Below are 72,089 nucleotides of genomic sequence, written 5' to 3' on the forward strand. Positions count from 1 at the left end.
CCACACTGGAGCAGTTCATGAAGAACTGCAGCTCCTGAGAATCAGGACCCGCATTGAAGAAGTTTGTGGAGGCCGGTCTCCCGTGGGAGGGACCCCACACTGGAGCATGGGAGAGTGTGAGGAGTCCTCCCCCTGAGGAGGAAGAAGCAGCAGAGACGATGTTTGATGAACTGACCGCAATTCCCGTTCCCTGTCTCCCTGCTGCCACTTGGCGGGAGGAGGTAGAGAATTCGGGAGTACAGTTAAGCCCAGGAAGAAGGGAGGGCTTGAGGGGAAGGTGTTTTAACATTTGTGTTTTTTTTTTTCTCATTACCCTAGTCTGATTTGATTGGTGATAAATTAATTTCCTCGAGTCGAGTTGGTTTTGCCCATGATGGTAATTGGTGAGTGCCAATTATCCCGACCCACAATTATCCTGATCCTCCCTGCACTTATCTTGACCCACAAGCCTTTCATTATATTTTCTCAACCCTGGTCCAGTTGAGGAGGGGGAGTGATAAAGTGGCTTTGATGGGCACCTGGAATCCAGCTAAGGTCAACCCACCAGAGTGAAGGACTATATAAATCAACAGAGAGCAACATATTGTGAAGATTATGCACATAAGCTGAGCAGCAGTCATACAGTCTTGTGTACCAAAAGACTGGTTCCTTGTCTTTCCTCCTAACAGAGGAAACATTATGCTATGTACACACAGACACAGAAATAATATAGGATACTGTAATTTTTACAGGCTTAATATGAGGAGAAATGTTCATATTATTCTATGAATGTTAATTATCTTACACTACCAAAACATCCATTTCAGTAGTCACTAAAATGCTCAACCATCTTTCTGTGGCCTGTTTTGTACAGTAGCAAGAGAAAACAGAAGAATATTACTATAGTCTCCTTAAAAATAAATGAATACAGTATGCAGAATGCCACTCAACTACCCTTAGGCAGTGCCTCAAGAACTTCAGCTGCAATACCCAGAGTATCTGTGGGACTAGATAAAAAGAGTCCTTATTAATCTGATCATTCAAACTCAACATTTAAATTAAATGCAGAATTATAATACTTTTTAATCCACTGTCTGCAACAATGAAAACTACTGAAATTTCGAACACACATTCAAAAGCCTAGTCAGTATATCCTTCTTGTCTTCAGGCATTTTTTGTTGTTCTAAAAAATCAAACTGCTTCCAATCACTCCTGAGAAATGCCTTAAAGTTCTGTCATCTGCTAATTATTTCTTCAGTTTCCTTTCCATTAAGCTGCAAACATTAGTACAGAAAAAGAACAGTACTTGTAAATAGCTAGATAATTATTTAGGTTGACTAGACACATCACGTTGCATCTAGTAGTAGTCTGTAGCTTTTCAATCATTTTATTTATGTCACTAATAAACAGTTTCTAGATCCTGGGGATAAGGGGTCAGTAGGAAGGGATGAAGTGGAAGAGTATAAAAGAAGGGTCAGGTTATAAAAAACACATAGAAAAGAAATCTATAGAAATCACACAGAAAAACTGTATGATCTAGATTTTTAAAGAGATTCACGTCACGTACATTTGTTTGACTAGTTAAGAAGTGACAAATGGGTAGTCTTAGGCAACCAGTGTCCAGCCCCTGAGCTAACAGGAACAAAGTCATATATTTGGCTGAAGGCAGCAGCTTAAAGGAAAAGAGTGAATGGAGGCAAGCCTGTGCTGAGGCAGCAGGCGAACCCCCACCTTGCCCACCTACCCTTCCCAGGTGCCTCTGTACAACAGGTATGAGGCTCTGGATGTGAAAGGTCTGTCAATGGATGATGGTTCATCTACACCAGAGGTCCAAAGGGTCTACGCTCTGCATCATGACCACCTCCATGAGGAAGAAAAGAAGAGTAATAGATGTAAGCAACACTCATCTGAGAGGACCAGAGGGTCCGATATGCCGGGCAGAGCCTCCTCTTAGGGAAGAGGGCTGCCTTCCTGGGGCCTGGGTTAAGGACATCGCTAGGAAACTTCCAAGCCTGGTACAGTCCTCTGACTATTAGCCATTACTGCTCTTCCATGTGGGTGGCGATGAAGCCGCAACACGTAGTCCAAAGGCGATCAGGAGAGATTTCAGGGCCCTGAAACGGTAGGTAAAGGGATCTGAGGCACAGGCTATGTTTTCTTCTCTCCTTCCAGTTGCGGGCAGTGACACTGGCAGAAACAGACGTGCCCAGTCTATTAATACATAGCTCTGTGCCAGCTGTCATCACCACAGCTTTGGGGTCTTCCATAATGGGATGGCCTACACGGTACCAGGTTGGCTGACACCAGATGGGATTCACTTTTCTCAAAGGGGAAAGAGGATCCTTGCACACCAGCTAGGAAGGCTCATTGACAGGGCTTTAAGCTAGATTTGAAGGGGGAGGAGGATAATACCAGGCTACAAAGACAAGCAGAGAGCACCTGAATTGCAGCAGAAAGGAATTCCAGACACTCCAGCCAGTAAGTCAGATTCACCAGCGGCCCAACTTAAACACCTCTATGCAAACCATCGTAGCATGGGGAATAAACAAGAGGAGTTAGAGATGTATGCAGACCTGCAGGGTTATGATTTTATTGGCATCATGAAGATGTGGTGGGATGAATCCTATGACTGGAGTATTGGAATGGAAGGATACAGGTTCTCCAGGAAGGACAGGTAGGGAAGACGATGAGGAGATGTTGCCTTCTATGTTAAAGGGAGTCAAGGAAGGTTCTCGGCAAGCTCACTACCCTGGACTTCAGGAAAGCAGACTTCAGCCTCTTCAGGGATCCGCTTGGTAGAGTACCATGGCATAAAGCCTGGAGAGAAGAGGGGCCCAAGAAAGCTGGTTAATATTCAAGGATTACCTCCTCCAAGCTCAGGACCTGTGCATCCCAACAAAGAGGAAGTCGGGCAAAAACACCAGAAGGCCTGCATGGACGAACAATTTGCTCCTGGAAAAACTCAAACACAAAAAGGAAGCCTCCAGAGGGTGGAAGCAATGACAGGTAGCCTGGGAAGAATACAGAGAAATTGTCCAAGCAGCCAGGGATCAGGTTAGGAAAGCTAAAACCCTGATAGAGTTAAATCTGGCTAGGGGCATCAAGGGCAACAAGTAAAGCTTCTACAGATATGTCAGTGATAAAAGGAGGACTAGGGAAAATGTAGGCCCTCTCTGAAAGGAAATGGGAGACCTGGTTACCCAGGGTATGGAGAAGGCTGAGGTACTCAATGACCTCTTTGCCTCAGTCTTCACTGGCAAGAGCTCCAGCTGCACAGCCCAAGTCACAGAAGGCAAAGGCAGGGACTGTGAGAATGAAGAACCGCCCACTGTAGGAGAAGATCAGGTTCGAGACCATCTAAAGAACCTGAAGGTAGACAAGTCCATGGGACCTAATGAGGTGCATCCGTGGGTCCTGAGGGAACTGGCGGATGAAGTTGTTAAGCCGCTATCCATCATATTTCAGAAGTCATGGCAGTCTGGTGAAGTTCCCAATGACTGGGAGAGGGGAAACATTGTCCTCATTTTTAAAAAGGGAAAAAAGGAAAACTCGGGGAACTACAGGCCAGTCAATCTCACCTCTGTTTCTGACAAGATCATGGAGCAGATCCTCCTGGCAACTATGCTAAGGCACATGGAAAAAAATGAGGTGATTGGTGACAGCCAACATGGCTTCACTAAGGGCAAATCATGTCTGACAAATTTGGTGGCCTTTTATGATGAGGTTACAGCATTGGTGGATAAGGGAAGAGCAACTGACATCATTTATCTGGACTTGTCCAAAGCATTTGGCACTGTCCCACACGACATCCTTGTCTCTAAATTGGAGAGACATGGATTTGACAGATAGATCACTTGGTGGATAAGGAATTGGCTGGATGGTCGCACTCGAAGAGTTGTGGTTGATGGCTCGATGTCCAAGTGGACAGCAGTGACGAGTGGTGTTCTTCAGGGGTCGATGTTGGGACCAGCACTCTTTAACATCTTTGTCAGTGACATGGACAGTAGGATCGAGTGCACCCTCACCAAGTTTGCTGACAACACAAAGCTGTGTGGTATTGTACACATGCTGGAGGGAAGGGATGCCATCCAGAGGGACCTTGACAGGCCGGAGAGGTGGGCCTGCGTGAACGTAATGAAGTTCAACAAGGCCAAGTGCAAGGTCCTGTACGCGGGTCAGGGAAATCCTAAGCACAAGTACAGGCTGGGTGAAGAATGGACTGAGAGCAGTCCTGAGGAAAAGGACTTGGGGTTGCTGGTTGATGAGAAGCTCAACATGAGCCAGCAATGTGTGCTTGCAGCCCAGAAAGCCAACCGTATCCTGGGCTGCATCCAAGGAAACATGGCCAGGAGGTCACGGGAGGTGATTCTGCCACTCTACTCTGCTCTTGCAAGACCCCACCTGGAGTCCTGTGTTCATTTCTGGGGCTTCCAACATAAGAAGGACGTTGACCTGTTGGAGAAAATCCAGAGGAGGACCACGAAGATGATCTAAGGGTTGGACACCTCTCCTATGAAGACAGGCTGAGAGTCTTGAGGTTGTTCAGCCTGGAGAAGAGAAGGGTCTGGAGTGATCTTATAGCAGTCTTCCAGTAACTGAAGTGGATCTACAAGAAAGCTGGAGAGGGACTTTTTACAAGGGTGTGTAGTGATAGGACAAGGCTTTAAACTGAAAGAGGGTAGATTTAGATTAGATATCAGGAATAGATTTTTACGTTGAGGGTGGTGAAGCACTGGACCAGGTTGCACAGGGAAGTTGTGGATGCCCCATCCCTGAAGGTGTTCAAGGCCAGGTTGGATGAGGCTTTAAGCAACCTGATCTAGTGGAAGGTATCCCTGCATGTGGCAAGGGGGTTGGAACTAGATGATCTTTAAGGTCGCTTCAACCCAAACCATTCCATGATTCTATGATTTAAAAAACCCAAATACTATGACCACGTTAGAAATATACAGTTTCCAAAGAAAAAGAAATCTAATTCACTGTTCTATGTGTCTAAGAAAGCTACATTTACAGAGCAAACTGTGATAAATACTGTTGAACTAGATTTAGTTTAGTGATAGTTTATGAAAAGTATTCACGTAATTTGATGAATTTCATATTAGAGTTCAAACTGGTCGACAGTTCACTGGGGATGACATTGCCCATGCAGTATGTTACAAGCCTCAGGTAAAGGATTGCAAAGCATCATCCACAACGACCTCCCAGCACATTGTCCCTGCAAGGAAAGTAAACGAATCATCTCATCCCAATGGAGAGTGGTATGTTACTGTGCCAACTGCATTCTACTGGCTCAGCCAGACACGAGCCAAAAACAGCTCATGGTCGCATCTGTGTATCCTAAAAAGCTAACATTGTGACAACTTAATGAAATAATTGGCACAGAATGTGTTAAGCTTCCAAGTGTCAGAAATAATGTTAAGTTGCTTTTAGAAAAGAACAGAGTAAGAACTGAAAGTTATAGCACCATTTAATTTTCTCATCTCTTCAATTCTGGTTACTCGAAATCCAAGAGGATACAGCATGAACAGGCAATGGGAAAGGACTACCAAAGTGTTCAGACCTACACTGAATATATTGCTACATATAAAAAGCAATTAAGAGAAATCATGACATAAACTCCTTGGAAAATGGAAAACATAGTTGTCTCAAAAAAAAAAGAACTGGTGGACATGTACTGAAATAAAAGGCAACAAACTGACAAAAAGTTGTTTTGTGATTTGCTATTACATATTCAAAGTAAGTACTTAAAGACATATAAATATCAATAAAGTTATTCTATGTCCAAAGTAAAAGTTTGCACGACTTTCCATTTTTCATACTCAAGAAAATGGCCCTTGAACCTATACCCAGATAAGGAAAAGATTGCCTTTACATATATATCACAACGTGCTGAATAGGATTGGGAGTCCCTTTCAAAATATCTTTCATTTCTGGTACAGATAATTAGCTGTATTCTGTATGTATGAAAATATATATATTCCTATAACAAATATATATATTATATATAATGAATATATAATGAATATTAGCTTTTTTAATTGGCATTACCTGCTATCTTAAAAAAAAAATTATGCAAGATCAGCGACATTAATATGCTTCTGGGTATTTATAAGAGATGAATACTGTAACCTTTTTAGGCATCGCAATGGAACAGCACTAATTCTTTTCCTCTTTTAAAAAAAACATTGTTCAAGTCCCTTGACAACAAAAACGTTAGACAGTCTGTCTTCTAGCCAACTGACCTTTAAAATGTATTTGTTTGACTATCAAGCACTTTTTAATAAGTATGGATTTGGCACTAGACACGTTCTTGCGTAATTCCTGTTTTCATAATACATATGATGGCGTTCAGGAGCTATTAAAGATAAAGAACCCTCACAAAGTAGCCTTTGTCAATAACTGAACCATAGCTTTCCAGTTACTGAGTTTCATGCGTCTCACCTTAATGACAGCAAACATCAGCACAAAGGAGTCCTTCATTCTCTCAGGTTAACAATGAGCTGGAGAAGGTACCACTTTTCTGAACCTACTGTCTTTTCTCTCAAAAGGATTTAACAGATTAAACTTGTCTTTCCCTGCTAAACCAGTGTGAGCATGCATCAGAGATATAGTTAGGGAGATCAATAACATCTAAGTGATGAATATTGTAGGTGGTCTAAATAAAGAGATACTTATTTATACTTATTTTTATTTATAAATTAAAAACTATTCTATGAATATGATCTACAAACTTTATGGACAAACATTTAAATGCCTTTATCAAGTATATTTGTCAATATATGGATTGCTGCAGAATCTATAAAGATCCAACGTGAGAGACTGAATCTTACTAATGAGCCATGCAATAGAACTGAGGAAAGACTTACGTTTCATTAGATCAAGGAGCCTAGCTAGGCCTATATAGACGGCAACACTTAATCTAAGTAAAACAATTGTTTTAATTAAGGAGAATGGCTGACTGTCTCCTGAACAGGAAAAAGTAAGAGGAGCTTCAGAAAGCAAGACTAAAACTTTATGGACTTTTCAAGTACTTCTCCATATTGATTTTAAGATTCTGACTGAAAATCCACTAGAACCACTTTGTAAGCATTTTTTAATAGCTTTTTCTACTAACATAATAAAGAAACGTGTGCTGGGTTTACCAGAGAGGCTACAGAAATGGCCTCTGTAAGTACCTGTGAAAAAACAGTGTGCTGGCTTTCCGGGATGGGGTTTGGTAGCACGGGAGGGGCTGTGGAAATGCCCCTGTAAGGAGCCGTGAAAAGCTTTCCCAGCTCCAAAACCAGTCAGACAGGTGAGACCCTCCCCATTCCCTCAGGCCGGGGCTGAGCCAGTCAGCACCTCTGCCAAAGCCATACTTAAGACAGAGACAAAGGAGCCTGAACTGAGGCTTGACCTGCACTGAAGAGAGGGGGGAAGTGGGGGCTGGACCCCAGACTGCTGGGCGGGCGGCTGCCCATGCTGGGCTGCTGCTACCCGACTGAAGACAGCTGCAGCAAAGAGAGGACTGAGACCTGAGAGAAGCGGACACACAGACGCCAGGTCAGTGAAGATGGAATGGGATGAGGTGTGCTGGAGCAGGGATTCCCCTGCAGCCCGTGGTGAGACAGCAGTGGCCCCCCTGCAGCACATGGAGTTTAATGGTAGAGCAGAGATCCACCTGCACTTCTTGGAGAAACCCACGCTGGAGCAGAAATGTCTGTGCCTGAAGGAAGTCGTAGAGAATGGTCTCCATGAGCTGCTGGAGGCTGACAACGAGGCAGAGAGGCATCTGAAGCCCATGGAGAACCCCATGCCAGAGCAGGTGGCAGCTCTCTAAGAACCCACGACTCTGTGGGGAAGAAGCCTGCACTGGAACAATCTGATGAGTAAGGATTGCATCCTGCGGGAAGGACTCACACTTGAGAAGTCTGTGGACTGTCACATGAGGAGGGAATTCATTGGAGCACAGGGAAAAGAGTGTAAGGAGTCCTCCTTTAAGAAAAGGAGCGGCAGAAACAACATGTGATGAACTGACCTGCAACCCCGCATTCCCTGTCGCCCTGCACCACAGGGCGGAGGAAGAAGGGAGGGGTGGGGGGAAGGTGTTTCTGAGATCTGGCTTTGTTTCTTGTTATCCTCTCTGAATAATCCATTAACAAATTAAATTGATTTGTCCCTAAACTAAGACTATTTTGCCCAGGGCTATGGTTGGTGGGTGATCCCTCCCTGTTCTTATCTCAACCCTCAGTCCTTCTGTTACATTTTTCTCCTCTCCAAGCCACTGAGGGAGAGGGGTGAGTGAGCAGCTGAGTGGTGGCTGAGCTGCCGGCTGGGCTGAACCACGACAAAATGGCTCCTAATAATGATGAAGTCATCTCAAAATACTATCCATACTGTTCAAATCTTTTGTTAGGGACATCATTGCAAACTATAGCAGTAAATTAAAAGGACATGTCCTGTAGGAAGCCATGACATTTAGGCATAGCAGACAAAAATTCTCTACTCTTATATAATACAAGAACAAGCGTTTTTTTGACAAATTTTCAGCTCTTACACAATACAAGAGACAACTTTTTGGTCAACTTACCCAGGTTGAAGTCAAAGAATCTGTGGGTGTGTAAACCTGACAGCCCTTACCTATGACAGTTTGTTGGGATTCCTAAGTCTGCTTGCCAAGAAAGGAGTTAAAGAAGACAACAATTAGGAAACAGTTATAAAGAAATACAGTCACTACAGACAAAAGTGTTCACAGGAAAACAGGAAGGGTGAAATAATTCAAGAGATTGCAGTCAGAAAAGCAAAGACAGTTCTCGCTTTTAAGATGAGGAATGCAAAGAATCCATGGGGTGGCAGGGGAACAGTAGACTTGTCTCAAGGAGAGAGGTGTGGCACACTAAGGTTGATGCTGAATAGCTGTAGCTGATATAAGTTGTGATGCCTGGACATCAGCCTGAAAGAAGTATGGATCTCTTATGGTGTAAGGCTCTGGGGAAAAGCTCACCTATTAACTGAAAGAAATGCAGTTGGACACAGAAGCTGAAAATATGTTCTTGTGCTTTTCACGAGGTGTGGTGCAAGCTTGGCACATAATGGAGGGTTGGCAGCTCTGCAAAGGCAATTGCAGCATGCTGCATGGTGCCAAGTCAATGAGATTCACAGGCAACTGCTCCAAGCAAAGGAAAACCAATGCCTCAGTGAAAACCCAAAGGATGATTAATGTAAGGCATTTCCAACACTACTAGGAGTGCGTGTGTAAGATAAAAAAACATTATGCTTCTTTACCATCTAGGGCTATGCCTCTGAAAAACTTCCTGCAGCGTCAATATAGCCTGCAGTGCAGAAAAAATTATTGTTTTCCCAGCCCTATATCCAAGTGCCAGGCCCCAAAGACACAGAGGCCCTCTAAAAGGGTCACAGTATCTTCAAAGCTCTCCTAAAGGAAGAAGATGCAACAAAACAGAATTCCAAACATAAGGTGTTTCAGCAGCATTGAACAGGCTAGAACTGCACTAAATATGAGAAGATTTCTAGGGTCCTGCCAAAGCACAGGCAATGAAACAGGTTCACTGAGAGAAGCATCATCAAGGTCTAAGAGGGAAAGAGAAGGTGCAATAAGGTGTTTAAAAAAGAAAAAAATATCCTCAATACTAACAGATTGCATCAGCTTTAGTAATTATATAGCATATTTTAAAGAATTACTAAAGCACTAAAGCATATGGAAAAATCCTGTGCAGTTTGTTATTCATACACAGATCATTCTAGTGACATTTTTTTTTATTAAAAAAATACTGTTATGTCATGTAGTTTGAATTCCTACCTGTAATAAAACATCACCCTTGTACATTCTCTTCAAAAGAATGGCAATTAGAAGCTGGATTGATTTTTGTTTGTTTACAAGCATTTGTAATCACCAGTTAGGATTTTAGGTATCAAAATGGGATAGAACAAGAGGAAATGGGCATAAGCTTAGTCAGGGGAGATTCAGGTTGGATGTTAGGAAGTATTTCTTCTCTGAAAGGGTTGTCAGCCACTGGAATAAGCTGCCCAGGGAAGTGGTTGAGTCCCCATCCCTGGATGTGTTTAAGAATAGGGTGGATGAGCTACTTGAGGATATGGTTTAATGGGGATTAGGGATGGTTGGACTCGATGATCTCTAAGGTCTTTTCCAACCTAGAAATCTATGAAATCTATGAAATCTATGAAAATCTTTACAGCTTTCTGAACAAAGAATATAATGCCCTGGTTGAAATTCCAAGAACATGCCTTGGATTATCTATATGATAGCATATTTATTTTCCATACTTTTTTTGAGGCAGCCATGGAATAACAGCAAATTGTACCCACACGCTCCCCACAGTCTCCAATAGACAATCATGAAAAATAAATGACAACAAAATTCCTAATTTAACTTACCAGTTTGTACCTCCCAAGAATATAATTTTTAAAAAAAATCTTTTACGAAACCAAGATTACGGTTAGCACCTGTTAAGCTCTTAAGACAATCTGAGGAAATACCAGCCCTACTACTCTGAAGAATCCTAAAATCAGGTTCAAGATAGAAGTGTATCTCTGCTCACAGATGTATTGCAGACACAGAAGCTTACCCGTCAGTCTCTTTCTTGAAACCCACAGCAGTTAACCACAATTTAAACCACAGCACAGTATTGTGAAGCAAGCATCCTTCAAGAAAGTGTTGTCTGCAATATAGATAGAGAGGGAAATACTAACAAAACAAAAAGCATTCTTATTGACACCTTATTATTTCAGTTTCTCTTGTGTTCTTTAGATAGGGAAATGCAAGTAACACTGGTGAGACCATAACAAGTTTGCAACAGTGGAGATATGCCTTTCATCATAAAAGGTAATACATCCAAATTTTTCAAATTTGCTCCTGAAAGTGCTTAGTCATTTTTCTATTTCCCTCTCCAAGTAAACTTGCAAGGGGTTTTCTGAATGCAGAATACTGCAAGGTTCTATTATTGTTTATTGCAAATTAACAATCCTTTCAAAAATTGTCTGAAAGAGCCTTCCCTACCTCCTGAGCACATATTAGCTTTCAGCTTTTCTTCACAAAGAACAGTTGGACACCTTTTCCCTCCCACAGTTTTATATTTCATTTTGGCAAAGATAGAAACATGTTCTCACTAGAAAACAACTCAGCCAACTGCAAGCCTTCAAAGCAATCTATGGAAGGAAGTAGAAGATGACAAGATTTCCTCCTCCCTGGCGAAACCTTAGCTACCCACGGGTAGCCATCTCTACTTTCCAAGTCTTCTCTTAGTTTAATTTTTGTTAAGTAAAGAGAATATCAGACTCAGCATGTCTCATTAAGAAATCTTTTTGATTATGCTCTTGTGCATTATTTTAATTTCTGTTGTTCATACAGTCATGTGTAAAGACAAATGAAACCAACGAAGTACTAACAGTGGCATACAATTCGCATATGGCTGTAACAGGCAGCTTGACAGTCAGAAAAGGTCCCACCTCCTTCCCGTAACATTATTCCACTGATTTTGTCCGAACAATATCTAATCTAATGGCTTACCTTTCTCTATGCATCTGTTTTTGCGCCATCCTCTTTTTGTATCTCCCTTAACAATTCAACTTACTCTGCCAAACTTGCATAATGGTCTTGTGCAGTGTTTCAGCTTAACACTAAGAAGGTCTTGCTGCTCTCAGAGGCAATCAAGTGCAATCATGGTCATACTTGGAGAACAGGCTTCACAAGTCAAGTTCGGAGTTAGAATTATAGAGATCATATACAGAACCTGGTCCTTACTCTGGTAACAGAACATGTGTAAGTGTCCAGTGTATCAGCATCAGAAAAAAATATGAGAATATATGAGTGTCTGCATATGCTACATTTAGACAATTTCCAAGAATAGATAACCATGTTAGGGTAAGGAGTAAAGACATCATCTTACTTAATGCTTTCAGTGGCATAGAAGTCTTTTTGGCAGAGGTTTGTATTAATAATGGCTGTTCTTCCCTGAGCAAAGATAATTACACATATTAAGAAACTTTTTCGACCAAAAGCAAACACCTTGCAGGAGAAATGTTTAAAACAAAACCCAAAAGTTTTCATGAAGTGAGAGGATTGACAGTTTGTGTCTTTCTCCTCAGTCTGGAGCATGTGGATAGCATTCAGCCTTGTTTGTCCAATGCTTTTCTCAAGACAGCTTCTACTCTATGCTAAGCCTTTAGAATGGTATCAGTAGTGTTGCTTAAGCATACTTTTATCCAGCATTGAGACAACCTACCTGCATGAATAGTGGTGGGCATTCTTCCCTGCTACACCCATGACATGTTGCAGGATCATTATCAAGATACCTCACCTCCACAAGCATTAGGGAAATTCCTCTGTACAGGCTGGATGACAGCAGACTATATTCTTCTTTACTTTCTAAATAAAAATAAAAACTAAGCATGACCAAAATTCTTCAAGTAGCATGCAAGGGATAACACAAAAAAGAGTGGTCCACATGCTCTATTTAGCAATCAATCAGACACCAGTCCCTCCTATGCGAACACTATGTCGAGTGCCCTCAAGCAGCACCACGCTACTCTGCTATCCTTAGGTGTCAATAAGTCAAAACCATGAGTCAAAGCTTCAGGGCAAAATTTTAATGCTATGCTGTGAACAATTATTTGTATAGTTTTCATTTTCTTATCCATTTTTTGTCCATGCACAGCAAGAAAATGAATGTTCCTGCCATAAAAATAAAAAAAGGGGGAAAAAAAAAAAGAAAAAAGAAAAAAAAAGAAAAAAAAGAAGAAAAGAAAAAAAAAAATTTCCTCTGCATGTTAGGTTTATCATTCAAAAGCTTTTGAGGCCAATGTCCCTCTTGCCTCCTTGACTGCTTAATTTCTGCTATTTAAACAGTTAGAGATTTTATATAAATATTTATCCAGATTTTTTTTTTTTTTTACTTCTCTTTGGGTATTTCATGGCTGGGTACCCTTCTTACCATGATTCATGTGTCAAGTGTTTTTTTCCCCTGTCTCGAAGGAAATCTCTTTATGCATGTATGTCACAGCACTTTTTTCATAGGTAAATACTGAGAATCAGAAAAAATTTCCGATAACAAAATTTCTTTCAAGCCTTTCATTTTCCCTAGGTATATATCTAAGGTTACCACTCACCATAACACTCTTTAAGAGATGGCAGAGTTTTTCTCCATTTATCTCAAAAGTCATGTAGGATTATCACTTCCTTTCTTTACATACATATTTACAGTTCAGTTTTACTAACATTTTTGCAATTTAAATATACAAGCAAGCTCATCAAAATTGTATATAAGACAATACTCTGTAAACCTGTATTTGGCTTAACTTATTCTTCAAAAATTTCTAGTCAGATGGCCTCTAAAATCTCCTTCCTCCCAAACGTGTATTTATCTATCTAGGATGAGAAGGCAGCCATAGCTTTGAGTTAAGCTAGCACTAATAACAGTCCTAGAAAGGTCAAGAGAGCAGAGGCTTCTGGGTAGGCTACAAACCTGAATACATCTCCATGGCTCCTGGCAGGCTTGCAAGCTGCCTCAGAAGCTACGTTTCTTCACTATTATCACCCATGTTAAATTTAGCATATTGTGGAGTGCAGCAGTTTTACCTACATTTGGCTTTATAAACACGAGAAAAAAATACCAGGCTGATTTGCTTTGGGTGATAAGGTTTATCTACACTTTTGTTACATCAGCACAGCAATACAGGCACTTTCTAAAAACAATTAATTTCATCTTTGGGCACAGGATGCCCAAAGCATTCGAGACTATTTTCAACTCAACAGAGTGAGTGGACAGGAGCAAGAGCAACACATTGTTGCTGATTAACATTAAATAGGGTTCTTTGTCCTAATATCTCAGTTTCCCTTTTCTCCAGCAAATAACAAACATTAGGCGTCCTCAGTATTAAAAAGAATGTGTTACAGCATTCTGGTCACAGCACTCTAATAAAGGCTTCCATATCAGGAAAGGCTTCCATTTTAACAAAGTCCTTATTTCTTTTTGTAATTGGAGAACATTTTCGTAAGATAATGCTCTGTCTGGCAGGTTTTTGGGTGGTTTATAACCATCTTCTGCAAAAGATAAACACAGTAGCGGCTGTTGCTCCGAGCTGATCTTGCCTCCTTGAAGGCAAATTAAAAAAAAAGGAGAAAACAGAAGAAGGTTTTAAAAGAAAAGCAAGCATTAAAAAGCACAGTCTCTGTTCCTGAGGCTGATTTTTAGTTGCAGCTGCAAGAGACACAGAATATGTTTTTATTAGCTGCTCCAAAACCTCAGAATATTGTTGTCATCACAGTGTGTTTTTAATGTCTGAAAAAAAAAAACCAATAAAGGAGTAAAACATCTTTCTGAAGTTCAGAAAACAAACTGGCTGCATGAAAAAGGCAATATGTTTTCCCAGTTCCCAATGTCATGCTCAAGTCATTTGAGCGTGTTCTACTGCAGAAGATTTTAAAGGGATAAAACCAGGCTCACTAGAGATAAGCCCGGGGGCAGCACACCAATGTTTGAGGGCGGTATGGTAGCGAGGTCCTTTGGTCTGCCGTCTCAGTGGAGGTAGGTGATGGGAATCCATGCGACAGCAAAGACGCAAGGGTCATTAATGTGTTAGAAAGCACAGAAGCTCCTGAGAATGATCACGTAGGAATTAGGGCTTCTCCCCTCAGAAAGGTGGCAGGATCAACAGCCCAACTGAAGTGCATCTACACCAATGCACACAGCATGGGCAACAAACAGAAGGAGCTGGAAGCCATTGTGCAGCTGGAAAACTATGATACAGTTGCCATCATGGAAACACGGTGGGATGATAGGCACAACTGGAGGGCTGCAATGCATGGCTGTAAACTCTTCAGAAGGCAAGGAAGAAGAGGTGGTGGGGTAGCCCTGTGTGTTAGGGAGTGCTTTGACTGTCTAGAACTTCTTGATGGTGATGATAGGGTTGGGTGTTTATGGGTAAGAATCAGGGGGAAGCACAACAAGGCATATATCATGGTGGGAGTTTGTTACAGACCACCCAACCAGGATGGAGATACAGATGCAATATTTAAGCAGCTGGGAGAAGTCTCATGATTGTTAGCTCTTGTTCTTGTGGGGGACTTCAACTTGGCAGATGTCTGCTGGAGATACAACACAGTGGAGAGGAAAAAATCTAGGAGGTTCCTGGAGTGTGTGGAAGAGAACTTTCTGACACAGTTGGTGAGTTAGCCAACTAAGGAAGGTGACCCACAAGTTCTGTTGTTTGCGAAGACAGAAGGACTTGTGGGTGACGTGATGGTTGAAGGCTGTTTTGGGCATACTGATCATTAAGTGACAGAGTTTTCAGTTCTTGGAGAATTAAGGAATGTGGTCAGAAGAACTGCTACCTTGGACTTCCAGAAGGCAGACCTTAGCCTGTTGAGAAGCCTGGTTGACAGAGTCCCTTGGAAGGCAGCCCTGAAGGGCAAAGGAGTCAAGGAAGGCTGAACATTCTTCAAGAAAGAAATCTGAAAGGCACAGGAGCCAGCTGTCCCCATGTGCTGATAGACAAGCTGGCGGGTAAAATCAGTCTGGCTGAATAGAGACCTCTGGTTGGAAGTCAGGAAAAAAGAGAGTTTACGACCTTTGGAAGAAGGGGAAGGCCACTCAGGAAGACTACAAGGATGTTGTGAGGTTATGCAGTGAGAAAACTAGAAGGGCCAAAGCCCAACTAGAACTTAATCTGGCTACTGCCATAAAAGACAATAAAAATGTTTCTATAAATACCTTAGCAACAAAAGGAGGGCTAAGGAGAATCTCCATCCTTCATTGGATGCAGGTGGAAACATAATGACAAAGGATGAGGAAAAGGCTTGAGGTACTTAATGACTTCTTTGCCTCAGTCTTTAATAGTAAGACCAGTTGTTCTCTGGGTACCCAAACCCCCTGAGCTGGAAGATAGGGAGGGGGAGCATAATCCAAGGGGAAATGGTTACTCACCTGCAACACCACTTGGACGCACACAAGTCTACGGGGCCAGAGGGGATACACCCAAGGGCACTGAGGGAGCTGGCGGAAATGCTCACCAAGACACTTTCTGTCATTTATCAGCAGTTCTGGCTAACCGGGGAGGTCCCGGTTGACTGGAGGCTTGCAAATATGATGCCCATCTGCAAGAAGGGCTGGAAGGAGGATGTGGGGAACTACAGGCCTGTCAGTCAGACCTCAGAGTCATGGAAGGTTATGGAGCAGATCATCTTGAGTGCCATCACGTGGCATATACAGGATAACCAGATGATCAGCTCCAGTCAGCAGGGGTTTATGAAAGGCAGGTCCTGCTTGACTAACCTGATCTCATTTCATAGATTTCATAGATTTCTAGGTTGGAAAAGACCTTAGAGATCATCGAGTCCAACCGTCCCTAATCCCCATTAAACCATATCGCTAAGTAGATCATCCACCCTATTCTTAAACACATCCAGGGATGGGGACTCAACCACCTCCCTGGGCAGCCTATTCCAGTGGCTGACAACCCTTTCAGAGAAGAAATACTTCCTAACATCCAACCTGAATCTCCCCTGACTAAGCTTATACCCATTTCCTCTTGTTCTATCACCCATCATTAATGTAAAGAGCCCTTCCCCTACCTCCCCACCATCCCTTCTCAAGTATTTGTAGGCTGTAATCAGGTCTCCCCTCAGCCTCCTCTTCTCCAGGCTAAACAGACCCAACTCCCTCAGCCGCTCCTCATAAGTTTTATTTTCCAGCCCCTTGACCAGTTTAGTCACCCTTCTTTGGACTCGCTCCAGGAGCTCAATATCTCTCTTAAAGCGAGGGGCCCAAAACTGGACACAATATTCCAAGTGCGGCCTCACCAGTGCCGAGTACAGGGGCAGGATCACTTCCCTGCTCCTGCTGGTTACACTGTTCTTGATACACGCCAGTATCCCATTGGCCTTTTTGGCCACCTGGGCACACTGCTGGCTCATATCAAGCCGGTAGTCAACCAACACCCCCAGGTCCTTCTCCACCAGGCAGCTCTCCAGCCACTCTTCCCCGAGCCTATAGTGATGCTTGGGGTTTTTATACCCCAAGTGAAGGACTCTGCACTTGGCCTTATTAAAGCTCATGCCATTGGCCTCAGCCCAACGATCCAGTCTGTTCAAATCCCTCTGAAGGGCCTCCCTACTCTCGAGCAGATCGACACAGCCTCCCAGCTTGGTGTCGTCCGCAAATTTACTGAGGGTACATTCAATCCCCTCATCCAGGTCATTGATAAAGATGTTAAACAGAACTGGACCCAGCACTGAGCCCTGGCGAACCCCACTGGTGACCGGCCTCCAGACGGATTTAGCCCCATTTACCACCACTCTTTGGGCTTGGCCATCCAGCCAGTTTTTAACCCAAAGGAGCGTGTGCCTCTCCAGGCCAGCAGTTATCAGTTTCTCAACCAGAACATTATGAGAAACTGTATCAAAGGCTTTACTGAGGTCAAGGAAAACTACATCCACAGCCCTTCCCTCGTCAACTAGGCGGGTCACCCTGTCATAGAAGGTGATCAGGTTTGATTGGCAAGACCTGCCTTTCATAAACCCATGTTGACTGGGCCTGATCACCCGGTTAACCTGTATGTGCTCATTAATAGCACTCAAGATAACCTGTTCCATGACTTTGCCCGTCACCGAGGTCAAACTGACAAGCCTGTAGTTCCCCGGATCCTCCTTCCGCCCTTTTTTGTAAATGGGGGTAACATCCGCCAGCCTCCAGTCCAGCGGAACCTCCCCAGTGAGCCAAGACTGCCCAAAGATAATGGACAGGGGTTTGGCAATGACATCCGCCAGCTCTCTCAGGTGGATACCATCAGGCCCCATAGACTTGTGGGCATCCAGCCGATGACGCAGATCCTTGACCTGTTCCTCTTGGATCACAGGAGCTTCGATTTGCTCTCCCTCCCTGCTCTCAGACACCATAGGCCAGCTCGCCTGGAAACTATTAACCTTATTATTAAAGACTGAGGCAAAGAAGGCATTAAGGACCTCAGCCTTGTCCTCATCCCTAGTGACTAACGTACCCCCTGTGTCCAGTAGGGGCTGGAGGTGATCTTTAGCCCTCCTTTTGTTATTAATGTATTTATAGAAGGACTTTTTGTTGTCCTTTACGGAGCAGGCTAGTCTAAGTTCCAGTTGGGCTTTTGCCCCCCTGATTATCTCCCTACATGCCCTAACTTCCTCCCTGTGTTCCTCCCCGGATGCCTGCCCATTCTTCCAAGACTTATAGACTTCCCTTTTTGTTTTGAGGTGATCCCAAATCTCATTTGTCATCCAAGCTGGTTTTCTACCCCGGTGGCTCAATTTCCGGCACACAGAGACAGCTTGTTCCTGTGCCTCCAGAATTTCCTTTTTGAGTAGTAACCAGCCCTCCTGCGCCCCCTTACCCTTGAGAGCTGTCTCCCATTGGACTTTATTAACCAGACTTCTAAACAGCCCAAAGTCAGCTCTCCCAAAGTCCAGCTTGGCTGTTTTAGTGCTCCCCCTATCTCCTTCTATGATAAGGTGACCTGCTTAGTGGATGAGGGAAAGGCTGTGGATGTTGTCTACCAAGACTTTAGTAAAGCCTTTGACACCATTTCCCATGGCATTCTCCTGGAGAAACTTGCTGCTCATGGCTTGGACAGCCTAACTCTTCACTGAGTACAAAACTGGCTGGTTGGTCAGGCCCAAAAAGTTGTGGTGAACAGAGTTAAATCCAGTTGGCAGCTGGTCACAAGTGGTGTTCCGCAGGGGTCAGTATTGAGGCCAGTTCTTTTTAATACCTTTATCAATGATCTGGACAAGGGGATTGAGTGCACCCTCAGTAAGTTTGCAGATGACATCAAGTTGGGCAGGAGTGTTGATCTGCTGGAGGGTACGATGGCTCTACAGAGGGATTGGGACAGGCTGAATCAGTGAGCCGAGGCTGATTGTATGAGGTTCAACACAGCTGCATGCTGGGTTCTGCATTTGGGTCACAACAACTGCATGCAACGCTGCGGACTTGGGGGAGAGTGGCTGGAAAGCTGCCTGGCAGAAAAGGACCTGGGGCTGTTGGTCAATAGACCCCTGAATATGAGCCAGCAGTGTGCCCACATGGCCAAGAAGGTTAATAGCATCCAGGCTTGTATCAGAACTGGTGTGGCCAGCAGGACTGGGGAAGCGATTGTCTCCCTGTACTCAGCACTGGTGATGCCACATCTCTAATACCATGTTCAGTTTTGGGTCCCTCACTATAAGAAAGATAGTAAGGTGCTGGCGTGTGTCCAAAGAAGGGCAACAAAGCTGGTGAAGGGTCTGGAGCACAAGTCTTATGAGGAACAGCTGAGGGAACTGGGGTTGTTTAGCCTGGAGAAAAGGAGGCTGAGGGGAGACGTTCCTGCTCTCTACAGCTACCTGAACCAACATTTCGGTGGTTGCAGGGAGGTGGGCGTTGGTCTCTTCTCCCAAGTAACAAATGATAGGACAAAAGAAAATGGCCTCAGGTTGCATCAAAGGAGGTTTAGATTGGATATTAGGAAAAAATTCTTCACTGAAAGGATTGTCAAGCATTGGAACAGGCTGCTGAAGGAAGAGGTTGAGTACGCCTCATTGAATACGCCTGGAGGTATTTAAAAGACTTGTAGATGTGATGCTTAGGGACATGGTTTAGCGGTTAGTCCAACCATTGCTAGGTTAATGGTTGGACTCTGATCTTCAAGGTCTTTTTCAGTCTAAATGATTCTATGATTCTAAGATTCTCAGACTCAGCTGCAGCCTTGACAATGCTGTAATTGCATGTTCAGTTCTACTGTAACTGGATAAAACTGCGTCGGAGTTAGCTCAAGGTACACAGGAGACTGTGTTCAAGCAAAGCAGAGCAACTCAACATCAGCTGCTGTTGAGTCTGTCAACTGAAACTGAACTTATAAACCAGGTAGTCAGCCAATTTAAGACAGGACTGCCACTATTTTGATGAAGATTATAATCTGAGTCACATCTCTGTATACAGTTAGACCCTTATAAGCATCAGAGAAACCACTACTGACCATTCTGGCATGGTGACACAACATAGGAATGGCATTTTAGGTTGTGAACAAACAATTTGTGCTTCTCAGCTGGTGTAAGAGATGAATACTGATTTCTTTCCACTTCCCAACTTTTTTTTTTTAAGCATCATGAAGCAAAAAAAAAAATAAAATACTGTTTTATGGAAAGGTAAGAACACTTTTTATTCTCATAGAATCTTAGAAATAAGTGACAAAGTACTTGCCTATTCTTCCAATCTCTCCTCCCTCACTTTTTCTTGCCCTGCCCCAGTCATTAATGTTATAGAGACATATAACTTCAAGACATCATTGTGAATCTGAAGCATGTAGCATTCAAACAACAGTTCCCTTTTGATATTGTTTCACTGAACTACATAACTTATTCTGGAAATACAATACTCTTATCTAATCAAATCAGTAAGTAGATATTTTAGTATATCAACGAGGCTAACATTTGAGAGAATTTATAACAATTTCACAAAGCAATAAACATTTTTATTACGTAAGGAGAAGTTACACTGAAATATTTAAGCCACACATCTAGCTACAACACAGTAATGTCATATCAACTTCGATTTGCAAGAATGTATTTTATAAAACAAAATTCCAAAGGCTTTTATAATAAGAACGTTGTCTCTACTCCTTTTCTTTGAGCATGTGTTTTGAATAATGTCACAAGGCTGACCTCTGCTGGGTCATAAATTACAAAGCACCTAGAGTGGTACACAAAACATTAAATAATTATTAAGGAGAAGAAAATAAAGGAATTGCTCATAGGATCCCAAAATATTTTGTATAGATTTCAACATCAAAAGAACATATTACCCTTCACACAGTCTCTTTCAACAAGAAAGTGAATATACTCCAAGCCATTATAACAAACAAGAAACTAATGATCCCACTACTCATTTTCTCACCAGTATTTGGATACAAAATTAGCTACAGGACTTGGAACTACTGCTTTTTATGAGATTAAATTTAAAACCTAGCACTGCATATAAGCTTTGAAATCACACTGCAAATCTTAGTCATGCACAAGGCCAGATTCTCACATGAATAAGCACTCAGATTAAACAAGGAAACAAAAGGAAAGATTTGCAAACATGTAAATATATTACATTGTGCCTTTTATTCACCTTTGGAGTCTGTCTAGAAGTGCCAAGGTCAGTCCATCCTCTCTTTAGCAAGCAAGCTCAGGAATCATTGCCAGAAGTTTCTCTCTCGGTAACCGCTAAGTTTCAGAGAGCCTTGCAGTGATTTCAAACCACAGTTGTAGAGAAAGTGTAAAAAATTCACAGGAAGAAGTAGCTATAGACGGCCTTAAGTCAGTGCTAATACAAGAGATACTTCAGGTTGGTTTGAATGTTCAAGAGCTGTCTTTCCTTGATACGAACATGATCAGTTCAGCACCACGTAATCCCAGGTTAAAAAAAAACAAAAACCAAACACCAAAAACTAAGACATACACTTTAAAATACCTACTTAGATTATAAAGCAACAACGATTGTGTTACTATAATTCATATCAGACACCAGATCACATTTCTATGCATCTTATCCTCTCTCTCTCAGCCCAGTCAAAGCAACTGCAGCACATCAGAGACATACTTCATCCTCCCCGACCAGAGTGCTGGGCAGAGCAGAGCTGATTTTCATTATCCCCGGAAGCAGCTGTGCCCTAGCAGCTCAAAAGGTGACCTCCCTTTGCCTGTATTCACTGGGGTTTGGCTGAAGAACAAAAGTAACAAATGCTGCTTTCTTTAGTTGCCTTAAAAATCAAGAGAGGAATGACAAATCAACTGTTTCACCTCACCTCCTGAATATCAAGACATTGAGTGAAGCTAATGAGTTTGAACAGATGTGTGACTCACACATGAAAATCCATAGCATGCAAAGACTGAGGAGCCCTGAGATTTTGTCCAGCCTTCCACACACCACAAATCATTACATTTCCCCTCTGCTCATCCCGCCTTGAGCTCAATGACTCAGGTTTCAGCAAATATCCACCAAAGAGATCTTCCTCTGAAGGCACCAGGATAAGTTAAAATTCATCACATCCCGTCATTCAGTATGCTCAACATAAAAAACCCACATTCAACTCCATCTTCCATCCACTGAATATTACTCCCTTCTCAACTCAAGTCTCTGCTGGTTACCAATATAAGTACTTCTTTACGTGAATATAGCCCATAAGGTAATCAAGTGACCTCCTGTTCTTGTTTCTCACAAATGGGAAAGACTGAATTAATGGAAACTCACAGTTTAAGGAAATAATTCCAAATACTCACCTGGTATCACCTATAGTTTTACAAAAGCTGCAAAAACTGCAATGTTTCAGTGTCAGTCAGTACTGAGTGTAGAGGTCACATGAGATGAGTCAGCTGATTTTATGTAACAACTTCCAATTTAGACCTTCAAGAACCACATTAGCCCTTTGCCTCAGCATAATATCGGGAAGCCTTGATCACTGTAGGAGAAACCTTTTACAGAGCTGTAGTTTTCCAGAACACAGTCTTTCCTCCTCTTTTTTTTTTTTTCCTTTTTTACATGACCTACATATCTTGTTCGCAGACACATAACTTTGAAGTGACCATGTTTGAATTCATTTTGAACCTGCACTGTTCCATATTAATGCCTCTGTTATTACTGAACAGCCTGAAAATGCTAATGAGATTAGCTAATGATGCTAACAGTGATTTTTATATTTATTTTCACATCCTCAAGGGAAACACTGGCTGATAGGAAAATCTAGTACTATTTTCCTGCAAGAACCCATTATGGTGATTCCCTTATCCCTACATTTAGGCAGTTCTTAATCATTTAAACACTTACTGACATTATCCAGGAATAATTTTATCAGATGTTACTAAATGAAATGCCACAAAAAGCCTATTGTACCCACAATTTTCAGCCATATCCTTGGCTCCACCAGTACTTCAAAGGAATCCATAAAAACCAAGTAAGAGCTAAGTCTATTGTCAGTTTACCTAAATCTGCTATATAAATATCTTACCTTCATCAAAAAATTTTCAGCAGTCAAAAGCTGACATACATTATAAAATACACTTGTAGTCTCCTTCCCTAACAAAAGCAAGTTTGCCATGCATGACCGTACACTCTCCATAAAGAATTAAACCAATGCATTGACTAAGCTTTAGCTCTATGGCTGTGCTTTAGGTTTTCCCACTAAGATTCTGTATCAGCTTTTCCACACTTTTGCCTGGGTTTGCCATCAAACTCATTTGCTGTTGGCTGTTTGGATTATTGTCAATTATTCTCTTGAATAACAGTGTATTTGGCACTGCTCTGATATTTTTCTGCTTTTGCCAAGAGGACAAGCAAGAGATTTTTTGCGGGCAACTTTAGATACCCAAAGTTCCAAAAAAGCAATGGCATTAAAAATTACTGTCCCTAACCAATACTGTTTAAATATCCTGCCTCTTTCAGTTGGTTTTGGAAAGGACTTCACAAACATGTATCAGCTTCCTTATTTTTAAACACAGACTTGAGCATCATCTCTATGTTATTTAATTATCTTGGTAAAATTAAATGAGAGTTAGGCATCCAAACAGAAACTCATGAAGAGGGACTTACTTCACCTAGTTTTTTATGTTTATACTTAGTAAATTTGTCAGCTCCTTTTACAGACAGTGGAATGCCACACTCACTCCTCAAACATGATTCATACAGAAAGACAAGATAAATAGTGTCTCGGATGCATAGCTATTCTATAATCTGGGTTTCCAGAAAAAAAAACAAACAACACAACAACAAGTGAACTAACACCTAACATAGGAATAAGTTTTGATAAACAAATATCATACAGCAGATACTTCAAAACAGAGCTAAAAACTTGTATAAATTCTAATCCCAGTTTACAGGCTTTGTTTTCCTGAAAAGCTTGTCACCTCACACTTCTGCTTCAAGCCTAACGAACTGAAGAAAATAGCAATGTTAATGCATTACAGCTGGTATAAAGTACACCAGCTATTCCAAATTAATGAAATTAATTCAAGTGCACTTATATACCTATAGAATGGTATCTGTGAATTTGTAGATTTAAAATCTAAGAAGTATGAGCTTACCTAGAGATACAGTAACTAGAATCATGAGCTCTGAAGCAGTAAGAGCCTTAAAAAATTGTGATCAAGAGATAAAGCAAGTCATTGTTTGAGTTAGCACAGCCTCTGTGAAAGGAGATGCTCTTACAATGTAAACATTGTTTTAGAAAAGAGAGGAAAAAAGCTGTCATATCACAGCAACTTAAAAAGCATGGTATGTTAAACATACTACCCTTCTTCATTTTAGTTCTTGTTTCCTCTTAGCAGAAGATGACATCACCCAGATTTTGCCTAAGCTTCCCCTGATATGAAGTAACATCTGAAAACGCGTTCAGAAAATATCATCAGTCATCAATCATCCTCTGTAGTCAAAGTGTAAACAGCTGATATCACAGTCCTGGTAAACTAGGCAAGTTAAACAGCCTCAAATAAAATAGAAACAATTAAATAATCTTTCTGTGTTAGCAACTTACAATGGAAGCTATTACTCAAAGAATATCAGAGGACTGGAGCAGAAACAGAGACATGTGAACCAAAAGGTTTTCCAGATGGGTGATTGTTAATTTAGGAGCTGGAGCAAGCAATGTTTGTGTAAGGAAAGAAAGCATTCCAACAATCAGCAAGAAATAGCAATGTTGAAAGCCCTCTTCCCTCAGCCCTCTTCCCAAGAAACGAAGATAAATGCTGTTCTTCCCTCTTCCAGGAAGTGCTGGAGCAAAGCTGTCACAGATGTGTCACTAGGAACCAATAGGTCAGGAGAGAGGTAATGCTCAAGATGGAGTGAGGGGTGAGGGAAGAGAGGTTGCTCTGCTGGGGGTGAAGAACTCAGCAAAGCAAAAAAAAACAACCCAACCATACAAAAAAAAAAAACACCAAACACTGCAAATCCAAACGTAATCACCCACAAACCAGAATTTTCTACTCAAAGATCTTGTCCAAAAAGCCTAACAGTACCATAACAGCCAATGGCATTATACTAGAAGCTTCAGTACTAAGGAATTAAACAGCACTGTCTGAATTTAGCAAGAAATAGCTCCTACTTACATACGAGCTTACAGGACAATATTTCAGATGCTCCTCTTAGATGACAAACATTGGTCTAAGTAGACTGAAAAAGCAGCTGAAACAACATCTTGCACCTTTGAGTCTTCCAGCTGATGTGCTTTAAAAGCATGCCAGCTAGTACTCCATTTAGTGAGCCTCTTCAGAAAATAGGCACTAGGTTAAGTAAGAGAGTGTTTGGCTTACAGTCCTCACAGTTCAAGGGAAATAAACCCAATAGAGCCCACGTTCTTCAGTCTTGGCAACATCAAGACACCGCAGGGCTTTAACAGAGGATTAGAGGTTAAATTCTTGAGAAAGTTGATATCAACACTGAAGTTTAGGGATACATAACCTGTCTTTTCTAGAAGACACTTGACCAAGCCCATCATCCTCTCTGAACTAGCTTTCAAGCTTTTTTTTTTTTTTTTTTTTTTAAAACCTCCACCCTAAAAGGAATAGGCAAACTTACTTTTGTATTTATACCACATTCATCTTGCATATTTTGAGTTGGTTCAGTTAGGAGACAAGGAAGACCTGTAATCAGTGACCATAATCACGTATCTTCTGTTACTAAGATAAGCTTCCTTAAGCGTCTCCCAAGATAGACCAATAGTTAAAATTCAGTCAGCGAGATTATGATCTCCGATAAAGTTCTCTACCTACAGTCCCTTCAAGGTTTTAGAGGACACTGTGGTGGTATTTTTCGCAGGCTTAGGAACTGTGAGCAAATGGACTTGGTTTGTTTTTATTACAGTAAAGGAAATAATTCTTTGAAACAAAAGTATAATCGATCCATAGAAACTTATGACATCTTCAACTTCTCATGGAAATTAATGAGTAAACTCTAATTAGGTTTAAAATATGCTTAGGAAGGCTAGAAATTTTTGAAAAACAACAATGGAGAAAAAATCCAACATGACAGAAGAAGGTTAATGGCAGGCAGTGAGATTATTTCCAGTGGCAAATTGATTGGCTTCTACTTCTCTGCAATTTCAGAACTGATGTCAGACATCACTTAGGGTAGGTTTCCACTTTTATGAAGGACTTGCCTTCCAACTAGCCTTACTCATTATGATACTTCATAAATTAATGCTGTAAGCAAATTATTACATATGAATAGTCTAGCCAGTCAAAAGTTTGGCTGCACATAGGCATACACAGAATACTCTGACACATTTAAAAGGTTATGTCACCATTGAAGACCTAGTACAAAAGGTAAGAAGTGGTCTCAGACTACTCTCAATTTTAATTTTAACATTTCCTCATTATTTGAAAAGCGTGTGGTTTTATATCCATTTTAAGAAAAAATATTATTGGTATGGAGCCCAAGTATAACCAATGTGTGAAAACAGACCATGGAAACATGCACTGCTCAAAATCACATTGCCCAAGAAATACGCCAATCTACTAAAACTACAACCTTGTAATTTACGTCTTAAATCTTATTGACTAGTTAAGAGACTACCAAAGTGAAAATACTGTCAATGTTGCGTTACAGGATAGTCACCATATTTCTTACCAAACTGTCACATAGAAATTGGTCGAGTTGTCAGCATTCTTCTCTCCTGCATAGACTACTCTGACATTCCATTCAATACGGTACAAAATGCTGCTTTTTAAATCTCTAATGGATAACATGAAATCACCATGAAAAGTAAATATCAGAAAACGGTGATGCTTTAATAGCCCAAAAGTACTGTCAGAATAAAGTATATGTACAGTCAAGTTATAGGTATAGTAGATTTTATAATGCAAAACAAGTGAAAATGTTAAACGCATGTATACTTCAATGTCTCTTCGATATTTGAATTCCATTTCCAGAGGAAACACAAGGCTTCCGATTTTTCTGATAAAATTTGTTCTGTTGTCAAGCACCCAATTTTGTACAGCAATATTTAGTAGAAGCACATGGGAAGAGACTTAAAAGACTGGGTTGCTTAAAAGAATGGGTCAGCTCTATAGAATGGAATTTCAACAGGAGTTGACTCAATCTGTAATGCATCATATGAATCAGAAAATTAATAACGAGTTTTTACAGTTTTCCAAAGTAGATATTACGTATCGAGAATGCTGCTGTGTACAACAGCAAAACAAAATCCAGTGTTTCATACTTATTCAAGCACGTGCATCAAATTAATTCTCGAAGCTATATGTGAACAAACACAGCCTACTTTATGGAAGAGACTAATTTTCGGGGGTGGGGGGAAGAATCTATTGACTAGTCATAAAAAATACATTACACACAAATACACTTAGATTTTGAAATGATGGTCAAATCAAATTACTTTACAAAAGTACAAAGTGTACTTTATCACTCATGTAGATTCACCACCTTGAGTTTGTTGGTTTTTTTTGGTTTGTTTTTTAAGTAACAGACATTTTAAAAAAAATAATTATTTACAAAAATACTGATAATGGCTCACATTTCTACCACCGCGATACTTTCCTCTTCTTTTGATCTTTTCTACCATCTCGGCAGAATCTCCAGTAGATTTTTGAGTAACTACATGCTGCTCAGGCTCCTCTTGCATAAGATCCATTGATAATATGTTCTGACTCAGTTCACTGACATATTTCAATCCATTTACATCCGAAAGCTTCTGGTTCTGTGAAATGGTTGAAACGGCTTTTTGAAGGCCCACATTAGTATTGGTGGTTTGTGTTTAGCTTTTTCCGGAAATAGCACTGCTTCAGTTTCAGGGGTAGGAAATCGTACTCTATACACTTCAGGGTAAGATTTCTGAAACTAGAAAAATACATCAATTTAAATGAAGAATTCATTCAAACTTGTAATTTAAAAAAAAACCCTAACTTATTCAAGTGCAACCTCCACCTCTGGAGCAGGAAAACTTACTTCTCTAATGGTCTTTCCTTAACTCTCTGTAGAAAATTAGGTGATATTTTCTAATATGGTTTGATTTGTCACGGTACCCCACTCAAAATGATTTAAAAGCTTGAAATCCCCAAGAGTACCTACTACTTTAAATCTCAGTATTTCTCTAGAGAACTACATGTCTAAGACTTGATAAAGCTTTTTAAGTCAAAAGCAAAGACTGCGGAGGAGTATTTATTTACTTGCTTGAGCTTCTTCTTCTTATCTTTCACAGATATTTCTTTATTCATTGCAATTTCTTCCAATAAAGCTGCCAGTGGTTCTTGATAGCCAGTTGCCCTTTGGTATTCAAATTCATCTGTACTGATTTGGTGACAAAATGATGGAGGACGAAAAGTTGCATCAGTATCAGCTCCAGCATATTTTATCTGAAGAGGGAAAAAAAAAAAAGCAGTGATGTTTTCTGCAATAAATTTGCAAAAACTGGCTTAATCAAATTGACCACTGGAAGTCATTAAGTAGAGCAGATATGGAATAAAGACCCTAAATAGTACCTCCTATCAGTGCTCGCTAAGAGGAAAACATATTTTAGAGTTCTCGTCTCTAAACCATTCAAGATCTACTTAGTTTCATTTAAATATTTAGTTATGGTTGAATACCAGCAGTCAAAATCAATTAGCTTTTCAGAAGCCAGCAGAGACAGAACGAAGTCTGTAAGAACTATCAAACTTCAGAACGGAAAGGATAAATTTGATCTAGAAGCACAGAGGCAAAAGAGGCTTTTTTTCACTAGATACCTACTTGGACTCTCTGGAGATGTACAACATGTTCCTCTATAGAACATTTTAAGGCGGAAGGAACACTTAAGATCTCTTGATAATTGTCCATGAGAAAAGATACTAGTTTAGCAGCAAGCAGTTCATCCAAGTCCATTTCATCCTTTGAGCAGAGAATACAATGGGAAAATGCCTGAACCATCTGAGAAAAAAAAAACAAACAAAACCCACCACATCATTACTGTACATTTTTCTGTTTGGGGGCAGGGAGTCTGATTGTATTTATAAAGTGACCTTTTAGAAAAACAAATATTTCAGAGATTTTAAAAAGAACACAGAAATTTGGTAGCAGTTAAGTACTAGAGGGAAAACTTAATACCCATTGTTTTGAAATCATCAAAACAAAGTTCAGGTCCAGCTCACTTCACGTAGTCTCCTGCTCAAGCATTCAGTTACAAGTTTTCTGTCTGTGCACCAGTCCCTTCTAACATTTAAAGCACAGAAGGCAATAGAGGTTTTCTGTCATGTACCATAGACTACACTGCTGAATTAAAACTTAGTACAAAATACTTGGACTGTAAAGGATTCACTTCTAAAAATAACATTTAGATCATAATATAATTATTTTAATCAAAGACTATTTACAGTTAATTAAATTATATACCTTAGCAGTCAAAAATTTAATTATTTTAATCAAATACTATGAATAGTTAATTAAAAATTTAATTACTATGAAACAAATTTAGATTTATGTATGCTACTGTAAAATTTTTATAGAGTGTCTCTACAGATGAGTTTTCTGTTGCCCTTCTTGCAAAAAACTCAATAATTAACCAAAATAAATACATGTTCTTAGCCAGTTGGAACTGTTAAGTTATGCTTAATATCTTTGTAATAACATGCTGTTGCAAACACCAGTGAAAACTCTACAACTAGTCCTGCAGAGGGCGTTAGCAAAAACTAGGGCTTTGTCACAATCTGATTAAAATTACTTTCAGAGATTTCTATAGTTAAATGATGAAAAAAAATTAACATTGAAATAAACTGCTAGGAATTTTTTTTTAAATGGCTTAAAACAGGTAAATCAAAACATTCAGTTATGTATTTCTAGCTATGACTGAAACAAGCAATCTGTTTCTCTCAAACTATCTGCCGTAATAAAGAACAACAAAGACCTCATCTACTCTATTTTAATTTTTTTCTACTCAGTAGTGAAATTAGTGGTGATTTAACTTTGAAACCTCTAAATCCTGATCAAATTCTTCATTTGCTCACAACTTATCAATAAATCCCAATTTATTCAAATTCAGAGTACCTTTTGCACATAACTAGGATAGATGAACCATTCTTCAAACAAATAAACTGTGTTTTGTACATGATCTCAAGAGAGAATCATTTGTCCGTGCTGCTCCAAAAGCCTTGTCTAGTCCTTTTGCATTACACTATACGTACCAAGGTTCTGGTCCTCACAGATTCAGAAAGAGGTGGCAAATCTTTGTTAAGGCTAATTCTTGCCATCATCCTGACCAACAGCTGTAGTCTTTTCCGATTTTCTGGTGGCAGCAGGAGACAAGATATCTGAAGAGCTTCTACGGCCTTGCTGTGTTTTTGCAGCAAACCTGGTTTATACAAGATCAGGAGATTGGGCAACATTTCTCAATTGTATATTTCCATAACATTTAACATAACATTTCTAAATCTGCCTCCCCAAATTCCTTTCCTACTGATTCAAGACTGCCTTAGAACTCCACTCCCCAAAGAGTCTAGGAAGATATCCTTACAACTGGACTACTAGAACTGGGCACCTTTTTTAAGTGTCTAAGATTTCCTTTTGATGCATTAGGAGATATTAATAACCATAACCCACAACTCTAGATATTAGTATTTATGAAAAACTACAATGTTTTGATTCATCCTTTGCTTTTTTAAAACTGTCAGCTCTAAACACAACCAAGATGAATGCATAGATGTAACAACCACATTAAAAAGTTAAGTCTGTGGCAACAGAGAATCTAAACAACACATACTTATGTATCAGTGACAGCTTTGACAATACTGACATGTCCCTTACACGTATGGGTTAAATCTGTGTTAAATCTATGACTAATTCTACTTACAAACTCTTGAGAAAACAGAGAATGTGAGCATAGCAGAGATATTCAAAGACTGGACAGGCACAGCAGAATCTGATGGTAGTATATGTACCCTATAAAGAGGTCTCACCACCAAAATGCCATCCTCTTTTGAGTTTCTAAGGCTCAGTGGGGGAAGCATCTTCTACTCATTTTGCATAAACAGCATTAACATCAGAATAAAACAGAAGTGAGGAGCAAAATATCTGTATGACTGAAGTCGAACAGTAGAATCACAGAATCATTTAGGTTGGAAGAGACCTTGAATATCAAGTTCAACCATTAACCCAGCAATGCCAAGACCACCACTAAACCATGTCCCTAAGCACATCTACAAGTCTTTTAAATACCTCCAGGAATGGTGACTCAACCACTTCCCTGGGCAGCCTGTACTGATGCTTGACAACCCTTTCAGTGAAGAAATTTTTCCTAATATCCAATGTAAACCTCCTCTGGTGCAACCTAAGACTATTTCCTCTTGTCCTATCATTTGTTACTTGGGAGAAGAGACCAACACCCACCTTGCTGCAACCACCTTTCAGGTAGCTGTAGAGAACAATAAGGTCTCCCCTCAGCCTCCTTTTCTCTGGGCTGAAGAACCCCTGTTCCCTCAGCCACTCCTTATAAGACCTCCTCTCAGCCTCTTGTCATACGACAGATGGTCCAAGCCCTTAATTTCTGTGTCCCTTCATTGAACACACTGACTAGCACTGAGGAAAGCTCTCCCTCAACCTGCTGGCAATGCTCTTAATGCAGCTAAGGATGCTGCTGGTCCTTTTTACCACAAGGACACACTGCTGGCTCATGGTCACATTAGTGCCCACCAGGACTGCCAAGTCCTTCACAGTAAAGCTGCTTTCAAGTCAGCCACCCCAGTATGCACTGGTGCATGGCGTTATTCCTCCCCAGGAGAGGACTTGGCATTTCCCTTTGTTGAACATTTTGAGATTCCTGTTTGCCCATTTCTCCAGCTTGTCAAGGTCCCTCTGCATGGCAGTACAACCCTCTGCTGCATTAACTGCTTTTCCCCATTTTGTATTGTCTGCATGCTTGTTTAGGACAGTGTCCCACCATCCAGGGCATTCATGAAGTGTTAACCACTACTAGCCCCATCATTAGCCCTGGGGTACTCTCTACTGATGGACCCTAGCTGGACTTTGTGCCACTGATCGCAACGCTCTGAGCCCAGCAATTCAGCTGATTTCTGGTCCGCTTCACTACCCACTTATCTAGCCTGTACTTCCTCAGTTTGCCTGTAAGGATGTGACGAGAATTTCACCCCAGTCAACATAAAAAACATTCACTGCTGTCCCCTCATCCACCATGCCAGTCAATTCCACACTGTGTAAAAAGTGGAAGCTGTTACTGAAAAAAAAAGAACAGAAATGTACGGTTGTAGGTAGGGCAGCCAAAATAAACAGTATTCCAAGAAAAGAGCTATAAAGCACGGTAGTTGATTTCATTTTCAAAGCAAAGCTTTTTCTAATTTCAAAGGAAGATTTGGCAAGCACCACACTGCATGTGTTTAGAAGAGGCCTTGAGAAATAATAATTAACCTTACTGAGATTTGTACATAAAGAATCATTACAACCTGTGCAAAAAGCAAGTTTAACCTTAGCAAGTTAGTAAAATATCTGATGATCACTGACACCTTAGTCCTATTTTCTTAGCTATTCTGAAAAATAATTTCAGCCAGCCTCTTAGAGAAGTAGTCCTCTAGACAGTCTTCATTCAAAAACAGAAGCAAGTGACGCATCTTGATATGATTACACAAGCCACCTATGATTTCTGCAAATATTTATAAGGTTTTAAGACATATACAAATCACACCATTGCTGCCTCAAATGATAGAAAATATCATCTGATAACACTTTCTTTGTTATTTTCTGAAGTCTTCCACTAAACAGAAAGCTTACCCACTGAAGGAAAAAAGAAGTCTTGTAATCACTGTGGAAAGGTTGTAATTCCCTGACAGTAGCAGTATGAAAAGTCAAAGACTTTAAAACGGAAATCTTGTTTTATAAATATTTTAAGATCGAGAATCAATGACAATTTAGCAAGCCATGCTTCATAAAAAAAACACAGAAATGCAACTGCAGACATGGATCTGTATTTCCATTTTTTGTAAATGCAAGCTTGCTAAGTAACTGCTGCTTCACAGGCAGCATTCAGTACTAGCATTGACACTCACTACAAAATAGTATTCTATGGAGTGTGCATTGTCCTCTACGTTTCCCTACCACTTCATAATGGTCTGTACATTAACCTCATTTTTAACACTTAATTACATATTGAGCAGGACCCACAACTTCCCCCTTTCTCTCTCAGCTGAACCCTCAAAAAGCCACTTATTCCTCCCATTCTCCCACCACCTCCAAGAATCACAGATCAAATCTCAGAAGAGAGTCCGAGTGGTTAGAGAAGACCTTGCTACCGAAAATACAGATCAGGCATCTATGCCTTCTGTTTACTTGTTTATTTTCTTACTACTGCTTCTAAGTGGTTCTGAGTACAAGAAGGAGAGTTAAGCTTCACAGCAGGTACGCCAAATTGTCTTCTTGAACTCCCTCCACTGGCTAGATAGGGACCATAGTGTTGAATTATTGAAAAAGTGGAAAAAACACCTGGGGATCATTTGACCCAACCGCATCACCCAGTCACAGCGAGTATGCCTAAACTCAGTATCCCAAATCATCCCACTAAGGCCAAATGCAGCTTTTTAGCCATTCAAATACATGTGTTAGGTGTCTAGAGGAGGCTGTTTAGGCAAGACTTCTACAGAAATGTAACATTTTCAAATGTATACTGCCAGTACTTTAAAGTAAATTGTGTAAGTATGAAGAGGAAAAACAAACTAAGTTGCTCTTGAAAGCCTGTTTTCCCATGATTTTTTTGTGCAGATCTATTGTTGTTAGTAAGGAAAATTCCATATTGACACCTCATTTTTTGGGGGAAAGAGACCACAAAATGATTTTTTGACTTTTTGATACAGTGCACAATTTCCTTTCATTTCCACATAAGCCAACAGAAAGTATGAAGGAGAGGAAAAATTTTTAAAGATATAATCAATAATATCCATTGTCTAAGAAAAAGAACTTAGAAAGGAACTATGTTCAGTTTAAAGCAAGATTGTCAACTAACAAAGTATGAAAATACTAAATTCCAGAAATATAAGTGTTATTTTGAATTCCTTTTCCACCTCAATTTATTAAAAGCAATGTTGTTGCCACTTCAAGAAGCTCAGAAAAGTGATATGCTACAAAGCATGCTTACTTCTCAGCTTAGCTTTACTTTTCTGAAATGTATTCCAATATTTTCATATACTGTATTTCAACAGGCCATCTATGGTTACAGATAGATGAACTTGATATAATGTGAAACTTTAAAAAATTATAGTTAATAGCTAAACTATTACTTCTTTAAAGGATTAGATTAGTTGACATCTGTTCTAAGTTTAAGCAATGAAGCATTTCAATTTCCTTCAGATGTCATATTGCCAGGGTTAATAACAGTCCTTACAGTCCTAATCCCTTTTAATCTAGACTTCAGTCAAGCAGTTTCTGAAAGCTTATGTGAGTTTTTAAGATGCTTAGGCATTTGTAAAAAAAAAAAAAGAAAAATCTGTTAAAATCCATTTTTTAGGTGTGCCAGTGCTAAGCAATGAACAGAGGCCTTTAAAAATTATAAAGGCAAGTAATGGAAGACTTTTGAACTAATATGATCAAGAAGACAAGAATAAAACTATCTTGTGATATGAAACAGATTTAAACATTGAACTTTTCTCTATGTAGAACAGAAAGGGAAGGTCTTAAAGAAATGTGCTGTGATACTATTTGGGTATGGTAAATTAATTTCAGGTAGTTAATTCAAAAGAATAATTTCTTCAATACATCCCAAACCGCTTACCTAACACACTAACAAAAATATCAAAAAAATGAAATGTGAGAAGGGGTTCTTTCATCTGGTTAAAGTAGTCCACTATAGTTTTGAAGACATCTCTTTCAAATCCTGAGTATGTAGGCTGCTTCAAATCTGAGCAGCTGGGCCCTACAAAGAAAAGAAAAGAAAAAAAAGAAAAAAAAAAAAAAGAAAAATTAATTTGCAGCCACCAATCAGATCACTATTTTCTATTCCAGCCAATAAAAATGCAACATCAAGTAGAAAAAAACACCCCAAAACTTAGGCTCATTCTTCAAAATTGTTTTGATCTATTGAAATTATCTATTTCCAATAGGTCTAGTGAAATCATGTAGTAGAGGGAAAACATGCTTAGGATAGCTAAACTTTTATATATTTCATTGAAATACACTGCACTGGCAGAAGAATATATGCTGGCTGAGCTTTTCCAGCTCTGTTTAAGGCAATGATCAGAAAAGTATTAACGATAAATATAAACAGGATTTGATAAAGCAGTAAAGGCACAGTCAGTTCAATTAACTTTTACAGGGGTGGGCTGGTTTGGCTTTTTCTCTCCTTCTGAATTTACTTACAATTTGCTAGACATTTCATTGCTGATAATATCCAGTGAGGTAGTTCCTCTGCATAAGGGAGAAACAGACAGACATTAAAAGGAGAAAAAGCCTGAAAAAAATATTGAACTTTAAAATAAAAGAGAAGCTGAAAATTCTTAAAGAAGTTCCTCCTCTATAACAGATCGACTGATTGCAAAGGCAGGCTATTTCTTAAGGTAGGATCTAGCTTGAACTACATCTCTACTTCAGTACCTCCAGTACTCAATACCAATCGGTTGTGCCTACTGCTCTTACAACTCTACCAGCAAAACAGATCACATCACAAATACTTAACCTGTCCTGCAAAAATCAGCCAAACCAGTTCAAGCTGCACCTTCACTGGTGCATTACAGTGAAGTGTTTACTTTGCACTGAGGATAATGAAAAGCACTCATACATTCAGCTCTGTCATTTCTGCAAGGCGGAAATTGATAACTTGAAGTCCTCCAATTGTCTGTAAAATGAACGTACATATGCTCTAGAGGAGGTTTCATTCACAAACCAAACCAGGTTCCAATCTCATACTTCACTTCTCTACAAAATCTTGTGGAAAATATGATAGCAATAATATCATAAGTGATATATCACAGCAGTAAAGATGCTTTACTTTCTCCCTGATGTGCAAAGCAGTTTTAAACTTGGTACTACTTTCAAAACACATTGATTGAAAACTCAAAACTGAGAAATTTTAAGCATCTCTCAGCATCCCTTTTGATTCTTTCCCAATTTTTAGTACACATTTCCCTCATGTAAACACTATGATTCAGGCAGCTAAGGGCTAGGCTGACAAAGCCAACTTAAAATGAATAGTATCCCTATTTCTTTAAATGAAAAGTTGTTGCTCTTTCACCTTAATCTTTCAATCCTGCTACAGCAGGAATATGTTTAAGAGAGTAAACGTGGAAGAAACACAATTCTTACTATGGGGAAGTCAAAGGACAACAATTACATACTTTGTAAAAACTCTAGTATAGATGTGGTCATACAAGCATAAAGATGCTACATGTTAGTATGGATTAGAACTAACACTTTTTTTATACTACAAAACCACAAAAGAAAAAAGTTAAATGAAAACTTCTAAAATACTCACTTGATTTGTCTTCTAAAGTGACAATGCCTTGCTTATTGACATTGTATGCATTGTGAACTATATGCTTTGAATTCACAAGCTTTGTGTCTAACACTTCATCCAGAGAATCCAAACCCAAGACCTTTTGCAATCTGTAAAAATATATAAATGCATAGTTTATGAAACTTACTTAATGTACATTTGATTACTGCATCCAGATCATTTATAAAAACATTAAAGAGCACTAGCCCTAAAACTGAGCCCTGGGGAACCTCACTGGTGACTGGTAGACAACTGTGCTCTTAAGAGATGGCTCTTAAAAAGTGAGCAGAATTCACGGACCCTAATATCTTGAGAAGTCCCAAAGGACCTTACTAACTAGGCTCCTTCGGCAGCCTGAAGTCTGCTCTCCCCATATCCAAAGTTATTGTTTTGCTGGCAGTTTTTCTCCTATTGCAAATGATTTGAAACTCAACTACTTCATGGTCGCTGTGAGCAAGACAGCCACCAATCACCACATTGCCCATGAGTCCCTCTCTGATTACAAACAAAAAAGATCTAGGAGGGCACCTTTCCTTGTCAGCTCCCTTAGTACCTGTACTAAGAAGTAATCTTCAACATGCTTCAGAAATTTCCTAGACCTGTTTGTGTCTGCTGTATGATATTCCCAGTGGAAGTCTGGGAAGTTAAAATCAGCTATAAGGACAATGGTGGTTGATTTAGAGACATCCCTTAATTCCTCGTAGAATAATTCCTCGGTGCCATTGTCCTGACTGGGTGGTTGGTAGTAGACTTCCACAACAAGATCTGCTTTATTTCCTTTCCCCTTCACCCTTACCTAGATTGCAACCGTGTCATCGCAAACTGTAAGCACCATACAATCCAACCCCTCCCTTACATACAGTGCCACCCCTTCACCTCACCTGCCCTGCCTGTCCTTCCTGAGGGCCTGTAACCATCCGTCACAGCACCCCAGTCGCAGAACTCATCCCACCAGGTTTCCTTTATGCCAGTGATGTCGTAGGTCTGGGACTGGGCCAAAGCTTTGGGCTCTTCTTGCTTATTCCTCATGGTGCATGCATTAGCGTGACGACATTTCAAATGCACTTCAGTACTCAGTACACTGTGGAGCAGCCTGAAGGACCTGGATAGCACACCGTCTCTCAAACACAGGTGTGCTGCCCCTAGGTTTATCTCTAGTGAGCCTGGTTTTGTCCCTTTCCCTATTCAAATCTAGTCTAAAGCTCTTTCAATGAGCATTGCTAACTCCTGCGCGAAGATCATTTTCCTCCTTTGAGACAGGTGTACCCCACCAGTTGCTAGCAGGCCTGGTGTCTTGTAGACCCACCCGTGATCAAAAACCACAAAATTCTGCAGGTGACACCAGCCTCAGAGCCAGGTATCAATCTCCTGGCTTTTCCTGTTTCTTCTCTCATCATTCCCTGCAACTGGAAGGATATAGGAGAGCACTGTTTGTGCTCCTGATCCCTTGACCAGTCATCCCAGTTTCTCATAGTGTTCTGGTTGAGCCAGTTTCTCATAGTGTTCTGGTTGAGAAACTGATAACTACTGGCCTGGATAGGCACACCCTCCTTTGGGTTAAAAACTGGCTGGATGGCCGGGCCCAAAGAGTGGTGGTAAATGGGGCTAAATCCAGCTGGAGGCCAGTCACCAGTGGGGTTCCCCAGGGCTCAGTGCTGGGTCCAGTTCTGTTTAACATCTTTATCAATGACCCGGATGAGGGGATTGAATGTACCCTCAGTAAATTTGCGGACGACACCAAGCTGGGAGGCTGTGTCGATCTGCTCGAGGGTAGGGAGGCCCTTCAGAGGGATTTGAACAGACTGGATCGTTGGGCTGAGGCCAATGGCATGAGCTTTAATAAGGCCAAGTGCAGAGTCCTTCACTTGGGGTATAAAAACCCCAAGCATCGCTATAGGCTCGGAGAAGAGTGGCTGGAGAGCTGCCTGGTGGAGAAGGACCTGGGGGTGTTGTTTGACTACCGGCTTGATATGAGCCAGCAGTGTGCCCAGGTGGCCAAAAAGGCCAATGGGATACTGGCTTGTATCAAGAATAGTGTGACCAGCAGGAATAGGGAAGTGATCCTGCCCCTGTACTCAGCACTGGTGAGGCCGCACCTGGAATATTGCGTCCAGTTTTGGGCCCCTCGCTTTAAGAGAGAGATTGAGCTCCTGGAGCGAGTCCAAAGAAGGGCGACTAAACTGGTCAAGGGGCTGGAAAATAAAACTTATGAGGAGCGGCTGAGGGAGTTGGGGCTGTTTAGCCTGGAGAAGAGGAGGCTGAGGGGAGACCTGATTACAGCCTACAAATACTTGAGAAGGGATGGTGGGGAGGTAGGGGAAGGGCTCTTTACATTAGTGTTGGGTGATAGAACAAGAGGAAATGGGTATAAGCTTAGTCAGGGGAGATTCAGGTTGGATGTTAAAAAGTATTTCTTCTCTGAAAGGGTTGTCAGCCACTGGAATAGGCTGCCCAGGGAGGTGGTTGAGTCCCCATCCCTGGATGTGTTTAAGAATAGGGTGGATGATCTACTTAGGGATATGGTTTAATGGGGATTAGGGATGGTTGGACTCGATGATCTCTAAGGTCTTTTCCAGCCTAGAAATCTATGAATCTATGAATCTATGAATCCCAAGGCACTGAAGTCTCTCTTGATTGCCTTTGGACTTCTCAATGTAACTTTATCACTGCCTACATGAAAAAAAAAAAAAAAAATCAATAATGGATAATAATCTGAGGGCCATTACAGAGTAGGAAGTTTCCTCTTCACATCTCTAACCCAGGCCCCAGGGCCCTAAGAAGATGGTACAGTCTGCATATTGGGCTGTCTGTTCCCCTCAGAAGAGAGCTTCTATGGCAACAACCTGTCTTTTTTTCTTTATGGAAGCCATTTTGACACAAGGTGTAGGCTGAGTTAACCTTGGTGACACCTCCAAGCTAGGTGAACCATTGTCTTCGGCATTGTTCGGTTCCATTTGCAGAACCTTGTACCTGTTATGCAAGGGCACCTGGCAAGGTGGGGTAGTCACAGAGGAGACACTCCTGCTGCACCAGGCAGGAACTTGTCCCCATTGTCGCCTATCCCTTAAGTCACCATCTTCAGACAGGTAGAGAGAGGATAGCAAATCCTCTGTATCATGCATCTTGCCTGCCTGACAAGCCTGTCCCAGGGAAGGCAGGGTCTGGTTCCAGTAATCTATCACTCTCTCAGACTCCCTGATACTCCTCAACCTACACTCACCTCCTCCCAGAGCTCTGTCACTAAGCAGAAGTGTTCTTCTACCTGGGTGCACCTCCCACAGGCATGCTGACTACGGCCATCAGGTTCTGGTGTAAGAGCAGGGCACATCCTGCAGCCTGACACCTGGGTGGCAGAATGTTGTCAGCAGACCTCTGTCTGGGAAGCTGCATCAGTCATGGTGAGTGCAGAGTTTAGAGAGGACATGGATTTCTGCCAGGTGGATACCATTGCTTGCTAGCCGAGTTGGTAGAGCTACAGTGCCCTCCCTGTGCACCTTCCCTGCGCAAACTGATGCACCATGCCCTGTTTGCCCTCCCTGTTCACAGCACTCCTGGTCACTAGCACTCTGTAGGCACTTCTTTTATGCATGGGGGCCTTGGCCACCGTTACTTCTGGTCCCACCCAGGACTCGTCAGCCTCTGTCTTACGAGGTGCAGGCTCCTGGCAGCTCTCTCAGCTTCCCCTGAGGTTCCCCTGGTTCAGGAAACCCTCTTGTGCACCACGCTAGATCGCTATGCTGCAGATTGTGCCAGCACCAGAGCTGCTCACCTTGGCATCAAGTTTATTACATGGAGATAATGCGCCAGGTATAGATGAAAATGATCATTAGTAAGGCCTCAATTGGGCTGCAAAAATGGCTAATGTATATTATTTTTTTGTCCTGCATAAATAGTCTAAAGCAATGCCTTTAACTTTGCATAGGATGTTCCTTTTGGAAATCTTAAAGAGTGTCTGAAACTCAAAGCCTTCTGCACTCAAATAGCTGCTCTAGTTATGTCATACAAAGTAGTGTACTTGTCATTGAAAAGTTTCATGGTATTGCATTTGTGTAGCAGTGCTTCTATTTCATTGCAACAACAACAAAAAGAGAAAGATTGAGGAAAAAAGTGATTAATCAAGACAAAGCCCACACAACAAAAGGACTCACATAACACAACAGGAAAAAGCCGAAAAGTATTAAGGACAATAAAATTTCTTTACAAAGTTTATTTGCTGAATTTGTTAGCCGAATAACAGGCGGCATGGTTAGTCCAGCCACTATGGCTTTGATGGCAGCAATGAAAGGTGAGTGGGTGAAATTACAAACATTACCAGAGAAGACAGACAAGGCTATTACCTACTACACGTTTTTACTCTCACAGCAAATGACTCACAAGTATACTCACCGTGACAAAGTCATGGATTTCCATATCTCTTCTATGTTTGTTTGTGTTAGCTCTCTGCGGAATACAAGTTTGCATGCCGGTACTTCCCCTATAGCTATACTGTGTCGCTTGTACCACATCTCAGAGTTCTGAAACCAGAAAAAAACATTCCTTATTAACTGGTGACTTTTCAAGTATTAAACAGCCTAATATATTTATAGTGCAGCATGCTCTTTATTACAAGTATTTTAAATATTCCTAAATTTCAGTAAGGTCTCCATGATGCAAGTGAGTGTATAGGTTTCACAGATGTGCAGCACTCTCGGTTATGAAACTTGTCCAAGGCTGAAAAATTACATGTATCAGAATAGCCATTAAAGTTCAGTAATGTCCTCTAGTCCACCATTACAACAGAATAAAGTACAGCAGAGAATACAAGACACCACTATCCTTTACTCAACCTTCACATCCATGTTTGATGCTTGAAGATTGTCATCAACCTGCCAATGCATGGGTGTGCTGGTTTTGGCTGAGACACAGTTAGTTTTCTTCACAGTAGGTAGTATCGGGACCATGTTTTGGATTGGTGCTGAAAACAGTGTTCATAATGCAGAGACATTTTCGTTACTGCCTAGCAGTGCTTACACAGAGTCAAGGCCTTTTCCGGTCTTTACCCACCCCACCAGTGAGTAGGCTGGGGCTGCACAAGAAGTTGGGTGGTGACCTCAACTGACCAAAGAGATATTCCGTACCACATGACATCATGCTCACCATATAAACCTGAGGGAAGAAGAAGGAAGGGAGGGACGTTTTGGAGTGATGGTGTGTGTCTTCCCAAGTAACCATTATGCATGACGAAGCCCTATTTTCCTGGAGATGTCTGAACACCTGCCTGACAGTGGGAAGTGGTAAATGAATTTCTTGTTTTGTTTTTCTTCTGTGTGTGGGTTTTGCCTTATCTATTAAACTGTCTTTATCTCAACCCATGAGTTTTCTCACTTTTACTCTTCTGATTCTTCCCTCATTCCACCAGGAGAGAATGAGCGAGTGGCTGTGCGGAGCTTAGTCGACAGCAGGGGTGAAACCACAACACACTATACAGCTGGTGTCAGTGTACTTTTCAAAGCAAAAGTCCTAATCATTCCCAGTTCTTTGATTTACATCGCAGAGCAGTCCTAAAGCACATTAACAGTATTCCTTGTGATCACAACCAAACCACAAAATGCACTCCAGGAATGCACTTTATTACTCTAAGCACTAATCATCTGTCATTCCATGACACTAGGCTAGAGCTAGTTTGAAACAAAGAGCAGCCTCTGAAATTAGTATCTGATCTTCAAGTCAGTATTTTTAGTGCCACAGACCCATGCCCATCAATCCACACACAGCCAATAAATGCTCTGATTGATGCTGAAACAAATTAAGGTGCCAATATTTTCAGCTGTGTACTTCACCATGCCAGTGGAGGCTACACCTTTCTATAAGAGCCAGCAGAAAATTTTATTCCTTTGCCTCAGTTACTGCAACTTATGCTCCACTGTATTAACCAAAACTACCAATGAAAGAGGTTTCGAGCTATGCCAGACTGCATGCTATCGCCTCTGAGTCAAATGTATATAGATAGGCAGCCTTTCTCAACTCTCATCAGGCCAGGATGCTCGGGTGGAAATTTAAAGCAGACGGTTGAAGGCAGTAACGTGTTAGAACTGCAGCAGATACTTGCTCAGTAACTAAAATACTCTGTTCTCTTTACTTGGTTTTGGCACTATCTTTTCTTTCTTCCCTCTTAATCTTCTACCTACTATTGAAGTTCTGAGGACCATGCTTTTTCCTCTTCAGAAGCCTGCCGTACATGAAAGGTGCACTCTATCTGCACATAAGTAATTGGATTACAAATATGGAATAACATTCATCCATGACATCCAGATGTCCAGCAAAAGGGTAGGAGCTACTTTTCCAAACAGACTGTTGATCACCAGGAAACCCAAGGCTAGTGTCCTGCACTGATGAGCATTTATAAGGGCCAAAATTACTGAAGAAGTCCCAAAGGTTCACAAAATATGAGAACACTCGCACACAAGATACACTGGAGGAAGGGTTTCAGATACACATAACTCCAGAATTCTAGGCTTTAAGGACATGCAGGTGGCAAGTGTCGATACAATTTTGGTTTACTAATAAAAGCAACAGTTTTTTCAAAAACTGTGCGAAGGTTGGATCAATCCAAGTAAGTATGGGGCAGGATGATTCTCCAAGCTCACAAAGGGTAACAATGAAACCAGGGCCACTTCTCCTTAACCACAACATACTCCCTGTGAAAAAGGAAATTGAATCAGTCACAGTCTCATAGCAGCTAGGAAGGGAGTAACACTATGCATATTCTGCTACATGAAGCACCTGAATAAGAGTTACAGTGTTAAGTGACAGTAAAGTAACTATTTTGTATTGTAGTATAATAAATGCCCTATTAGAATTTGAGCAAACTGGAATGCAAGTGTGCTAGGAAGTATAGCCATGCTGAACTTAGGATGCCCAGGGAACCTGTAGCAGAAAGAACAGTCGAAGCCAACATCCCCAGCAAATCGTTAAGAACAACTTTACTTCACGTTAAGTTTAAAATAAAATATTTTGCATTTAATTTTATAATCAAAGAGATCATTAGTTCAGTTTTGCTTTCCAGATATGCTTATGTCTGAAGAAAATAAAGCTGGATATATTACCATTGTGACTGATTTCACTGGGATGTCTTCTTGGGAAGTGCCAGCCTTCGGTTCATTCCAGTCTGGAAATTTAATTACTTCCTTTCCACATGAAGGTTTCTTTGGATATGGCTTCAGCGGTGAGGAAGGAGGAAATCTACAATTAGAGAATATTTTTAATGCCTCTGAAACCTGCCCTATTCCATATTTACCAATGCAAAACTGTATTAGGCCTTCACATGCAAAAATGCGACAAAAGCCTTGGACATTCACAGTGCAACTTAGTTGCCTGAAGACTGGTGTTGAGCAACACATCAAGCATCCTAAGGTGTCTTGTTGGACTCCACCTGCTGTTCCAGAACAGTTCAGGTTCTTTGCACCTCCCATGACACAGCTGAGCTGCGTGAATGTCTGATATCCCGGTGCATCTCAAATAGCACCAGCTGCCTATGCATAGACAACTGACTCAGGTCTTCACTAGAAGTCACTGGTTCTTTTGAAAAAAACGTGAGTAGATTTTCCCCATGTCAAGTGCACTGCTAGCATGCATCTCCTTAAAGCAAAGTGACATATCTAAATCACATGATTAACACTTGGGTTTAATTAACATGCACGCAAGTGCCCACACAAAGTTTTGTCCACATTACCGTGCTCTTCTGTGTTAACATACTTTCTATGTGAAGATCGTATCCTTCAGTTCTTTTTTGGGGTCTTCTTCCAGCTGGTTGTGCAGGAAACTAACTCACTTTTTAAGTTGTTTCAAGAAGTGCCTTTAGCAGAAATAAACCCTATGCCAGCCCTTGCAGAACACAAAGAAACCAACTATCCCAGATCATGTTCAGCTCAGTCACATCTCCAGCTTGACCAGAATTAAATTACTGCCAAACCTAGGTCAGAGCGTGCACAAAGGGATTAAAAACAGCCCATCAGAAAGACAAATCAGTTTCATGGCAGCATATCATCAGACTGTCCCAGATCAGATCTTGTTTACTTGCACTCCTAGGTTTTAGATGCTTAGATTCTGGTGTTTCAAGAAATTGCTTCAGTCTCACTCACTCTTTTAATCAAAACGTAGAAGACAGTTGTGTCTGTCACCCTACAACGAGAGCTTGTACACAGCTGGATAGCATGCATTTACATCCTACCAGAAAGATTCTCATGCTTGAGAAACCCTTAAGTTTTCTCTAAAATTTCACCCCATCCTCTGAAAGCAGTTCCAACATTCAATTAGCTTTTAAATTAGCAACTGTATTGCAGTTTTGTTAGTCTAGTAGTGTTATACTGCATGGGTTAAACGCGTTACGGTTTTGACCATGCATATGGAGTCCATTTGGCACATTCTGTTGAAGAGCGTCGTGGAATACCTGCAACATAGGGAGATATCACTTCCTTTGGACAAACCGTGAGGAGTAGTCGTAAGCACCTTGCATTAACCCTGCAAGACTTACTCTGCCTTTTAAAAGTAACACAGGTTACTTTGCAAATGTTCAGCTGTTGAGTGTTCTCAACTATTTTTCAGCTATTCATTATTTCTTAGAGTTTAATGTTCAAACATTGCAACCCTTTTTTTCCTTTGCCTTGCAGTAGTCACAACAGTTCCCTGTTTCTCCTCCAGTTCTTCACGATTTTTACCTTTATGTCATTTGCTGCCCTGATCCTCAACCAACCAGTAAATGACTTGAGTTCTTATAAGCAGAAAAAGGAGCTGCATTCCCCTTTTTCAAGCAGCATTACAGCAAAATCTAGATAGACCCAAATTCCTGGATGAACAATGAAAAGCCTCTGATTTTATGATGGCAAGAATAATGTTACCTAAAGCTAGCAACTGAGGAGCATACTAAGGTTGACTTGTTAAGATTAGCATGGTGTACAGTCAGCAACACTAGTTTTAGGAGTTTATACAAGGAGGAAAGAGAAATACCTTTTTGTGTCTGGGGCAATGGATAGAGAACAGGGTGAATATTGGTACCAACGGAATAACAAGTACCACAGCTGAATTCCCAAAAGTTTACTAGCAATGCAAGAGCACTAACTCTTTTGCTTTTAATACAGTTGCTAAGATTCCAAAAACATAAAGTCTGACAGCTTCCAAAACTGTAACTTCTCATTTGTTATTGTAGACCACTCTGAGCCAGTATAGAGAGATAGTCTCCGCTGCTTTCAGAAGCCACACTAGTTCTCACCTTCACACTCAATGCTTGCCCGACACTCTCAGGCAAACCAACGTCTCTTTTGCACGCTCTGTAGAGTGAACAAAAGCAGACAACTAAGCAAAGTTAATGAATGACGCAACCATGCACCGCAGGGTGCAGTTACCGTAAACTAACACGGGAAGTTATAGAAGAGCTATGAAGCATATCAAAGTTTCCAGAGTGGGTACCATCAGTGGAATTAAGTGTGACTTGTACCGCTACTCGTATCAGCACGGTGAGAAAACTGTGTACAACGCAACATTAGCAAACTCCACCAGAGGGAGCTGCCAGGACATTAAATACATGAATAAAGGCGGGCCTGGAAACAGAGGTTTTGCTCGACAAATAGGAGAAAAGTAAATATCAAACACAGAAACCACGAGTAGCAGACACAGTTAATGTGATAAGCCGAGTGGGAAAAAGCTGAGTCCAATTCAAGGCATATGAAAGGTATGAAGTTTTAGTAAAAAACTTGTTTAATTAGTAACTTAGGTATCTTTTGAATGGGAGGTGGAGAAACAAGAACACTATTAAGACAGCTATAACGAAAGAGCTCTCTTATCCAATGGCAGACCATTAGACAGAGCACGCAGAAAACAAAAAGCATAGAAACATTTGACCCAAACAAGTTCCACAGCCTACAGCTTCCCACAGCCTGCAGCTCAGGAAAGTCAGGGCTGAAAATACAAAGGAATAAAAAAAAATAATTTGAACGTGTCAAGATGTCAACGCAAAATGAACACTAACCACAACCCAGACCAAAGAGACATAGCACAATACCAGCAGTATTACAGTCAGTGCCCAGAAAGAAAGGAGACAAAATACTTAGCACCTATGGCACCAGTGAAGAAAACCGCAGATAGTGCTGTCCTAAGAAAAATAGACAGAGCAGGACCAGCTAGGAACATACCAAACCAATAACACACCTACCACCATGTGCTGTACCAGCACCTAACTGCTTTTCTAACTCTGTTTAAAAAAGTAAAAATCTCACTCCACCCCACTCCTTTACATTTAACCTTCTCCAGGATGAAATAAAGAATTGATATCCTCTGCAGCTCTTCTGGTCTTCCATGCTTATTTTCCAACCTGAACTAGTCGATGACTAGGTAAACTATCCCAATATCTTGCAGATGGCCAGAGAAGAATTTAAGAACAGGGTAAGCATACATGATACTTCCTCAGCATCCTTTCCCAGCCCTCTGTCATGTTCAGCCCACAGGCTGCAGATCAATATATTGTTTCAAAACACACAGCGATAGACTTTCTTGGGTGGACTTGTCAAAATACCTTCAGATACTAGTCCCTTGATGCACTGGGTCCTTCGAATTTGAGTCCCAAATTCTAAAATTTTACATTTTCCATGATTATTTTTTACATGGAATTTCCTTTTATGAAGCTAAGTTTGGAGAGAATTTTTTTTTTTATTCCCCTCAAATTATTTAAAATTTCTTCCGTTAACGTTAATTGAAATTGGTTTGAGTATTTAACTTATTTGGTAGGGAAGCTGTGATATTCAGTGTAGTTTCCTTCAGAAGGCAGGCTAAAAACCAGCTACCGCTTTTACTGGAAGATATCAATCAGTATCATAAAGAACAAGTTTAATTGGTGCTAATTTGTTACTGGAATTGAGTACAAATGTGATCTAATCTGACCGTAAACCGACTGAACTGCAGTGGAACAAGTTTAACATACACCACAGTTCTTATATAAGAAAGTACCTGGACCCAAGTTTGTTTAGGACAAAGTAAAAGAATTACATTACACATACCTCTTACTTTTAAAGTATTCCAGTTAATAAGTAAAATTAGGAGAGTAATGAATAACTGCATTTACAGCATAGGTGTACAAACTAGACAGCAAAAAAAGTTTAGCCACACTCTACAAACAAACTAGTTAAGATCACAATGAAAAAATTACTTCATCCATATCAAGTAGAAATTCAGTATTGCGTATGGTTTTCTAAAGACAGTATTAAGAAATCATTACCAAAAAATTAATACAGAAGTTTTCTTAAAGTATATAATAGATATGTAGAAATACAGCATTATTGCTGACCTGTTCTCCCTGCTGCTCTGCATGACGGTAGCTCTCATTTCCTCAAAAGACGACTTACCATGATATGAGTTACAATCCATACTTGAGGTAATGATCATTTTTACACTATGTTTTCACTCAACAGAACACTACAAGATGAAAGAAATTCAGAACCAGCGACTTCGAAACCCCCAAACCTTAATGGAAGTCACAAGAGATCAAAGAACTCACTCCAGTAATACTATGCTTTCTTTACAAAGAAAATTCTTTTTATCTGTTAACAAGCCACAAGTTGAGAGGCTAAACAGGGATCTGTAAGCAAGCATCTTTGAGGATGAGCAAATAAAACTTTGTCGCTTTTAAGATAATTTCAATCTACAACCCAAGGAATACAGAAAAACAGTCGGGGTGTTGGTGAGAGAGGGGACACCTGGAGTGAACTGTCAATAGCATCCTCACTTCTATCAATGTCTTCTTGATGGTCTCTCTTCTAAACAAAATTTTTCAGTCACTGAATAGAGGTTTACCTGTATAAATGGCCATCATCTTGAAAGTCCTCTTTGCCCCATCTTCCTTTAATATCTTCAATAACATGATTTTTTAGGAATTTTTTAAGCAGCTTAACTGTTTGACTGCGAGTCACTTCTGGGCCGAAGTTTTGATTAGAGCCAAGCAGTTCGTGTAAACAGTCCACTGCTTCCGAGGCTTTGAAGCAACGCTCGTAGCTTTTGAAGCGGCATCGATGCTTCCGTAAAGGCATTCCAGCACGAAAAAGTTCTATTATCTCGTTCCACTAGGGAAGAACAAAGCAAACCGTTAAGGGAGCTCTTCTAGAAGCCTTTTAGTTGTACCAAGCAAGATCAGAACGTAGCCAGATCTGAACTCAGAACGACACGCTTTTTTGATCATCTGTGTTTACAAGCACACCGAAACCTAAACCTGTAATTTAAACAGTTGAGATATGGGAACAAACACCGGATTTAGGAAGCTGAAAGATCTAAAGCCTCATACTATCTACGGCTCTCGGATACAGCTTTAACCTCCCCTTGGCTTTTAACTTGGCGAAAGGGTGGATTAAAGCTCCGCTCTGCCGGCCTCCAGCCACCCCGCACAGACTCAGCGTGGGGAGCACCAACAGACGGACGGCGGTAGGGGGCCGCCCCGCCGGGTCCCGATCGGGGGCAGGTGGCCCGGGACAGGCCCAGGGCGCGCCCGGCTCTCAGGCCGCAGAGACAGCGGGGCAGGCCCATGATGCCAGACCGCCTCAAGGCAGCCGGCCGGTAGCACGGAGATCAGAGAGCCGCCGGCGGGCACGGCGGCCCCACCCGAACGACGCATGGCTACGCAGGAGGCAAGGCGAGGGACGAGGCGCCCCAGTGCAGGGGACACTCACCAGCCGGGTGGCGCGGTAGGGCCCGGGACCGACGAACCGCGGCTCCATAGAGGCGGCCGGGCCTCGCTGTCTCCACGGAAACCAGGGACCGCGCGCGCCGCGCCCGCCGACCGTTTGAATCCGGGCCCGAGCGGAGCCGCCTTCGCCTATTGGGTGGCGGCGGCGGCACGTGACGGGCCCGCTGCCGCTCTTGATTGGCGGAAGGCCCGCCGCCCCGCCCCTCCCCGCCCCGCGGCGGGCCGTGCGCAGCGCCGGCCCAGTCTCGCCAGTGTGGCGGCAGGTGCCGCGGCGCGACCCCGGCCCGGCGAGAGGGAGCGGAGGTCCGTGCTGCCCCCGCCGCCGCACTGCGCTCCCCCCCCCACTGCCCTTCCGCAGGCTCGGGTGTCTCTGCCCTGCGGGCTTCCGCGCGGCCCAGCGCTCCTCGGCCGGAGGTCTGGCGGTGGGACGCCGGTGAGGGGGCGGAAAGCAACGGCCCTGGGTGAGACCGGGCGCAGGAGGAGTACCGGGGGGGAAACTCGACTCCTCCCGCGCAGGCAGAGCGGGACGGTCTCCTTTGGGGCAGTCTGCTTCAGTGGGACGCTTTGGCTTCCCAGAAGATGCGTTACTTAATTCCTAAAGCGAACGTGAACAACGAGTTGTTCGTGCTTCCTCATTCAGTACGTGGCTTAGCCGAGTCTGGAGAACAGTCAGACCATGCCAGTGAAATAGTCTCATGAATCGCCACCTTAATAAAGAGAATACAGCCTTTTCATTAATTTAAAACAAACAAAACCAAACCAATCTTCAGGACTCAATTTCTTAAGAGCGGAGTAGCTGTTAGTACTCGTGTTTCTCCTCCACCAAGGAATACAAAATTTCAACCAAATCCCCCTTTTTGTCAGTAAACATTCACTATAACATTAACGATTTTGCTAACTCTTGCACTCCTCTTTACAGTATAAAACTCTTAATACATTTCAGCGTACAAGAGGCACAATTTTGGGGTAAGAAACAATGTAACTGTTCAGATCAAGATTTTGTGATTCTCACAGGCTGCAACATAGGACAAGGTTTAATAAGGTTTGGTACTGACGTCATTAGCACAGTTGTGCTATATGCAGCCTCTTAGGATACTTCCATACAACTTTCTGGAACAATGGATCCTCTTTCTCCCAATGCTTCATAACTTAGAGAAAAATAAACCAGTGTGCAAGAAATTATGCAGTAGGAATGCTAAATGACACTTGCTGACAGCCCACTGAATGATTAGCATCTCCAGTTTCTGTTCCTGCTTATTAATTCTTAATCTCAAACAATTGACTCTGGAGGCAGTTGGCTACCGTACAACTGCTGGACTTGAAAGTTTTTCCTGGCTCCTTTCTGCTCAGCACCTGTCCATCTGCAGAGATGCCTAATTTTGACCATGTATACTCTCAGCTCCCACTAAAGCCCAAGTGAGTTTGAAGAATCGGATGCAGATCTGGATCCCAAACCAACAAAGAAGTATCTGGCCCTTCACACCCAGCTGCAGGATGCATTCCTCCACGCATATTTATGGAGGTGTGAAGGGGGATAATTGCAAAATCAGAGACCAGAACTCAGACTTCCTCTACCATCATAGGAGTCATCTACAAGACTAGAGGGTAATGCCTACTCCCCTCCTGAAGCAGCAAAGGGTAGAATCATCCAGCTTACACTACAGTCTAGCTATTACAACCTTTCCCGGAAAGGCCTACGTTTTCCAAACACATTTGAACCCTCAGGCTCATGAAGGCCTGAATGAACCAAATCGTACCACTTTCTTCATCAATGCTTAGCTAATAAATTATTGTATTACAGATAGGCACCATGCAAACTTTAAAAATAAATCAGAGGCAAATCCTTTCCAGCTTTTTGAAAAGACAGCAATAGGTCTCTGTCTTTAGGAGATAACCCCTCACTTTGGGGCAAAGGGCATGCACACAAGCTGGGGTCTGGCAGGATTTGAGACTTGAGAGCCAATGATTGCATTTCCCACTGAAAACGTGTGTGGCTCCAGATTAGCACTTCAGCTGTTTGGGATTGTGTGCTAAAGCACCTCTCTGCCCGCACTGCCAGGGAGTCAAATCTCAGCACTGAGGTTTTCAGGATCAGGTATCTAAAATTTAGGGGCCGCAATGTATGTCTCAAGCCATTCAAATCCCTTGTGGGATCTAATTTCCATCTACCATGACAGTTGATAGCTACAAGGATTGAATAACGGAAACATAAAATATAATTTTTTTATTTGTTTTATAAAGACGACTTGTACATAATTTCATCAGAAATCATTCGCAACTCATGTCCAAGATAAAGTGTAAGTTCTTTTAGCATTAACAGTGCACCATAAATGTCAATATCCCCATAAAAGTGTTCAGGTAACAAAACTCACTTTCTTGGACTTGCACAACAGGGAGGCAATTAAAATCTGCCCCAAAGTTCTGAGTATTTGAAAAATTCCACAGATAGATCAAGCACAAAGCAAATACCGCAAGCTTCTTTTCTGTTAGTAGTGACCATAATAAAAACCAGTACCTTTAAAGATAACTCATTTAAACTCCTCATTTGTAGGTCTGTTGCATGCACCAATTCCTTAATACTCACATAGTACAAATGCAACTTGCATACAGATACCTAGGGCCTTTGATTTCTATACATGTGTGTCCCCAGCAATCTGCCTAACCACGGAAAACAACACATTGGTTACTTCTGCATGGGCTGGAAGCGTGCCCTGTCACCACTGCCTGCCACACTCCCAGCAGCTCAGAGAATGGCACATACCTTTCTGTGTGGTGCCAGACAAGGTAACTGGTGCTATTAGTGGAGAAACTTTAGCCTTAAGTTGTTAAAGACAGACAATAATAATCATGAAAAAAACAACAGAAAGTCTTTCTAGGCATGTATTTCAATAGGTCATGGAAATGGAAGAAATTAAAACACAGTACAATCATGCCAGATGACATTTAGGTTTCAATCAAAAAATATTTTTTTAAAATTTATTTGAGGACTAAGATTTTGGCTATTGAATTATAAGATATTTTTTTTTCGCCCCTAAAGAGCCTAGGCTACTAATATCAAAATATATCCATAGATACATTGAATAATAAGTATATTAGGCTACTTTGGTGAACAAATCCGTAAGGTGTTTTGATCATTACACTACAAGACAGTTCAGATAATACTCAAATTAGTAAGTTTCCAACATTTAGAATAATGTTCAAGTGAGTAGAACATGAAATGAATTGTTACCTTAGTATAAGACAGTATATCCAAAAATCTACGATCTTCAAATGAAACGCCATACCTTGGCAGATTAACATACATTCCTTTCTTTAAAGTAATATAGTTTGTAAACACATGTAATAATGTTTATGTATCAACTATATTAATAATAAGTTTTAGATTCTATAAACAGTACTTATCAAAGATTCATTCTTTTAACAAAATGCAGCTGACAGTCTCAACTTATAACATTTAGGGTGAAATAATTTTTTCCCCTCAGTGTTCAAAGTACTCAGTACTTGTCATACACATTTTAATTTACCCAATTAATATCTTTATTTTCATGCATCTTCTAGATAGAGGTTATCTATCCATTCATAAACACTTTTTTTTTTTAAATCAGAGATCCACGCTTCTCCCCTCAACCCCAAATTCTGAATCCCAAATAACTTACAGTAGAAATACAAACTTTGTTTTAGAAGAAAACATACAAAACATACACCATGTAGTGTGTGCACCTAAATATCTTGATTGTCAAGCAGTGCAAGTTTCCACTTTGACATACACAAATTTTTGTTTTTAGAGACGAGTTTGTTTCACTGATCTTTGCTGATTCCATTTCTTGCCATCTTTGGTAGTCTTTGTCCCTTCGTGTAAGCGTGGTACCAGAAGTGAAGAAACAAGACTAAAAACATAAAGCCATATAGCCAAATAATAAACATGAAAATTGGATACTGGTAGGGACAATCATCCATGATGTAGATTTGTCCTATATGGCCTGTAACCATAAGAAACTGGACCTGGAGGAAAAAGGCAAAGAAAAGAAATATTTCTTAAATAAACAAAAAAAAATCCTACAGATGTTTAAAGAAATTCAGCATATCTTGCATACAGAAAATCAGAAAGTGTGTTTAGGCGGAGGCTTTTTAAAATGGCAGAGATGCACCTTTAGAATCCTTCTCACAAAATGTTACTCCACTGAGTAACAAACATTTTCACAGAGTAAAGAAAGAGAAGTCCTGAGACAAACTGAATTACAAGCAGCACTGAGAAACCCATACTAGGAGAATGGGAGTCTGCCCTGGCCAGTTCAAAGAAGAAAAAGTGTTTGATCATGTGACAAAAGGGAGGCTCCTTTAGAAAAATTACCCAGAAAAAACAAAAAATCAACTATTATAGTGTTGGTGAACATGAATGCCCACCTTCTTTGCAAACTAACTTGTGATACAAAGGTCCACAGGTCGCAAAAAAGAATCTAATGGAAGATTTAAAAAAAAATAATAATTTCCACATGAATCATGAACTCCAGGTTAATAATCCACCGTTACTGCTGCCAAAACAGAAAGAGTTTAAGTTATAAATATTGAAGGTAAATTGTTCAGAGTTACACGTGATTACACGAACTATTCTATTAACACCAGGCCAGGTGCAAGCAGAGAGCAATGGCTGCTTCTCCCTGCTACTTTCCCTCCTCCATCAGCATCATTGCTCAGGCCAAACTAATTGTTTAGCCTGAAGATGAATTTTGAAAATTCGGCTATTAAAAAAGTTGGGAATGAAAAAGCACCCAGAGCAGTAACCTTTCAAAAGTTACCTAATGCTGATAAAACACCTAATGTAATTTCTGCAAGAGCATTTTTTAATGCTCTGAGTTAAAGAAAGGTAAATTCTCTAAACACAAACATTTTCTATGAAAGAACAGATATGAAATGCGAAAGAAAGACTCCTTTTTCCCTTTCCTCACTATGAGTCCCATGTGCGTTCTGTACATTAATTCCATTTTCTTGGTGCAAAATTACATTCTAATAATTTTTATACAGGCGGTTTTGTAAATACATTTACCAAGTACTGCATAACTGAAAAGACCATGTGTCTAAGTCTGCGATTATAGTGAACGCTGAAGTCAGCAGATCTAAGCGTGTAACTGAGGGGAGCTCACAACTTTTGTTTTACTCAAAACATGAACATAACTAAAAGTCAAATGTATTGCATTAAATCTTTCTTAGCCATAATTGGCTTTCTGAGAGGTGTTTATGTCAAACGGAAAGCTACTCACAAGTTGTATAGTTGTCATGTATTTCTTCCACCACAAGTATCTATGATAGGCTGGTCCCAAAGAACAGATTCCATAGTAAGTGTACATGACAACATGGACAATACAGTTCAGCAAAGCATGAAATGTTCCTAAACCACCTGTAGAAAAAACGAAACATAGTGGTATTATTGCCCCAGGTATTTTAAAAGCCGCCTCAGGTCCTAGTAATTTGTTTTGAGTTGAGGTAGAAAAAAACACATACCACAGACTTTGATCAACCCTCAAGGTATTTAACTTGAATTGGGTTGACACCAATGCTGAGGGATCTCATAAGTTTCCTTTCTCAGAAGAGGCTTATCCAAGCGTTTCCAAAACAGCATTTAAACCTAGCTGATCTAATTATCTGTAAAAGGTTTTAGTGGATTTTTTTTTGTTCTTTGGGTTCATTTTTTAATTATTTTTAATTAAAACATATACATAATGAAGACACAGAGAATTTAGTAGAAATAGTGTTCCTCCTGTTTTACATCTCTTTCCTAGACATCTTGACAAACTTTGCAAAGCTCTGGAGCATAAGTAACAACTCTCTCCCCAACACAGATTTCCAGATTCCCAGGGAAAGAATCACAGTTTCAGGCAGTAAGTTTTTGGAATCATAACCTCAGTGAGGGTCTTACAAATCCATTGTCCATCTCAAAACCACATTTATAGTGAAAAGGAAACTTAAGGTCAAGTAGGCCCATTTGAGGCAACTCATGACTGAAACTGGTAAGATATGAACATTTCACAAAGCAAGTAAAGAAATACTTCCTTTTCCATTGGATGAGCTATGAAGTTAGATGATCCTGCCGTAAGTAATTTTGTTTTAACGAACACAAGAAATTATAGGTAAACATGATCCAAGAATTGGCAGACAGCAAAGTATTTCCAAGAGAAATATGTACAGGAAAATACTGAGTATCAGGAATAAAAAAAAGATAAGATAAAACCAGACATTTAGTGAGAAAAAAGAAAAAGTTAATTTTCCATTAAGAATCATTCCATTTAAAAATAAAATGTATTATGTGATTTTAGTAGCTCACACTAATCTTCCAGCTTGATAGATCATAACTCCTCCAGCTGTGATTGCAAACTTTCTTTGAAACTTAGCTATTTGTATTTTTAAAAATAATTTGAGTGTTCTTACAGTTCAAACGTACATACTTTTTTTGGCTCGCACAGTGAATAATCCAAAGAAAAAATAAATAGTTAAAGCAGAGAAAAAAAAAGAAAAAACCTAATCAACATTATAAAAATATACTCCAAAAAGCATCACCATACATAAGCACCATTTTACAATTTCCTGTAAATATCAGATCAGAGAAAAATCAGCATCTCCAAACACATTGTCTTTTTACAAACAAGTTGAAAGCTTGATCAATGCCACTATTTAGAAGGACAAACAGTGAGGAAACTGAATACAAGATAATCATCAGCAGGATTGAAATTCTTGGGAAAAAATTTAAGTTATCAAACAGAACAATATTTGGAAAGATTAGTATAAAGATAAGCAATAGAGTTGTAGGAATAAACACAACTCTGCATCAATATGAGGGACTATTATTAGCAGAGGACAAAACAGTTCTTGCACACTTTGCTGAAAGTATTGTCAAATTATCACATGGGAAATTTGAATCTGATGCAAAATCAGAAGCCTGTAGCTGGTATGCTGATCTGATGTCCGGATAAAAAGCAGAAAGTTAACTACCTATAAATGGAAACTTTTCAAGGTTGAAGAGGAGGGACTGTTAGTTGCTGGGTTTTGGGCATTTTTTTTTTTTTTTTTTTTTTTGAAAATCCATAAACAGACTGAACTATATGCTAAGAAAACTATTCACAGTTTCATCATTAACTTAAAACACCATTACTCAGCAACATTTGAAAACTACACAATCAAAACATCAGCTTCCTAAAACCAGAAATTCAACAAATACAGTATAACCTTTTATATACTAGGAAAATCTGCACACTGAACATATTCAAAAGATCCCATCTACAAATCTTCTTCCAGGTCTTATTTTCGTATTCATAAAACAGACACCAACAGATCAGATTTAATAAGCAATGGTTCTCTTCATCAATTCGTCACTAATTTTCTGGGAGAAACACCATGCCAGAGAACATGAGTGAAGAAACACATAAAAACCAAACCTATTTCTTGGTAGAAGAAGTTTATTTCTTCCTAGAGACAGACTATTAAATGACTGTGTGTTTCTCTGCTCTGTGCTTATCAGGCTATTCTCACGGTGAGCTGTAAGTGGTGCACACTAATAATATAATCATAGAAAGACGCATGCACAGACACACAGAGCAGGGGAGGAGGAAGTGAAGGTAATCTAGAAGTGGGCAAAGACTTTCAATTCAGTACAATTCAAATAATTTTCAGTAATAAGTAAGGTCCAGCAAATATTTCTGCAGTTTTGTGAAAGCCAAAGTATTAGATGTAAATAAACCCCAATTACGCTACTTTAAGCCAGTAAAAATAACTGCAATAAAGCCTGAATAATTTCTTAAACAGGCAAAACAGCGAGAGCACAGTTCTCCCCTCCAACTCAGTTCTTACATTTCAGGGGGACAAATGGTTTTGAAGTAGTTTCAACAGAGTTTTCTGCTTCACAAGTCTCCCATAGCACTTCTGATTTTGCAGTCACATCTCATTTTCATGTAATAATGGTTTTTGCTTATATATAGCTCTTTTCTCTGCACCTTTCCCCCCCAGTGAGAAACAACACTGCACAAAACACTGTCGTATAGGAAAAATGGGTACTCCCACTCATTTAAATAAATATGGTGATCTCAGATGTACCATGAAATACTGCAGAAATCTAAATTTAAAAATATTGTTTGCAAGGTTTTTAATTCTGCTCTTTAAATATTTTTCTCCAGCATAGTTAACTTTTACTAGCAGAAGATGTGTACAACTTGAACTCTCCCTCCACTACCTGGAGCAAATTTGACTCCAAACCACCAGGTCCATGGCATGATGGAATGATGAAAGACATGCAGGAATGTAACTTGGTTGTTTTTCTTACGCAGCACAAAAAATATCTGAAACAGATTTTTAATGAACAGAATGTTACAGGAGACAATCAAGCCCAACATACTTACAGAAAACTGTATGCATCAGTGCTGGTTGCTCACTACTATACATTTAAAAATTCCTCACAGTTGCCACCTTGGGAGAAGAAGGGAAACTGAGGCTCTGGATATGCAGACTAGTTTTCAAAAAAAAAAAATTAAACTAGTATGCAAAAGCCACCTGTGGAATCTCAAAAGTCAGGGCAAGCTTTGAAGGCAAACATCCAAGGTTGAGCCATCACCAATGCGTGCAACAGAATGTAATATGAACTTGCTTGGACTGAGAAATCTCTAGAAGCACCTGAACTACTAAGGCAAGGCCATTTGAGAAAACTAACAGAAGGACTAGCAACAGGTAGAAACAGCAGAAAATATTAAGTTAGAGAAATAGCACTTTATCATGAACACTGGCTTAGCTATTCTTGGAAAAAGGCAAAATTGGACAAAATATAAGTAAGCATCTTAATTGATATTGACAGGACACATTTTAAAGAACAGACATCAAAGGAAGTGCTAAGGGAAGACACAGCAAGAAAACTGTGTAAGGAGAACTCAGGTCACGCAAAGGGTAGTATCAGATGGCAAGGAACACAATAGAAAAGAAGTCTGGTGTGCCAGGGAAAACATTTGGAAACAGCTGACTTAAATACAGCTGAAGAAATTACTTTTGCAATAAAACCAAAAAGCTGCTGAGAAACAGGTATCTGACTGGGTGGATTCAAACAAAACGATTTTTTTAAAAAGAATTTTTCAGGCCCAGGACTAATTAAAAAGCAGCAGTCTAACCAGCAAGTAGGAAAGGTAAATAGAGGACTAAACTTGTCAGGCTTTTCCTGTTTTAGCATTCCTGGCCCTTCCATTACCATTCCATTTAGCTCAGTCAGTAAGATCTTCCAGTGTTAAATCATGAGTATTTGCAGATGAAAGTTAGATGGCTAACTGCTCACAGGGTGTAGAATATCCTAACTGCTCATGAGTCATCTTCTAACACACCACTATTGTGCCCCACAGAATAAGACAAATGAAATGACAGCTGATTCCAACACTTAAAAGCTGTTTTGAGAACAGCTAAACCAGCCCTAGTAGGTGTCAGCCTTGGGAAGGGAGGAAGGCAGATGGCTGCTGATGGTGAGTCAGGTCTGCATTCTCCTTCAGCGCCTTGCTGCTCAGCCTTTCTTTGGAACGGGTTGAAGTGCCAGCCTGATACCGAACACATCTATAGCCACAACCCCCAAGGCATACACAGGAACTTAGAGCAGGTAGGTATGAAAATTTATACTGTACTCAGAGCTGCCGATGCAAATATGCTGAGTGTGGAAGATAAAAATCTGAAGACGACATGGAAAAAAAATGCAGCATGATCAACACTCGTTTTTATCTGCAGTGTTGAGACAAGCATTGCCATAGCACAAGTTAGTGTACTCAGCTGGTAAACAGACAATTTATCAGGGCTTCTTAAATTTTTAAAGGTGTGTTCCCTCATTAACATTTTTCCTGATAATCAAGGAATGACAGTGTAATGCGACAATAAGACGAGCAGAGATAATGGTAAACACCTGGATAGTATTCCAGTAACTGAAGATTGGAGGGCTAAATAAAAAGCAATTTATGACCCCAGCCCCCAACTGCACCGGTTCTTCTATTGTGAGAAGGAAACATCACTACTTCTTTTATTAGGCTACAAATACTTACAGTGTCTAATAATTCAATGAACTTGGAAAAGTAGTAAAGCCAACAAGTTCGTACCATCTGCAAGAGTAAAAATCAGGAATTGTCAAATCATAATAATAAACAAAACTAAGCAGCTGCAGGAAAAATAAGTAACTATATAAAGGAAAGTATTGGGTCAAGTAAGTGGTGTCACAAGGTTGACGAATGTACAGTCTGTTTACTTTTTCTTTAAAAACACAAAACATTTTTTAATTCTGAAGGAATTTTAAAAAGAACAAGAAGCCAACAAATACATTGCCTCTTCCTTTCTTCCAAACAATCAGCCTCCGCAGTTAACTCATATAACTACATTATGCAAAAGGGCATTTCCATTTAGGGCATTCCTAAATGGAAATACACTCTACAGCAGTGCATTTGGTTGTTCAAAAAGCAATTCTAAAAATAAAGTCAGTGTAGCACAACAATTCAACTTTGGTTTTTTGCAACTTACTCTTAGAGCTGTAGGTGACCTCGAGTAGTCAACGATATCGCACCGGAATGAGTACCCTGTAGCCCAACCTGACATGAGAAACTGGAGCAAAGAAAAGGGAAAAGGCAAAGATTTACTTTATGTCTTTTGAAAAATTCATTAATTTTGGATTACTTTCGCAATCACTAAGCAGGAGGGGAAAACAATTTTTAAAACTTGTTGAATCAGCAACCTTGTCAATCATCTACCTCTGTGTGGGCTAGCTACCATAAAATCCTTTGCTGTTGGAGATTAATGAATTTCTAATTCCAGGACCACACCTATGGACAAGAGCTTTCTTCCTACACCCACTCTCAGCTTTAGTAACCAAAGAGGAGAAACAGCTGCATCTCAAAAACAATGTTAAAAAAGTAACTTATTCTATAAATCAGACCATAAAAACAGAGCAAACATTTTGCATTTTTTTGAAAATTGCTATCACTGAAAAGAAACCAGCACAGCATCTTAATACTGAAAGAAAACCTACACCACAGAAAATATGGCTTAATATTATTAAAGACAAAGAACAAACCAATAAGCACCATATTTTTAGTATAATAAGTTTCTAAAATTTTGCTTAGTTAAATTGCATGATTCAATTAGTCTCTCCCTGATATTAGATGAGAAGCTAGGGTTTTACCATCAAGAGCACAAGCACGACCAAAGGACTGTATGTAACAAATACAACTTAATCCTTCCTCTTGGAATATATTAAAGCTCAAACAAGAGCAACATTGTTAATATTACAATTGCCTCATTCCCCTGTCAGCCACTAGGACTACTGTGTCTTATATCTGTTTATAAAGTGCTTCTCATCCATTGATCATCACCATCCACTCATGCATGATAAGTGGTTCTGCTCTCCTAACAGATGGAGGGGTTTAGTCCTGTTTAGCTTCCTAAAAGAATCAGTTGCTTAAATAAAACAAGATTTGAAACACCACCAAGACAGCACAATACTAAAGCACCCACCAAATGGCTTGGATCCAAAGAGGGAAAGAATTGGCTTTCTGCTGAATAGCAGAATATTCAGACAATAGCAGAAATTCAATCTGTAACACTCTATCCATGCATTCTGTCATGAAATCGTAACCTGGAAGTCTTGACAGATGATTAATTCAATATTATGTTAGTGTAAGACACTAACAGAAGTTTAATTTGTTTGTTTGCTTGTTTCTGAGGGTTATAACCAAAACCAAACTCGTCACTAAATCACAGAAGGAAGTTTTTTTTTTAAAAAAATTCCAAACAGCAAAGGCGCATGCCTGGCCCACTGCTTTCCACACAACAGTCATGGCACAAAGTCGTGCTGCTGCACTGCCTTTAGAGTGCTGTTGAAAGAAATATTGAGCAGTTCACTCTAACTGCTCATGAAATTTACACAATTGAGCTAATGCCAATTTGGCACCATAATTTGATGATGTTTTGATAACTTTTCATTACCAGTTTGCCAAACCTGAAATAGCCATGTAACCAGATTTAACACAAAGAGGGTTAGTACTCATATAGTGATGCTTCACCAAGCAAATGTATAACGCTATCATTCATACAATACTATTGTTAAATAGCTAATAGCTTAAAAAACAACTAATGAAAAAAACCAAACAAAAAACCAAACCAACCAAAATAAAAACTCCAAACCAAATCAACAATTAAAAAAAACCCAAACAAAACCAAACCAAAGCAACCCAAAAAAATAAACAATCCCCAAACCAATCTAAAAAAACCCACCAAACCAAAAAACTCAATAGACATTAACTATCTCAAGGTTTAAATTTCTAATTTAAAGCTTTTATATAATCTGTACCATTTGTGGTTAAGGATTTTTAGATCATTCAACCCATAATGCTGTACAATTCAACAGGCTTTCCAATTTTGAAGTCTAACATTTGCTTAAGCTACGAACTACAACAAAATCTCAATATTCCTTTTGAGAGAAAGAATATTTGCTTTTTTTGGGGTGAGGGAGGAAAATCAATGCTAAAGAATTTAATAGCTTGGATTTTGGGGCAGGGGTGTTTGGTATTTTTGTTTGGTGCTTTTTTTTTTTTTTTTTTTTTTTACAGAATGAAGATCCCCAAATTTGTTAACTTCCCCAGATTTTGTTAACTTCTGTCATTTAAAAGGCAGATCTAACTGAAGATTATTCCATAGTAAACATACTCTATACAGAGTTTGAAACATCAGTTGACTATCACATAGCAGGACAGAAACAATTACAACAGACTAAGAAAAACCATATAGTCTGTTTTATCTACTACGGCCCAGGGAAATTAAATAAGTTACAAGAATTTTCAATTTTGTAAATTATATATAATGATACATAAAACATTTTACAATCTTTCCTTCTAGGTATGATGTACTCCCTTTTTTCAAGTATCAGCTGAATTAGTTTAGCATACTGCTTGGAGGAATATAATTACAACAACATGAATAACCATTTTTTGAAAATTGCAGAGTGGGATTTGTATTAATAAATTTATTAAAAGTTAGGATGAGGATAGCTAGAGACACATAATATAAAAATACATTACAAATGAAAGTTATACTTACTTCGTAAGTCATATATATAGAGAGGGCTACCACACTAAAATTATAAAATGCCATTATCTGCCTGAGTTCAAAAGGTTTTTTATTTTCCATAAGTTTAGGTCCCAAGGAAGTGACAAAATAAATGTACATTCCAATGATAAAGGTTGTTGGAAAAGGTGAAGACATGAGTGGCCAGCCTTCCAGTCTTGGATCTAGAGGAGGGGAAAAAAGCACAAACAAACAACCACGAAGAAATCAGATCTTTCTAGTATTTACTAAATTCTAAAACAGCTACAGAAAGGTATTTAATTCTTAATGGTCTAGGTTTTGCTGTCACTAATCATGTTTCAGAGTCCATTCACCTCAAATCCATACGCACTGGATAACAAGATTTAGCACCTGTAGGATTCAACTCTTCTTTCTACATCAGTTCTTCACAGGTAATGAGGAGGAGACGCAGAATCACGAGTGACGCTGTCTTTGGTCTAGAGCTCTCCTTCACGAAAAGTCTGCTTTTTCACACACGAATGGGGCTCAGAGGGCAGCATAGGAATGCAACGCCTAAGCAGATCACTGAGGCTGCATTTCCATGTGAGACTTCGCTCTTCTGGAAAAGCATGAACCTTATTTCACAAGTTCAAGTAGCAGATGGAGAGTAGCCAAACTTTCCAAGATCCTTGAGTTTTATAAGCAGCATGATGTTAGACACAGTAAGTATAGGGATTTTAAAGTTAGAAGACCTTCTCTCCCATCAGTTGGTATTCATAGCTTAGTACCTGAAGCTTGTGCCTATTCAGTCCAGACACATCACCACTTTCACAGCACCATAAAACACACACTTTCATATTACAAGCCTCCAAATGGCAAAAGCATTGCAAGTTTCTCTCTGGTTATCCCAGACAGATGCATTGCAGACAGTCCTTCTCCTGTGCAGGCCCCGCTCCCTCTCCCTGTAGCTGAGGCTGGCAGGTGCTCCCTCTGAGCTTCACCAGGATTCCACTGCACCCTTCTGAGGTTCATCACCGAGTGCCAGCTCACCAAAGACTTCCACACTTCTCCATAAGCAGGAGAACTGATATGAACTTCATAATTTTTTTAATATATATTTTTTATATTTTTATAAACTGACTTTTGGAAAACTCGCTTCTGAATGATCCCGAACTTAACTATTGACTCAGTAAACTGCTGTTTTCATGTTTTCCTGCTGTACTTTGGGGGTGAAATTACAGCACTGCAATTTTTGTTAAGTGTTTAATCCATGGCCAAATGTCTCAAGTCAGTGATTTTCAACCCACAACATTCAAGCAATGTATCACCCATGAGACCTTCTGATGTTGTTTACAGCTGACGAAAGTTTTAAAACAGATTGATTGAGGAGGAAAGTACATTACAACACTGCTCACAGCCTGTAATGTACCCAGTGTCGCTGCCCACAGACCAACAAGGATCATGAACCACAACACTAGGCATCTGTATGTGTTGCACTGCAAGAGAATCACCAGTTCTTCACAACTGACTGCTTTTTTCTGCATCCACTCCTTGCACTGCTACTACCAAAACTTTACCGTTGGTCTTCCTAGCTTCATCCCAAGGAAAACCTGTCCCGCTACTAACAGTATGCTACAAAACGCCAAATGCAAGCATTTCCTGGTAGGCAAGGAAACAAGGAGCTTGAATTCTGAAGTGATGGACGCTTATGCCGGTTTTGGCTGGAATAACATTACACTTTCTCTGTAGTAGCTGGAATAGGGATGTGTTTTGGATTTGTTCTGAAAACACTGTTGATAACATAGGGATGTTTCTCATTATTGCTGAGCAGTGTTTACCCAGAGTTAAGGTCTTTTCTGCTTCTCACCCCACCAGCACATAGGCTGGGAGTGCACAAGAAGTTGGGAGAGGACACAGCTGTGACAGCTGACCCCAACTGACCAAAAGGATATTCCATAATGTATGATGTCATGCTCAGCATACAAGTTGGGGAAGGAAGGGAGGGACGCTTTGGAGTGACGGCGTTTGTCTTCCCAAGTAACTGTTACGTGTGCTGGAGCCCTGTTTTCCTGGAGGTAGCTGAACACCTGCCTGCCGATGAGACGTAGTGAATTAATTCCTCATTTTGCTTTGCTTGTGTGCGCAGCTTTTGCTTTCCCTATTAAACTGTCTGTATCTCAACTCAGGAGTTTTCTCCCTTTTACTCGTCCGATTCTCTCCCCCATCCCACTCTAAGGGGAGTGAGCGAGCGGCAGGCTGGGGCTTAGTTGCCGGCTGGGGTTAAAGCACGACAACACTGCAGAGAAATGCTGCATCACCCAGCTCCATCCCAATCCACTTCACTCCAAGTCATACTGATAAAACTTCCTTCTCGCTTGCATGCTATAGTTCTACAGAACAAAAGAAATTGTTCTCAGCTCTACTGAAAAAGATAAATTAGTAATTTTATTGATCAAACCTTAACTGCTTTTCAAGCTTTGCCCAGAAATCAGCTAATCCCTGTCACTATGTGCCTACCAGAGTGAGGATCACTCAGGGATGCCACAGCAACAGATGAGTTAACCCCAAACTTGAGATCTTCTCTGTCATTTTTTGGTAAGTATGCAGAACTACAGAACAACATTAAAGCAAAGTTTGTCTAATAACCCCATACCAGCTGCGACAAGAGACTAACATTCCTTTTCAAAAGAGAACTGTGGTGGAGTGAATTACTCTGAGGATTAATTTCAAGATACTGTAACTTATCAGGGTTTTTATCTTTTACTTTGCAAAAGCCAAATACAGTAACACCATGCACCTAGCTCAATAAACTGATAAAGACACCATTGTGCGATAATGAAAAAGAGTTAAACTTTTACATTCAGCAGCACAGGAAAAATGTGAATACATATATTCAGGCAAGCCAGAATCTCTTACAGAAGAAACACTGTCTGCACTTTATTTAATCTGAGGTTATACCCATAAACCAGTGGAGTTTCGCTTTTCTCTTTTTTTAAAATGCAGAAACTAGTCTGTTCCATATAGTTAAAAATGTCAGTAGGTAACCTGACAAGTCTACAAAACATTTACAGGAAGATAAAGCTACTATAAGCTGATAAACAGTACACCTAGAATAGCTACATATAGCTATTTAAGATTATTGAAAGTTAATAAGTTTCAGATTTAAATGACTCACCGGCATCTTTAATCCATTCATCATACAGTAGTACAGCTTTTGATGTCAGATTGCTAAAGGCCATTTTCGCTTGATTAAGATTTTATGATGCTGCCTGCAGGAAAACAAACCATAAGAGAAATATTGATTTTTTGTAATTAATAAAATAAAGGTCAGTAAAACATTTTGGAAAATATTTTCAGGAAACAAAATGGAAAAAAATAGAGAGAGGGCTAGCACCCTTGGTGAAATACAGATGAGGGAACATTAGCTGACCACATCACACTATGCTTGGGGCTAATTTATAGCTGAGCTGTTATGCACAACAATGTGATTTTGTAATCCCTGTGTACCAAACAATGTGCTTCCATGCCATAAATTGTTATCTCAAGAAACCATGCCATGGTTAACCGTTACAGTTAAGGGGAAAATACAAATAAAGAGCAGCTGCTTAAATTCATTTTTATTACCATCTTCACTTAACATCCAAGTCATTGATATGCGAAGAAGTTCAGCTTTGCAACATTTACTATTGAAAATTTAAATTTTCTAACTAAGAAGTATTTCTGAGGTAGGTGGGAAGGAAGAAAGGTGCCAATATGTCTGCATACTCCTTTTAAATGCAATAATTAGCTATGTTATAATTAGCATGCAAATCGCACTCTGATGAATCAACTGTTTCCACACTAGGATCACAAAGTGTCATAGTACCACTGGTAATACTATTAACTCACAAAAATTATCCAGCACATCCAGTTTGCATGCAGCACCACCTACATATGTAAAACTTTTCAAAGTAGCATGCTCATACAAATACTAATTTTTGTTCCAAACTCAAGCACTCATCAGCCCTTGCCTTGTTCCTCCTAGAAAATACTTCTTAAAAATCCAAAGCATTTGAAGCGTCTCTCCTATTCCCACTCAGTGTCTCACTTCGCCATTCAATTTCTCCAGCTTTCAATGTTTCCTGCTTCTTTTGTCTAGTTCCTTTCTGCATCTCCATCAGGCTAAGCTAGCTGCAGGTTTGGAGAGTCAGTTCTGCCCTCATGGTGGTAATGCATCTCTCTCCTCAAATTTCCCTGCTATCACCTTCTCATTTGCCCTCACCTTAACAGTCCTGAAAAACAGTTTCACACTTACATCCACTTCTGCAAGTATCTCCTGTTCACTGCCATTTTATAGGAGTTTTTAGGCACCTCAAAGTACACTACACCCACCCTTCATCACAAGACACAACACAGACGAGCCTGCCTTCATTAAAGTTCATGTGATCTACCTCTTCCCAATTCTCATTTTCCTGCTTTCATTCTGATTAAGATGTTACTGGAACTCAGACTGGCTAGCTCAACAATGCTGCCCAAAACCTTCATTAAACAAGTAACCTATTCCTTCAAAACATGCTCTCAAAAATAAAGAAAATGCTGTGTGGATGCTGGCTCAAAACGAATTGTCATTTATCATGGACTTGGGAGTGTTGATTGACTTTTCCTCCCTCTTACAGTGCAAGCCTCTCATCCTGACAACTGCAACCTCACAAATAGACAATTCTTTACATTTATCCACTTGACTTGTTGACATCACTTTAATTTTGCATTAGGAGTCAGACAAATGTGCTGTTGGTGCTTAAATAACAACTCTTATGCCTGCTAAGCACTGGTACCAAAAGCAAGCCTTTTATCTGGAACCTGATTATTTCCAATAGATTGCTTCTACTCGTAGCAGAAAGGTAGCAGATGAAAACAGTAAATCCTCATGTTTCCCAACTCCTGCCACACTCAGGACGAGGCATTTGTCCCATCTCTCCTGACCCCAGCACTCACAGCTCTTCTCCCTGTAAAACATTTCACAAGAGCAAAGACAGCAGAAGCTCTTAGTCTTCAAGGTTTCTTTTCTGTTCACAACCAAGTAAGATGTAACTCCACGAAAGTTGCTAAACTTATTCTGAAAGTTTTTGCAGTCTAGTTACTATCCTTGAGAGAAGGATGCACCAGCCAGGGAGCAGCCACAGCCTCACCACACAGACATACTGACTGATCAATTACTCAGAATCTGGAGGTAAGCAAAGTACAATCAGTTAAAACTAAGTATTTTAAGAGTAGGAGTAATGTTTGCAAGAAAAACAGTGCTGTTGGGAACTTTTCTACAGTTAAAAGATTTATTTAAAATCAACTTGCACATATACCACTACTACTTTACTTTCAATGTGCATTACAATTCTACTTATTTTCTCAACTAGTTATATAGTTTCCCTTTGTAAGTCCATTTCTATGAACGATTGATTGCATTAATGTTAGGTTTTCTGGGGTTTTTTTGTTTGTTAACCACCTACAAGTAGTGTTAATGGCAGCATGGAAGGTGTTTTCTCTTATCCTGCTCCACTTATTTCCCACACAAATTCATACATACTGGAAAATCACGAGTAAGGCTTGCTTTTTTTTTTTTTAAATGGAAGAGTAAAAAAACCTCACATACAAGATTAACAACTAGCTTGTGCTTCAGAAAAAAAAAAAATTTTTTTGAGAGACTGCTTTTTTTCAGTACAACCGTGTTGTTAAGAAGTAACCTAGTAATGCTTTAACCACAATACAATCTTCAATAACTTTTGGAAGTTCTGAAGTCTATAGAACTTTTCCTCTAAATGTAAGACTGGAAATATTTGGCTTGAAGGGACAAAGACTTGGGGGCAGAGAAGGCCATTTGTTAAATACACAGCTTTAGCTCTTCATGCTGTAAACTCATCTGCACATTCATTTGTATAGCCACAGTTCAGTCAGGAAAATATACACTTAGTTTGCATACCTGCTAAGGCTCTTGCAGAATTAGAACATTGGGACTTTTATTTCCGATGTTTCACTTTCTGCCTGTAATAAAATTCAGAAATGCAACTAAGATGCACTAACAGTAAGGAAATTTCTTTCCAAAATAGAGTGTCTAGATTGCACTAAACTCTCTCAAAATTAGGGAAGTCAAACTATAAACTTATTTTCAAAATTAGGTTATTTTTAAATGACGTATTGGAAGCAATCTACATAAACTTAAAAAATGCAGTCATGTAAGTTCAGTCTGCCCGGCTTTAAAAGTTCTAAAGAACATAGAGGCAGTTCTCTCAAGCACATGCATTTGGAAAACAAGAACTGAAATCACCTCAAAAAACATATGCAAGGTACTCAGCTCTTAGAAGAAATAAGCTTTTATTTTTCTTTTTTTTTTTCCCCCCGTTTTATTTAAAAATGTCAGTGGAAGTAATACTGTGCATCTAGGTTCCAGCCAGCTGTACTAATATAACTTCTGAAGACATCTTTAAACAAATGTGTCTTCACCATTATAAAAATAGGAAGTATAAGTGAGGCAAAGGAGAGGAAGGGCTATGTTAAAAGACCGAAGTCATTTGCTTGCCTCTGGTCCCCTGCAGCTCAGCAGACAGCTGAAAAAGCCCAACTCAGCTGAGATGAGGCATATAGCTTGGCAGAACCAATTTCAAGTTCCACCATTACCTTTGCTGGAGAGGCAAGAGTAGATGATAAGATCGTTTACATTAGCCAAAAATACCACAAATACCACAGCAAACCATATGAGCATGCCTCACGATGACAAGTATTAAGTTGTTGGAAGTGCTCAAGTTCAGTTAGCACAGAAAACTATTAATGATTCTTGTAATGGGAATTACTGGTATGCCTCAAACATTCCTTAGTTTTAAATGAGAACAAGAAGTTTCTCACATTCCTTTGCTTAACCCACATGAAAGATATTTGCCATTCTTGATGCTCATTTATTCCCCCTACATAGTGTTAAATATTAAAACAGATATCAAGATTGTCTTTTAAATAGTAATTTTACAACAAATGTTTTATATTGATGGTTACTGAACAAAACAATCAAACAAATAAACTTGACAGAAAACCAAGCAAAATGAAACAATCTAATGTAAGCTCTGTCACTCCAGGAAACAAATTCTAAAATGCAGCAGGAACTTGGAACATTTAAAGTTAAGAATTTGCATTAGAGAGCAAAGCTAACTATTAGAAAGACGGACAAGCTACTTTTACAGGGCCCTCTTAGCAAAAGACTGGAGAACTCAATAATACCGTACAAGCTTCAACGGGATAATTTCCACCCCAGGTAGATCCCAAAAGCAAAGGTTCTGGAGCATCATTCTGTGGCCCAGCAAGTAGGTAATGATGGGAGGACCCTTCCATCCCACAGAGCCTGCTGGAAGATGAGTAGAGCCTGCAGAAAGCACTGACCCACAAAGGTCTGATTTCAAAATGATAGCTGAAGAAATTACAGTAATTCTGGCTTACGTATTCAGGCATACTTATGAAACTTTCATGTTTCAGAATCACTTCGTATACTGTTGTTAGTTCTGCTCTTGAAGTTCAGAAGGTAATTAAATCAAGATGTTTCACAGATGGGATGTCAAGCTTTACCTGAGAAATACCAGCTCTGCCCTTCCTATTTCCCAAGGCCGTGTGCTTACATAATTGCAGTTATTTTACCTACATTACTCCCTTATGCCGCATGGCAGATACAAACTGCTTATTGCATTAGATGGATTACTCACCTATATTCTGCAACAAAGTTTTGAGCTTCAGCCAGGTGTCGCCTGTTGTTACAGATTACCCTGAGAGGGATTTCCATCACCTTCCCCATCCTTTATGCCTTCTCTCAAAGATTCATCTCAGGCAAGTTGGCTACCTCCTGCTTAGCATTAGGTGGCATTGTCTTTTTTTGATAACACTGCTTGTAAACACTGTTCATGTTAGCTGACAGTTCTGCCCAAGTGAGTGACAGAAGGCAGAGAAGGCAACTACATGCAACAGAGGTACTTTGAGAAATTCCCAAGTTTTGAGAGATGTAGTAGTTAGCCATTACCTTGATTAAATCTCAGACTTTGTCTTTGAAGCCAGCCCTTTTTAAAACACAAATCCTAACCCCTTAAAGTGCATCAACCATCTCTACACGTACATCTTAGAGTAGACATCCAGGGAGAGAATAGCAAATATCATAATAAATATAAATTCCTTTTTAAAAAAGTGGATATTCTAAAAACAGATGAAAGAAGTTTAGAAACTATATCAGCACATCTACTTGTAAAATTCCCCATTGATAGTATTCAATAAGAATTTTAATACTTACCCTGTGTAGTCAAACTTACTGAATTATTTACACAGTACCTCATTATCTAATGCTTTGCTCTTTAAACTAGCATCAAATCTGTTGTTCACCTACGTGAATAAAGTAGACTGTAAGCAGCAGAACTGGTGAAAACACGTTTCGTTTCAATCACCCTTCAGATCGGTTTTCTGCCAGACTAATGGATTTCCCATCCTGATGCTGTGTAAAATAAAGACCTATTTGTATTTCCTTCCACACCTGCCTATAAATTGTTAAATGAACTGATACTGCAAACTTCACTGTGAGGGTGAACACAGGCAACAGGTACAGAAAAGCCCCTTCCTATGGAAACAGTTTCAGGGGTGCAGCCCCGTTTTGTGCTCAACTCTCAGCCAGGATCATATGGGCATTCTCCTGGTCCACGTACACTGATCAAATCACAGCATTGACAATGAAGAAGCCCCAGTGTGCAGTCCCACAGCATCACTGCCAACAGGTCTGGTCCTCTGGCAGCTGCAGCATAAGCCACAGCAGATCACTGACTCAATAGAAAGCTTAATCTTTTGATACAGTTACTTTTCAGTCAACTGGAACCTGAAAAGCTGAGTGCAAAGGAGACATTGACACACAAACTGGGATGCCGCAGGCAAGGAGAAAGGTGAGAGTAGCAGCTCTGTCATACATCCCCTTAAGCTGATTGTGAAATCATGTAGGGAGGACACATGACCACCATGCCCAGTCCTGCATAATCACAGACAACCACGTACTAGATGCAGTGCGTGAACTTCTTGACTACACACCTCAGCAAGTCATCACTCTGTCCATCATAAGCCACGAGGGACATTCTACAACACGAGAACTAGAGCCACAAAAATTACATTGTGCTACAGTAAGGCAGGAAAAGATCTGGTGTCACCAACACCTTAAATGTATCACCTGAGGTTGCGATGATGCACATGAAAGTGATCCTAGAGACTCATGTCCCACATCACAGACCGACACATCAAGTCCAAGCAGTCCCTGCAATCATAGTCTGGAAGGAAGTTTCTTTACAACTATCAACCCATTTACCAGTTTAACTCATGTATGAGAAAGACTCTGAGCAGGCCCCTGAAAAGACTCCCAGTTTCTCTTGCGAAGTGAACACCATGGACATCTGTATCTTCCCCAGTTTTCTCTCCCTGCATTCCCAGTGTTTCAGAGAAAGGAAGAAATATAAGCAACAGGAAAGCTCCTAGAATTTCAACTTGTTATCAGTGCTCCCCTGCCTTTACCAAAAACTATTTACTTGAGCATTTGCATGACAGCCATCCTGCAGCCTGTAGTCTCACCTGCCTACTCCTCTGCTGCAGCTAGTGGCTCCTGCACCCAGTTTAGGACAGAAGCTCTTCTCATTTGTCCCCTAGTGCATGACTCACACTTGACTCAAAGCTTTAAGTTTCATTCCGCCTCAGTGATGCCAGCTCACAAGTCACCTAGCCCTGCCTACATGGTGAGCCCTGTGGCACATATTGCATAACAACTTTCACTTAGAAGTCAAAATAATGCTGAGTTATGATGTAATTATTTTTATTGATGCAACCTCATTTTCATATAGATAATGATAGATCATCACTCTTA

The 72,089-nt window shown here is 40.2% G+C and overlaps 2 protein-coding genes across 3 annotated transcripts; both read right to left on the reverse strand.

Annotated features, from left to right (window-relative positions):
- Positions 1-27,665: 27,665 nt before the first annotated feature.
- DEPDC1B (DEP domain containing 1B) lies at positions 27,666-49,178 on the reverse strand. 2 transcript variants are annotated; one of them, XM_086629517.1, is made up of 11 exons: positions 49,131-49,178; positions 48,265-48,530; positions 43,530-43,665; positions 40,831-40,958; positions 36,424-36,554; positions 35,313-35,360; positions 34,729-34,869; positions 30,143-30,309; positions 28,716-28,892; positions 28,157-28,342; positions 27,666-27,827 (listed from the first exon to the last, which is right to left on the reverse strand). In XM_086629517.1, the coding sequence occupies exons 1-11, from the start codon at positions 49,176-49,178 to the stop codon at positions 27,666-27,668; spliced, it is 1,590 nt and encodes a 529-aa protein (XP_086485643.1). The 2 variants fall into 2 exon arrangements, with proteins under 2 accessions (XP_086485643.1, XP_086485644.1); XM_086629518.1 differs by lacking the exon at positions 28,157-28,342.
- A 3,767-nt stretch (positions 49,179-52,945) lies between these two features.
- On the reverse strand, positions 52,946-65,439 carry ELOVL7 (ELOVL fatty acid elongase 7). Its single transcript, XM_009982817.2, has 7 exons — positions 65,376-65,439; positions 62,234-62,424; positions 59,663-59,743; positions 59,194-59,250; positions 57,366-57,471; positions 54,406-54,542; positions 52,946-53,149 (listed from the first exon to the last, which is right to left on the reverse strand). Exons 1-7 carry the CDS (start codon positions 65,437-65,439, stop codon positions 52,946-52,948), a joined length of 840 nt encoding a protein of 279 aa, XP_009981119.1.
- Positions 65,440-72,089: the final 6,650 nt, after the last annotated feature.

This window comes from Tauraco erythrolophus, chromosome Z (assembly GCF_009769465.1).
Source record: "Tauraco erythrolophus isolate bTauEry1 chromosome Z, bTauEry1.pri, whole genome shotgun sequence".
NCBI lineage: Eukaryota > Metazoa > Chordata > Aves > Musophagiformes > Musophagidae > Tauraco > Tauraco erythrolophus.

Coding starts and splice junctions, on each gene's coding strand:
- DEPDC1B (XM_086629517.1), bottom strand. CDS start 49,178: ATGGAGCCGCGGTTCGTCGGTCCCGGGCCCTACCGCGCCACCCGGCTG. Junction 40,959..43,529: donor CAGTGAAATCAGTCACAATG/GTAATATATCCA, acceptor TTCTGGTTTCAG/AACTCTGAGATGTGGTACAA. Junction 28,893..30,142: donor CTGTGAGGACCAGAACCTTG/GTACGTATAGTG, acceptor TTTTTTTCTCAG/ATGGTTCAGGCATTTTCCCA.
- ELOVL7 (XM_009982817.2), bottom strand. CDS start 65,439: ATGGCCTTTAGCAATCTGACATCAAAAGCTGTACTACTGTATGATGAA. Junction 57,472..59,193: donor TCATTGAATTATTAGACACT/GTAAGTATTTGT, acceptor AATCTGTTTCAG/ATATTTTTTGTGCTGCGTAA. Junction 54,543..57,365: donor TGGAGTCAAATTTGCTCCAG/GTAGTGGAGGGA, acceptor TTTTTTCTACAG/GTGGTTTAGGAACATTTCAT.